General features: G+C 44.5%; 4 protein-coding genes across 5 annotated transcripts in view; all 4 read left to right on the top strand.

Annotated features, from left to right (window-relative positions):
* LOC311134886 (membrane protein MLC1-like) overlaps nucleotides 1-6667 on the top strand; it is a gene marked incomplete at both ends in the record, with an annotated part of 8416 nt that extends 1749 nt beyond the window's left edge. The window contains 8 exons of the mRNA XM_084168652.1: nucleotides 1-2; nucleotides 210-311; nucleotides 556-657; nucleotides 858-929; nucleotides 1138-1254; nucleotides 1401-1457; nucleotides 1565-1687; nucleotides 6449-6667. The exon at nucleotides 1-2 is cut by the window's left edge and continues 52 nt beyond it. Coding sequence (XP_084024778.1) covers nucleotides 1-2; nucleotides 210-311; nucleotides 556-657; nucleotides 858-929; nucleotides 1138-1254; nucleotides 1401-1457; nucleotides 1565-1687; nucleotides 6449-6667 — 794 coding nt within the window. The remainder of the gene's footprint in view (nucleotides 3-209; nucleotides 312-555; nucleotides 658-857; nucleotides 930-1137; nucleotides 1255-1400; nucleotides 1458-1564; nucleotides 1688-6448) is intronic.
* A 19161-nt stretch (nucleotides 6668-25828) lies between these two features.
* On the top strand, nucleotides 25829-32250 carry LOC311134885 (pannexin-2-like; the record flags this gene model as incomplete). The annotated part of the gene is made up of 5 exons (XM_084168651.1): nucleotides 25829-26057; nucleotides 28100-29214; nucleotides 31043-31175; nucleotides 31412-31600; nucleotides 31949-32250. The coding sequence occupies 5 exons, from the start codon at nucleotides 25829-25831 to the stop codon at nucleotides 32248-32250; spliced, it is 1968 nt and encodes a 655-aa protein (XP_084024777.1).
* Nucleotides 32251-48172: 15922 nt separating this feature from the next.
* Nucleotides 48173-57049, top strand: selenoo1 (selenoprotein O1). The gene is made up of 9 exons (XM_084169210.1): nucleotides 48173-48850; nucleotides 49015-49218; nucleotides 49323-49500; nucleotides 50083-50213; nucleotides 50424-50701; nucleotides 52782-52950; nucleotides 53242-53427; nucleotides 55204-55360; nucleotides 55583-57049. Exons 1-9 carry the CDS (start codon nucleotides 48249-48251, stop codon nucleotides 55796-55798), a joined length of 2121 nt encoding a protein of 706 aa, XP_084025336.1. The 5' UTR covers nucleotides 48173-48248; the 3' UTR covers nucleotides 55799-57049.
* Nucleotides 57050-57821: 772 nt separating this feature from the next.
* On the top strand, nucleotides 57822-65247 carry LOC311134739 (mitogen-activated protein kinase 12-like). Of its 2 annotated transcripts, XM_084168512.1 has the most exons (12): nucleotides 57822-58460; nucleotides 59566-59695; nucleotides 60101-60159; nucleotides 60359-60470; nucleotides 60590-60619; nucleotides 60730-60777; nucleotides 61188-61302; nucleotides 62962-63033; nucleotides 63320-63399; nucleotides 63488-63566; nucleotides 63781-63954; nucleotides 64457-65247. In XM_084168512.1, exons 1-12 carry the CDS (start codon nucleotides 58342-58344, stop codon nucleotides 64522-64524), a joined length of 1086 nt encoding a protein of 361 aa, XP_084024638.1. In that variant the 5' UTR covers nucleotides 57822-58341; the 3' UTR covers nucleotides 64525-65247. The 2 variants fall into 2 exon arrangements, with proteins under 2 accessions (XP_084024638.1, XP_084024639.1); XM_084168513.1 differs by lacking the exon at nucleotides 60730-60777 and having other exon boundaries at nucleotides 58211-58460.
* Nucleotides 65248-71493: the final 6246 nt, after the last annotated feature.

Here is a 71493-nt window from a genome sequence, read left to right as displayed (position 1 = left end):
CAGTGAGTTCACAATAAATGATCTTACACTACTCAATGAGCATGTGTATTTTTTGCATGAATGCTGTCCAGGGGCTACTTGTCCCCTGCTGTCAATATGTCCCCTTAATACTGTAAACATGTCCCCTTAATACTGTAAACATGTCCCCTTGATTTTATAAGCATGTCCCTGAGACAGGTGCTAATATAGTGTACCCTTGTGATTGACAGGTGTCAGATTTCCAGGTGGTATTTGTGTCCACCTTCGCTGTGACGACCACCTGCCTGGTGTGGTTTGGCTGTAAGCTGGTGTTGAGTCCCTCTGCTGTCAATGTGAGTCTACAGCCGATCAGTTTTTTTCTAAATTGTGTGTACACTCTATGTAGTTGCCCTAATGCAATGCTTTGAGGCGCTTCAATTGTTTGTTTGCATGATATGCACACACACACACACACACACACACACACACACACAAACACACATCATAGGATACAGATGTTAAATGCATCTCTCTCCTTGTCTCTAACCCTGCTTCCCTCCTCTGTCTCTCTCCCCCATGGTCCTATCCCCTGTTCAGATCAACGTTAACCTCATCCTGCTGATTCTGCTGGAGGTGCTGATGGCCAGTACGGTCATTCTGTCAGCACGCTCTGCAGAGAACTGCTGCAGCCACAGGAAGGTGTGTGTGTGTGTGTGTGTGAATGTTATTGCTACAAACACAGTTTGTGCATTGGTTGGCTGCACTGTAATTTGTGCTGTACTGTGTGGCGTGTAAGATTGTTTGCCTGCATGTAATTTTAAGATGCTGACCTCTCTCTCTCTCTCTCTCCCTCCCGCTGTATGTTATCTCTTCCCTCTCTATCTCTCACTCTCCCACAGCCAGTTACGTATGACGGTCCTGTGGTTCTGACCCCTGCTGTCTTTCCCACTCGACTTCTAAAGGCCTACTCTGTGAGTACATAGACACTGAGTTTATGTGTGTGTGTGAATGAGATACATTAGACATTCTACTATGTACTCCTAACAGTGAATGTAATGTTTGTGCATTGAAACACCACAAATACTGTACAGTACATTGGCTACATGATTGTTGTTCTTCAATTACATCAATAGTCACTGCTGTGTATTCCCAATAGTCACTGCCGTGTATTTCCGACAGGTGATTGAGGTGTTAGTAGGAATCTCGGCTGTGTTTGGCAGTATCATCGCTCTCAACATGGACGCCTTGCTCCCGGGTCCATACCTGTCTGTCACCTTCTTCTGGATCTTAGTGGCTGTGAGTTAAACTGCGTGTGTTACAATGGGTCTACACAATTGGTTCCCAAATGTTTTGGTTCCCAAATGATCCAATAGAGAGTCTGGCTGCGACTCAACAATGGGTGAAAGACTGAAACACCTCTGTTTTGCTCCCTGTCTCGGCAGTGTTTCCCAAGTGACATTGCCAGCCATGTCGTGGCAGAATACCCCTACAAGTGTCTGGTGAGTTTTTAAAGGTTATGTGTTCTGGACAGGTGTCATGCTCAACCATTATCCCACTGACTGAAGACTCTATCTCTTTCTCTCTCTCCTCCCTCTCTCCCCCTCAGGTAGAGATGTTGATTGCCATCAGCAGTGTGACCTCCCCCCTGCTCTTCTCAGCCTCAGGCTTCCTCTCCTGCAGTGTGCTTAGTTTCATTGACATCTTCCTGTATGAGGGGCCTACAACTAAGGTGAGCTGCCTAGTGCTCTGTGATAGATAGTCTGTGTACATGGGATGAGTTCAGTAGGACTGCCTCATGTCAGCCTCCAGCTCAAAGTCATTGTCACTTGTGAATCTAACGTTTTTGAGAAACATGATCAAGATATAACTAACGACTGTGCAGAAATGAAATGTAAAAACATACAGAGCTTTTCATGTGGTGTTATTAATTCAGATAGTGAGCAAATCCAACGTTTTGAGAAAGGGACATACAACATGTTTAAAACACAACATGTTCAAAACATACACTACCGTTCAAAAGTTTGGGGTCACTTAGAAATGTTCTTGTTTTCGAAAGAAAGGCAATTATTTTGTCCATTCAAATAACATCAAATTGATTGATCAGCACAGTTGAAAACTGTTGTGCTGATTAAAGTGTAGACATTGTTAATGTTGTAAATGGCTATTGTAGCTGGAAACGGCTGATTTTTTATGGAATATCTCCATAGGCGTACAGAGGCCCATTATCAGCAACCATCAGTCATGTGTTCCAATGGCACGTTGTGTTTGCTAATCCAAGTTTATCATTTTAAAAGGCTAATTGATCATTAGAAAACCCTTTTGCAATTATGTTAGCATAGCTGAAAACTGTTGTGCTGATTAAAGAAGCAATAAAACTGGCCTTCTTGAGACTAGTTGAGTATCTGGAGCATCAGCAATTGTGGGTTCGATTACAGGCTCAAAATGACCAGAAACAAATAACTTTCTTCTGAAACTCGTCAGTCTATTCTTGTTCTGAGAAATTAAGGCTATTCTATGTTAGAAATTGCCAAGAAACTGAAGATCTCATACAACGCTGTGTACTACTCCCTTCACAGAACAGCGCAAACTGGCTCTAACCAGAATAGAAAGAGGAGTGGGAGGCCCCGGTGCACAACTGAGCAAGAGGGCAAAGACATTAGAGTGTCTAGTTTGAGAAACAGAAGCCTCACAGGTCCTCAACTGGCAGCTTCATTAAATAGTACCCACAAAACACCAGTCTCAACATCAACAGTGAAGAGGCGACTCCGGAATGCTGACCTTCTAGGCAGAGTTGCAAAGAAAAAGCCATATCTCAGACTGGCCAATAAAAAGAAAAGATGCCCATTTCTCGCATGGAATAGCCTTCATTTCTCAGAACAAGAATAGACTGACGAGTTTCAGAAGAAAGTTATTTGTTTCTGACCATTTTGAGCCTGTAATCGAACCCACAATTGCTGATGCTCCAGATACTCAACTAGTCTCAAGAAGGCCAGTTTTATTGCTTCTTTAATCAGCACAATAGTTTTCAGCTGTGCTAACATAATTGCAAAATGGTTTTCTAATGATCAATTAGCCTTTTAAAATGATAAACTTGGATTAGCAAACACAACGTGCCATTGGAACACAGGACTGATGGTTGCTGATAATGGGCCTCTGTACGCCTATGTAGATATTCCTTTAAAAATCAGCAATTTCCAGCTACAATAGCCATTTACAACATTAACAATGTCTACACTGTATTTCTGATCAATTTGATGTTATTTTAATGGACAAAAAATTTGCTTTTCTTTCGAAAACAAGGACATTTCTAAGTGACTCCAAACTTTTGAACGGTAGTGTATATACTTAAAAACGTCCTACGGCGATTGTTGAACTTTTACTGTTGAAAAGTGATATCCCAAGTATAAATGCAGTAACTTACACACACTAAAGGGTAAAATAATATGTTTTGAGCAAAATAGTGTTTTTTAAACACAACTGCAAACTTCAAGGAGTAGGGCATTCAATGGGTTGGTCTGATGGGAATTTGTGATGTCATCGGCCTCCCCCTTGCTTGAGGAACAATAGAGGAGCAATAGACTTGTGCTATGTCATACTGGACCACCGATTGAGATGTGCCTTTTGTTAAGTAAATTTTAATTTTTATTTTTTATTTCACCTTTATTTAACCAGGTAAACCAGTTGAGAACAGGTTCTCATTTACAACTGCGACCTGGCCAAGATAAAGCAAAGCAGTGCAATAAAAACAACACAGAGTTACATATGGGGTAAAAAAACATAAAGTCAAAAATACAACAAAAAATATATATACAGTGTGTGCAAATGTAGCAAGTTATGGAGGTAAGGCAATAAATAGGCTATAGTGCAGAATAATTACAATAGTATTAACACTGGAATGCTAGATGTGCAAGAGATTATGTGCAAATAGAGATACTGGGGTGCAAAAGAGCAAAATAAATAACAATATAGGGATGAGGTAGTTGGGTGGGCTAATTTCAGATGGGCTGTGTACAGGTGCAATGATCGGTAAGGTGCTCTGACAACTGATGCTTAAAGTTATTGAGGGAGATAAGAGTCTCCAGCTTCAGAGATTTTTGCAATTCGTTCCAGTCATTGGCAGCAGAGAACTGGAAGGAATGGCGGCCAAAGGAGGTGTTGGCTTTGGGAATGACCAGTGAGATATACCTGCTGGAACGCAGACTACGGGTGGGTGCTGCTATGGTGACCAATGAGCTAAGATAAGGCGGGGATTTGCCTAGCAGTGATTTATAGATGGCCTGGAGCCAGTGGGTTTGACGACGAACATGTAGTGAGGACCAGCCAACAAGAGCGTACAGGTCACAGTGGTGGGTAGTGTATGGGGCTTTGGAGACAAAACGGATGGCACTGTGATAGACTACATCCAATTTGCTGAGTAGAGTGTTGGAGGCTATTTTGTAAATGACATCGCCGAAGTCAAGGATCGGTAGGATAGTCAGTTTTACGAGGGCATGTTTGGCAGCATGAGTGAAGGAGGCTTTGTTGCGAAATAGGAAGCCGATTCTAGATTTAACTTTGGATTGGAGATTCTTTATGTGAGTCTGGAAGGAGAGTTTACAGTCTAACCAGACACCTATGTATTTGTAGTTGTCCACATACTCTAGGTCAGACCCGTCGAGAGTGGTGATTCTAGTCGGGTGGGCGGGTGCCAGCAGCGTTCGATTGAAAAGCATGCATTTAGTTTTACTAGTGTTTAAGAGCAGTTGGAGGCTACTGAAGGATTGTTGTATGGCATTGAAGCTCGTTTGGAGGTTTGTTAACACAGTGTCCAATGAAGGGCCAGATGTATACAAAATGGTGTCGTCTGCGTAGAGGTGGATCTGAGAGTCACCAGCAGCAAGAGCGACATCATTGATATACACGGAGAAAAGTGTCGGCCCAAGAATTGAACCCTGTGGCACCCCCATAGAGACTGCCATAGGTCCAGACAACAGGCCCTCCGATTTGACACACTGAACTCTATCTGAGAAGTAGTTGGTGAACCAGGCGAGGCAGTCATTTGAGAAACCAAGGCTATTTAGTCTGCCAATAAGAATGCGGTGGTTGACAGAGTCGAAAGCCTTGGCCAGGTCGATGAAGACGGCTGCACAGTACTGTCTATTATCAATCGCGGTTATAATATCGTTTATGACCTTGAGCGTGGCTGAAGTGCACCCGTGACCAGCTCGGAAACCGGATTGCATAGCGGAGAAGGTACGGTGGTGTTCGAAATGGTCGGTGATCTGTTTGTTAACTTGGCTTTCAAATACTTTCGAAAGGCAGGGCAGGATGGATATAGGTCTGTAGCAGTTTGGATCTAGAGTGTCACCCCCTTTGAAGAGGGGGATGACCGCGGCAGCTTTCCAATCTCTGGGGATCTCAGACGTTATGAAAGAGAGGTTGAACAGACTAGTAATAGGGGTAGCGACAATTTCGGCGGCTAGTTTTAGAAAGAAAGGGTCCAGATTGTCTAGCCCAGCTGATTTGTAGGGGTCCAGATTTTGCAGCGCTTTCAAAACATCAGCTGTCTGAATTTGTGTGAAGGAGAAGCGGGGGGGGCATGGGCAAGTTGCAGCAGAGGGTGCAGAGTTGGTGGCCGGGTTAGTGGTAGCCAGATGGAAAGCATGGCCAGCTGTAGCAAAATGCTTGTTGAAATTCTCGATTATTGTAGATTTATCGGTGGTGATAGTGTTTCCTAGCCTCAGTGCAGTGGGCAGCTGGGAGGAAGTGCTCTTATTCTCCATGGACTTTACAGTGTCCCAAAACTTTTTGGAGTTAGTGCTACAGGATGCAAATTTCTGTTTGAAAAAGTTAGCCTTTGCTTTCCTGACTGCTTGTGTATATTGGTTCCTAACTTCCCTGAAAAGTTGCATATCGCGGGGGCTATTTGATGCTAATGCTGTACGCCACAGGATGTTTTTGTGCTGGTCAAGGGCAGTCAAGTCTGAGGAGAACCAGGGGCTATATCGGTTCTTAGTTCTGTATTTTTTGAATGGGGCATGTTTATTTAAGATTGAGAGGAAATTACTTTTAAGGAACAACCAGGCATCCTCTACTGACGGAATGAGATCTATATCCATCCAGGATACCTGGGCCAGGTCAATTAGGAAGGCATGCTCGCTAAAGTGTTTTAGGGAGCGTTTGACAGTGATGAGGGGTGGTCGTTTGACCGCGGACCCGTTACGGACGCAGGCAATAAGGCAGTGATCGCTGAGATCCTGGTTGAAGACAGCTGAGGTGTATTTAGAGGGTATGTTAGTCAGGATGATATCTATGAGGGTACCCATGTTTACGGATTTAGGGTTGTACCTGGTAGGTTCGTTGATAATTTGCGTGAGGTTGAGGGCATCTAGCTTGGATTGTAGGATGGCTGGGGTAAGTGAGGTGAAAAGGAGAGTGCCACATTAATTAATGACTCTGTGGTTATAACTCAGATGGCGTACCAATACAATATGTATGTGTGTCCCCCTAGCAATCGTATGACATCCTGATGCTGATTCTGATGTTGTTGCTGCTGGTGCAGGCAGTTCTGACTCTGGCCACCGTGGTGCACTGTGCCTCCTACAAGAACCAGCTCCGCATGGGGACTCCAGAGTGGGATGACAGCCTGCAGCTTCCAGCCCTCCACTTAGAGCTACACTACAAACACATACAGTACCTACTGTTTACACAGTCATGCAGATTCACATAGACATGATCTAGGACATACACTCTCCTATTGTGCTGCACACACTGCATACATCAGACTCTCTCTCTCTCTCTCTCTCTCTTTCTCTCTTCTCTCTCTCTCTCTCTCTCTCTCTCACTTTCTCTCCCTCTCTCAAATGCACACACATGCATGTACACACACACTCACACATGAGATGTTGTGCTCTATGACTAACTGATGAAGAGTCACTGATTCTTAGATAGACTGAGGTGAGAGATGTACCAGCTCTCTGGAAATGTCACTGACGTGTGAGGAGGACTGATGCTTATGTAGCACATGAAGATGTGGGAAACTTACTCCTCAGCCTTAAGTGTCCATGTTTACGCCGCTCAAGAGCTAGCTTTTGAGTGGCACGACTGGTATAGGCGCTTGAGGGTGGATGGTCACGTGTGTTTGTGAAGCAGAGGTCCCGGGTTCGAGCCAGGTATGTGCCGAATCGGGAGGAAGTGGTACTCGCTAAGCAAGCAGCGTGACGTCCTTTACACTTATGACTAAGCTGGTCATTCATGGAGTAACAGTATGTTGTGCAGTGACGACGTGCAGACTGCAGTGACAAAAGCCTCTCTCTAAATTGTTTTTCTTTCTCATCAATCTACACACAATACCCCATAATGACAAAGCAAAAACAGGTTTTTAGAAATTTTTGCTAAAAATGTTTACATAAGTATTCAGACCCTTTACTCAGTACTTTGTTGAAGCACCTTTAGCAGCGAATACAGCCTCAAGTCTTTTGGGGTATGATGCTACAAGCTTGGCACACCTGTATTTGGGGAGTTTCTCGCATTCTTCTCTGCAGATCCTGTCAAGCTCTGTCAGGTTGAATGGGGAACGTCGCTGCACAGCTATTTTCAGGTCTCTCCAGAGATGTTAGATCGGGTTCAAGTCCGGGCTCTGGCTGGGCCGCTCAAGGACATTCAGAGACTTGTCCCGAAGCCACTCCTGCGTTGTCTTGGCTGTGTGCTTAGGGTCGTTGTCCTGTTGGAAGGTGAACCTTCGCCCCAGTCTGAGATCCTGAGCGCTCTGGAGCAGGTTTTCATGAAGGATCTCGCTGTACTTTCAAGTTTGGGATGGTTACATAAGACAGAAGGTTACTTAAGGCAAAAATGAGGTCGGGTGGGCGTACAACGTGAATGTCTAGCAACCCAAAGGTTGCGTGATCAAATCTCATGTCGGAGGATGCTATTCACGAGGACACATTGTTCTGTCTCACGATTCCCGAGCATAAAACGGCACAGGGGATGTTCAGTTGGCTGCGTGGCTATATTAACGAAAAACAGATTCCATGGTATCGAATGGTGGGCTTTTGCACAGATGGGGCTTCATCTATCACGGGATTTTTCGAATTGAGAGAGGAACTGTTGTCATTCACAATGGATGTAAAAAACGGACTTTGTTGACTTTCTGTGTAATGAAAAGAAAATGTGTCTCCTTGCCTATGTAACAGACATATTTTGGAAACTGAACGAACTGAACGCAATCATGCAGAGGAAATACCAAGAAAATCTACAGATGTGTGACCGAATCAGCGAAATACGTTTGACTGTGATCCTGGCTCAGTTGACATGCCGGTAAGTGAAATCGAACAGCTGATCGAGCTGTCATGTGACCGAATGCTGCAGACAACGCATTCACGGGTCACTATGGAGGAGTTTTGGTTCCTGACTCAAAGGGAATACTGTGCCGTCTCCCTCCGAGCATTACAACTCATGGTACGCTGATTCAGTGCTCTCGTCTGCATTAAAAACAAATATCGATCCAGGTTGGATGTGACAGGAGAGATGAGGTGCGCACTGTCAACCACACCCCCTGACTTTCAGAAGCTCCGACGTGACATGCATCAAGCACACCCATCTCATTAGTGGTAGTGAGATAAGAGAAATTATGTCAGTCTAATTTGCAATTGACTGGCATAGACCCACATTAAAAGTATATGATGGTGAGTTGAGAATACAACCAGAAATACTGTTAGAATGTTTTGCAATTGACTGCCATAGCCCCAATTTAAAAAGTTAACATTGGCTGTTAATTACATAATAATTTTTCACATGGTTGGGGTCATGAGAATTTTTAGATATCAAAATGGGGTCGTGGGCCAAAAAAGTTTGGGAACCACTGCCTTAACTCTTTTAGCTAACCCTCCCCTAACCTTAACCCTTTCACCTAACTCCTAACCTTAACCCTAACCCCTAGCCTAGCTAACGTTATCCAGCTAGCTAATGTTAGCGTTGGCCACCTAGCCACTTAGCTAACGTTAGCAACAAGAAATTGGAAATCATAACATATCATATGTTTTGCAAATTCGTAACATATTCTACGTTTTGCAAATTCGGAACATATTGTAAGAATCACAATTCATAGCATATTGAACGAATTACAATTCATAACATATCATACGAATTGTAATTCATTACTTATCATCCGAAATGGATGATGGACATCCACAAATTAATACATACTGTAATGACCCAGCTGGTCATAAAGTAAAAGAGAGACGGGCACCAGGTGTACAGGCAGAACACAGGTTTATTCCTGAATGGGCTATTGTTCAGGCCACAGCCCACGCCGCTAAACCTCGAACGTACACAAATAAAACATGTCAAGTTAAGGGTCCCGAATAGAAGAGAGAGATATGAGACTGTAACCCCTATTTAAGCATTCCAAAACCCCGCGGGATTACCCATCATACCCCCCCAACCTTTCCATCTGTCCCTGCATATTTAACCCCTGCTAGCACCCATGAGAACGATAACACACCCACGAACACAGAACACAATACCGGGTCGTTACATAGCCCCCCCTTTCTAAACCCTAGCCCCTAGGGTTACAAAACAAAATCCTTAAAACGACCCGGAGGTCGCATCAGTCTCTTGTGCCTCCCCTTGACTCTCACCGGTGGACCCCCAGAACACTCATCTGCCCCAATGTCATTTCCAGCGCCCTCCGAAGAGGCAGCCCCCGCCCCAGGCTCAGGTTGCGCTAGAGTCTCCTCGCTAGACTGTCCCCGTGTGCTCACATCAGAGTCCTCACTCCCATTCCCTACCGTTTTCCTCCCTCTGTAGGGCGCCAATCGGTCCCGGTGGACCACCACCTTCCTGCTCCGTGGAGGAACCTCCACCCGGTACGTCACCTCTTTCACTCTCTCTATCACCAGACACGGCCCCACCCAGGCACTGTCCAGCTTTGGGCACCGCCCCTTCTTGCGCGTGGGGTTGTGAAGCCACACGCGTTCACCCACTCCAAAGTGCCTCCTCTTAGCGCGTGAGTCAGAGTGGCGCTTTTGGTGCATTCCTGCGTTCTCGAGTTGCTCTCTTGCGAAGGTGTGAGCCGCTTCTAACCGGTTCTGCAGACGACGAACATAGTTCCCTGTCGTCGTTATCAGGAGGGTGGCCAAACGTCAGTTCGGCTGGGGTGCGCAACTCACGACCTAACATTAGTAGCGCTGGGGAGCACGCAGTTGATTCTTGAACAGCCGACCTACATGCCATAAGAATAAACGGTAAGTGGGTGTCCCAATCTCTCTGGTGTTTTGAGGTAACGATAGCCAGCTGTTGTGCTAATGTTCTGTTAAATCTTTCCACCAGCCCATCACTCTGGGAGTGAAGCGGAGTAGTGTGCGTCTTCTCCGCGCCTAACCGTCTACACAACTCTGAGAACACCCGTGACTCAAAGTTTCTCCCCTGGTCGCTGTGTATAGACTGTGGCACCCCAAACCGACTGATTATTCCCCCTACCAACGCATCAGCTACTGTTTCTGCCTCCTGGTCTGGGAGAGCGTAAACCTCTGGCCACTTGGTGAAGTAGTCCATAGCAGTTAGAATCCACCTGTTACCGCTGTCTGTGGTTGGAAACGGTCCAACTATGTCTACCCCCAGTCTCTCCATGGGCTCCCCTACTGGGAATTGTTGTAGGAGGGCGTGTGACTGACCTGGAGGTCCTTTCTTAGCAGCACACTCGTCGCACTGCCTGCAAAAGTCCTCCACATCCCTCCTGTGCCTGGCCCAATAGAAGCCTTTACGTACGCGCTTTAACGTTTTGGAGACCCCAAAATGCCCTGCGCCTACTCCCCCGTGAAGCTGCTGTAACACGCTCCCTTGCAGCCTTTTGGGAACCACTACCTGCCACGTAATTTCTCCAGTAGCTGGCTTTTTCCACCCCCTCTGGAGCACTCCCTCAGCCACTCTAAGGACTGAGAATTTAGCCCACAGTCCTTTGGTGACTGGTGATAGAGGGGCTACTTCCCCCCACGGCGGTCGTCTTCTCTCTTCCACCCACCCCAGCACAGGACGCAGCTCTGCGTCCTCCTCCTGGCGACGCCTCCACTCCCCGACGTCCACAGCCTCAAGCTCCCGGCACTCTGTCACCCTCAGCTGACTCACCGTGGCGGTGACTCCCTCCTCCATGCACAGTTCTCTCTCTCGCTCCACCCGTTTGGCGCAGTACCCACAGCCGTCCTCAGCACACGGGCGGCGGGACAAGGCATCTGCATTGCTGTGGCGAAGGCCGGCCCTGTGCTCCACCTGGAAGTCGTAGGGTTGCAGCTCCTCCAACCAGCGGGCGATCTGACCCTCTGGCTCCTTGAAGGAGAGAAGCCACTGCAGGGCGGAGTGATCCGTCCGCACCACAAACGGCAGGCCCCCCAGGTAGTACTTGAAATGGCGTACTACTGCCACGACAGCCAAAAGCTCTCTCCTTGTCACGCAGTAGCGTTTTTCAGCCTTATCAAAGGTTCTGCTATAATAAGCTACTACGTGCTCCCCGTCAGAACCACGCTGAGCCAGCACAGCCCCCAAGCCCTCATTGCTTGCGTCGGTGTCCAGGATAAAAGGACGGTTCGGGTCTGGTGGGGACAGGACAGGGGCCTCCACCAGGGCACGTTTGAGGGCCTCAAACGCCCGCTGGTGCTCTTCGGTCCACTGAAAAACAGTGTCCTTCTTGAGAAGGTGGTTCAAAGGAGCTGCTATCCCCGCAAACCCTTTCACAAACCTACGATAGTAGGATGCCAGACCCAGGAAGCTCTTAACCTCTTTTTTTCCCCTTGGAACTGGCCACCCCCTCACAGCCTCCACTTTGTCTGGCATCGTGCTGATGCCCTCACCACCCAGCTGATGACCCAGGAATGCCACCTCCCTTTGCATGAAATGGCACTTTTGCGGGTGTAATTTTAGCCCCGCCCCCGAGATCCTCTCCAACACTCGCCTAAGTGCCCCCAGTGCCCCCCCCCCAAACGATGTGCCGTGCACCAATATGTCGTCTAGGTACACAATACACTCGTCTCTCGGAACCCCCGCCAGCACTCTGTCCATGAGCCTCTCAAAGGTGGCAGGAGCATTACAAAGCCCGAAGCACAGCACCTTGAACTGCCAATGGCCCCTATCCGTGGAGAAGGCAGTTTTTTCACGTGCCCCAGGCGAGAGGGGCACCTGCCAGTAGCCACTGCGCAGATCAAGGGAAGAGAACCACGAGGACCCTCTGACGTGGTCTAGCGACTCATCGATCCTCGGTATGGGGTAAGAGTCTTTAGTGGTGACAGAATTTAGGCCCCTGTAGTCCGCACAAAACGTAAGTTTACCCCCTTTCTTAGGCACCATGACGACCGGCGCGGACCATGGGCTATCTGATGGCTCAATGAAATCAGCCTGCAACATGTCAGCAATAGCTGTGGCTGCTGCTTCCCTCTTGGCAAGGGGAATGCGACGGGGCCGAATTTTAATGGGTTGGGTGTCCCCAGTGTCGATGTCGTGCTGAACCAGGTGCGTTTGCCCTACCTCATCCTCCCCCCAAGCGAAGCTATCTTTAAAGTCAAACAGCAGCTGCTTTAACTGTCTCTGTTGTCTCTCATCCAGACCTTGACAGTTTTTCAGCCACACAGCCTCAACGGCGTCGATAACTTCCTCCTTCCCCCCGTTGGGCTGATGGGGTGAAGGAGCCAGTGTGTTTTGAGCTACTGGGCTGCCTGTGCTTGCACCATTATGGGGAGTAAAGGTCGTTGCCGCCGGAGACAGCTGCTGGGATGGCACAACGACCAAGGGAGCAGCCGGGACGACCAGTGGAGTTTCGGCAAGCTTGGAGGAAGATGGAGGGACAACCCTGCCCCCTGCTGGCCCTCCCGAAGGCGACATTCCCACTGTGGGCCCCCCCGACAGCCTCAAAGTGCCCAAAGCTAAGTCCCACTGAGCCCCACAGTTTTTCAAAAAGTCAATTCCCAGTATACAGGGGTCCTGTACCGCTGCTACCCACACCGGACACCCCACAGTTCTCCCCCACACAGTCACAGACAACCGACACTTCCCTAACATGGGGGCTAGCTCCCCCGTGACAGTCCGTAGCTGGACAAGGGTCGGCTCCACCCGCACCCCAACAGGTAGTATGTCTGGTCTCACCAGGGTTACTGTAGAGCCCGTGTCGACCAGGGCCAAACATTCCACCCCCTCTACCTTGACGATGACATTGCAGAAGTCCCCAATGGTGGTACGTCCCACCACAACTACCGGACTAGGAAACACGGAGGCGGCTACACCCTGGGGAAGCAGGTCCCCACCCTCTTGCCTGCGCTGCTGGGTACCTCTTCTGCTTACTGTAGGTTCAGGGGCGGGGGGTGGGCCCGCGCTGCCCCCTGCGCGAGAACCCGCTGTCGTTTCCCTGGTGACGGGAGAATCTGCCACACTCCCGCTGAATGTGGCCAGGCTGGCCACAACCACAGCAGACAATGGGAGTTGAGCTGACACTGCGATGTTGTCTGGAGCCCCTCTCAATGAAAAGCGATGCGGTCTTGACTAACCCACCCAACTCGTCGACCCACTCTGGTTTGGTGACCCCCGGCACCCCGGCCGCCGCTGCTCTCACCTCTGGTTGACTGGCAACCTCCACTCTCACTCCCTCACCCCAGATCAGCTCCCTCTTCCTGGCTATCTCCACTGCAGCCCGCAGAGATGCTGGGTCCGCCATCTGAACATGCTTACCCAGTTCGGTGGGGGAGAGCGCTCTAATAAAACTGTCCCGTTCTAGCTCGTCTTGCACCCCAATCAGCATAGTTGCATAAGCCCGTCTGGTCAGGCTCAGAATACCACTTGCCAACGCCTTTAATGATTCCCCCTGAAGTCTCTTTTTGTTACTCAGTTCAATCCGCAGCATGTTGGGCTGTGCATCGCTGCCGAAACGTCCCCCCAATGCCTCCACTAGCGCACCGTAGTCGCCCCTCTCGTCTGGGGCTAGCGTTAGCAGGCATTCCGACGCCTCCTCTGCCAGGCTCAGGGCAAGCTGTAACCCTTTCGTCTCGTCAGACCACCTCCCGGCTCTAGCCAACAACTCGAATTGAGTGAAAAAAACTTCCCAATTACCTTGTCCATTGAACTTTGGAAGTTTAGCCGCTACCGTGGCTAATGGCAATAGGGCGCTGCCATTTCTGTTTACATAAGGAGGCCCAGCCATTTCCGCACGCGGTGACGTCGATATCTCCGTCGCCGTGAATCAATCAATCAATCAATTTTAATTTATATAGCCCTTCTTACATCAGCTAATATCTCGAAGTGCTGTACAGAAACCCAGCCTAAAACCCCAAACAGCTAGTAATGCAGGTGTAGAAGCACGGTGGCTAGGAAAAACTCCCTAGAAAGGCGAAAACCTAGGAAGAAACCTAGAGAGGAACCAGGCTATGAGGGGTGGCCAGTCCTCTTCTGGCTGTGCCGGGTGGAGATTATAACAGAACCATGCCAAGATGTTCAAAAATGTTCATAAGTGACAAGCATGGTCAAATAATAATCAGGAATAAATCTCAGTTGGCTTTTCATAGCCGATCATTAAGAGTTTGAAAACAGCAGGTCTGGGACAGGTAGGGGTTCCATAACCGCAGGCAGAACAGTTTAAACTGGAATAGCAGCAAGGCCAGGCGGACTGGGGACAGCAAGGAGTCACCACGGCCGGTAGTCCCGACGTATGGTCCTAGGGCTCAGGTCTCTCAGTTGGCTTTTCATAGCCGATCATTAAGAGTTGAAAACAGCAGGTCTGGGACAGGTAGGGGTTTCGTAGCCGCAGGCAGAACAGTTGAAACTGGAATAGCAGCAAGGCCAGGCGGACTGGGGACAGCAAGGTGTCATCATGCCCGGTAGTCCTGACGTATGGTCCTAGGGCTCAGGTTCTCAGAGAGAAAGAGAGAACGAGAGAATTAGAGAGAGCATACTTAAATTCACACAGGACACTGGATAAGACAGGAGAAGTACTCCAGGTATAACCAACTAACCCCAGCCCCCCGACACATAAACTACTGCAGCATAAATACTGGAGGCTGAGACAGGAGCGGTCCGGAGACACTGTGGCCCCATCCGAAGAAACCCCCGGACAGGGCCAAACAGGAAGGATATAACCCCACCCACTCCGCCAAAGCACAGCCCCCGCACCACTAGAGGGATATCCCCAACCACCAACTTACAATCCTGAGACAAGGCCGAGTATAGCCCACAGAGGTCTCCACCACAGCACAAACCAAGGGGGGGCGCCAACCCAGACAGGAAGATCACGTCAGTAACTCAACCCACTCAAGTGACGCACCCCTCCCAGGGACGGCATGAAAGAGCACCAGCAAGCCAGTGACTCAGCCCCTGCAACAGGGTTAGAGGCAGAGAACCCCAGCGGAGAGGGGAACCGGCCTGGCAGAGACAGCAAGGGCTGTTCGTTGCTCCAGCCTTTCCGTTCACCTTCACACTCCTGGGCCAGACTACACTCAATCATATGACCTACTGAAGAGATAAGTCTTCAGTAAAGACTTAAAGGTTGAGACTGAGTCTGCGTCTCTCACATGGGTAGGCAGACTGTTCCATAAAAATGGAGATCTATAGGAGAAAGCCCTGCCTCCCGCTGTTTGCTTAGAAATTCTAGGGACAATTAGGAGGCCTGCGTCTTGTGACCGTAGCGTACGTATTGGTATGTACGGCAGGACCAACTCGGAAAGATAGGTAGGAGCAAGCCCATGTAACGCTTTATAGGTTAACAGTAAAACCTTGAAATCAGCCCTTGCCTTAACAGGAAGCCAGTGTAGGGAAGCTAGCACTGGAGTAATATGATCAAATTTCTTGGTTCTAGTCAGGATTCTAGCAGCCGTATTTAGCACTAACTGAAGTTTATTTAGTGCTTTATCCGGGTAGCCGGAAAATAGAGCATTGCAGTAGTCTAACCTAGAAGTAACAAATGCATGGATTAATTTTTCTGCATCATTTTTGGACAGAAAATTTCAGATTTTTGCAATGTTACGTAGATGGAAAAAAGCTGTCCTTGAAACAGTCTTGATATGTTCGTCAAAAGAGAGATCAGGGTCAAGAGTAACGCCTAGGTCCTTCACAGTTTTATTTGAGACGACTTTACAACCATCAAGATGAATTGTCAGATTTAACAGAAGATCTCTTTGTTTCTTGGGACCTAGAACAAGCATCTCTGTTTTGTCCGAGTTTAAAAGTAAAAAGTTTTCAGCCATCCACTTCCTTATGTCTGAAACACAGGCTTCTAGCGAGGGCAATTTTGGGGCTTCACCATGCTTCATTGAAATGTACAGCTGTGTGTCATCCGCATAGCAGTGAAAGTTAACATTATGTTTTCGAATAACATCCCCAAGAGGTAAAATATATAGTGAAAACAATAGTGGTCCTAAAACGGAACCTTGAGGAACACCGAAATGTACAGTTGATTTGTCGGAGGACAGACCATTCACAGAGACAAACTGATATCTTTCCGACAGGTAGGATCTAAACCAGGCCAGAACTTGTCCGTGTAGACCAATTTGGGTTTCCAGTCTCTCCAAAAGAATGTGGTGATCGATGGTGTGAAGTCTGTTCTGGTCGAGCGGTGTGAAGGAAAACCCGCCCGTTCTGCCATCTTGCTGACTGACAATTTAACTTCCGCCATGTGGGTCTCCAGCTCTTCTACAGCCGTCGTCGCCTGACCCTCCCGACCGGGTACACCCGAGCCCACAACGGACACTTTGTCCGACTCTTCCTTAATATTCCGCCTCGCCCCGATCATCATGACCGTAGATGCGAGACACGCTAAAGCCAACCACAGCCTATACTGAAACAGCTAACTCGCCTAATCTCGATCTATCCCGTCGTTCGAAACCACTTCTGACACCAATGTAATGACCCAGCTGGGTCATAAAGTAAAAGAGAGACGGGCACCAGGTGTACAGGCAGAACACTGGTTTATTCCTGAATGGGCTATTGTTCAGGCCACAGCCCACGCCGCTAAACCTCGAACGTACACAAATAAAACATGTCAAGTTAAGGGTCCCGAATAGAAGAGAGAGATATGAGACCGTAACCCCTATTTAAGCATTCCAAAACCCCGCGGGATTATCCATCATACCCCCCAACCTTTCCATCTGTCCCTGCATATTTAACCCCTGCTAGCACCCATGAGAACGATAACACACCCACGAACACAGAACACAATACCGGGTCGTTACAATACCATACAAACGTGTCTCCGATTTACTTACAGAATAATAATAAATGCTCTGAGACAAGGTTGCAGCCACAACACATTGAATTGCTTTCTTGATCACCATTGCGATGCAGCAGTTGTAGAGAGGAAATCCTATATTTGGAAGCAGTTGTAATGCCTACATCACAAGGAAAGACTGATTGACTCACTGCTCCTCTCCTCCTGAAACGCAAGATAGAGACAGCTTCGTAGGCTAGCCTAGCCTATATGAGGAAATCCTCAGAAGCTTGCATCAGTGTGCCCAATTTTTTTTACTGATAATGTGAGACCTTTTATAAACGACATCCGAGGTGTCGAGTTTGTTCCTCTATCTAAAGATCACAACTCATTGTCTGGGTTTTCACAACACAGTCAAATGGACATTTAAATCAGGATTTGTCATTTCAATTTGTGCAAGGAGAGAGGAAGCAATGATTAGTAGAATCCTAATGCGTTACCTATCTCATCTTTGGTTCTGAGGAGAAGAGAGAGACAAAACCGGGAAGGGAGGGTGAGGACTGAGGAGGGGTAAAGGCAGAACAAACCGGTGTGCCCGGATACGCTCTGTAGCGGCTAGCCCGCACTGCAGTGACTCTTAGCACGCCGAGGATGCACAAGACCGGTGAGTACATTATATTTCCTGCTTGTGTTAAATGGGTGAATTTGAACACACAGTGGATTCTCGGGCTTGATCTATTCTCCTTATGGATGGACCGTGAATTCCCTGTGCCTGTCACTGATATGGACAGGTAGACTGCAGCTAATACATGTAGCCTATTGAATCTCACAGAGCTGAAAGTCTAATAAGAGTCCTTACTAAACCCGTCTTAGACTCACACCAGATCTTCAGCACCCCATCTACATTTCGTGAGCTGTCCACTGCACCAAGTGCTGAATTGGCGTGCACGTTAGTTGACTTGCAGCGGAGTTTTGTTTTGTGCACCGCTCCTTTGATGTAAGTAGCCAATAGCCTGTGGATGACTAGACAAACCTACAGTGCGGCATGTTTGAGAATGACTCTTGGACAATTTCACGAGATCAGTAGAGGAAACGCTATCATATCATATGATAGCCTGTATGTAGCATAACCACAATAGCTTAATTGCTCTGTTATTGTAGCATTTTGTTTAGCAACGGACTTGCATTTGGGGTAAGAGTAGCCTAACGCTATTGTTTGCAGGGTTAACTGTATTTTTAAGTTGGCTCAACCTGTCATTTGTGCACTTGAAAAAGGCAGATTGAATTGGCGTTATACCGGGGACTGTGCATTGTTGATGTGAAATGCCATGTTCACTTTACAACAGGAGTAGCTAGTTCGGAAGTTTTTGGACGGAGTCCAATCTATAAACTGATGCTCACTAATGCTCAAAATGACGAGGACCGTTGATAGTGCTTGAAAGATCACACAGTTTCACTCACTTTCCTTTAAACATATAGCCTACAGTGAATTGTGTTCACCTCTTCAGCAAAAGTGAGTCTGATTACACCAAGAGTGTCTGTCTGTGTAACAGGGACAGCCTTAACCAAACGTAGCATACGGTAGGACCGGCAACTGAATGTGGGCATCCCCTTTAAACACGTGTAGCAGGTCCAACTGTGGGGCATAATCTGTTGTTGGACAGGTGCCAAGGGCTCACCACTGCCAGAAGCTGAGTTTCTGAAATGAGATATCGTCTCCTACAAGACAAAATCGATTTAAAATTGGCAACTGTTGGTTGTAAACCAGATTTTTGGAACTGTTGGACAGACAATTACAAGAATCATCAGGTCATACATTTAGCCTACACCAGTCGCCTAGAGAATATTAGGATATTGTTTTATGTTAAGGACATTTTTGTGCCCAAGTAAAGCATGTTCAATAATGAAGGGACACAAATAATACATGTGCCACACAGAAGGGCCTTTCCCAGAATCAAGTATCCTGAAATGTAAATTAATTTGACAGACCCTTTCACCTACAGTATGTCTCAGGGCTTTCTCATTGTCTGATCCAAGGATCCCTCAAAGATCTTCAGAGTAGGACAGGGTGTTATCGATTGCTCCAGGGATGGTTGACAATGTTTCCCCTAGGTACAGATCTGGGACCAGCTTCCCATCCTCCAATCCTATCCTTAACCATTAGTGGGGGAAATGAAAAACTGACCCAAGACCAGCGTCTAGGGGAAACTTCACCCTACACCATTATCTATTCACACATGGTCAGTAGTCACTACCTATGACTAATGTTTCATGACTGGTGGCTTGACAAGTTTATATTTGATCTCACAATGATTGATTTATTCAAGATAATTTTACAGCAGATGAACTTCAGTCTATTCTACATATCACATCACATTATGCTCATATACACTCCATTTGTCATCATCATTTGTATCATGCATACACTGCAAAATGTAACGCTTGAGCGTATTCAACAGAAGATAAAAACAGAAACTGTATGATTGGAGGGCATAAAGGAGCATAATGCTCTCAAAAATAATATTAATGATTGGTCTTAGCTAGGGGCATTTTATTGAGTAGGTCATGATGCTAACAATCCAGTTAGTAGGCAGGTTTCCTGTCCCTCTATCCCTGCACAATGCAATCACTACAGTCTCCCTTCCACTCCATCTGCAGACTGTACGGGCCTGCTTCTGTGTGGCACAAGGCATATGGAAATTTATGCCAGATTGATAGAGAATGAGAAGAAGCGAGAAAGAGATGGAAAGAAAAAGAGATGGAAAGAGAGGGAGAGTAAGATGGAGAGAAAGAAAGAGATGGAAGGGGTGTGTGTGGTGGGGTGAATGGGGACGATGTGATCACACTCCTCTCTAAGGACATTCATGTAACCTTCCTGTAGTGTGCATGCAGCAGCAGCAACCCCCTCCTCACTTGCAGAGTGCAGTAGTAGCAATGAGACACACACGCATACTGTTCACACAAACACACACACACACACACATGCACATCTGCACAAACACACACACACACAGCATAAAGCAGCATCCCCCTGACAGGTGTCCTGGATTCTGACATTTCAAAATCCACAGGTTTGACAAAGTGTTCAATAAAGATAATGATGTCTCACAGCTCCATGGGAAATGGTTTCACTGTAACACTGAATTACCAGAACATGAGCATAATGTCATATGACTAACGATTACATCACTGATATGAATCTGAATCTAATAATATTGATGGACTTTTTTGGTACCATGTTTGGGAAAAACGGCATATCCTTGTACTCAGTAGTGCAGAAACGTTTTTTTTAAGGCTTTTCAAGGTCCTCTTTCTCATCAGAGCGGGTGACTTCGCCTTCAGAGTCCTTGTCCAATCAAAGGCAAATATCCCCCACAGATGTGACCACACTGACACACTTCACTGGCAACTGAGCCCCCACTACTACTACTGATGTTGAAATCAGGTGCAATTTAGGTGCTGAATGAAAGGTGAAAATATGTATTTTCCGGATGTAAAAAATACGTATTTTCCGGATGTCTAAAATAATATTTTCCGGACTTCGAAAATACGTAATTTACAGACATTGAAAATCCGTATTTTTCAGTCAATGATTCTATGGCCAAATTTCTGCACATACATTCTTTCTAGCCTCTTAATATAGGAAAGAGGAGCCAACTGAAGATTGTGGCAGAATATTTATTATTGCTCCCATCTGTCAAATGCACTTATGCTAGCTTTTCAAAGCATTCCAACCTACAGAATAAATCAACAGACCACTTCAACTACAATAGCATTCTCAGTAGCAGTAAAAAAAATCTTGCTATGACTGTGATATGTTGTTGTTTATCTACCTTAGCTCTGGATAAGAGCGTCTGCTGAATGACCAAAATAGAAATTTAAAAACAAAGACTTGCAAAGTATGCCGGGTATTATTCTAATGAGCTCCGTCCCCAAACAAGTACACATTTGGTCGGTGTGGACCAGATCAAAATCTGAACGAATCATAGACCTCTAGGCTATGTTTCACAAGTTTGAACATCACAGTACGGCACAGTTTAATACAGTAGAGCACAGTAGAGTACAGTACAGTGCGGTACGGTACGGTACGGTATAGGATAGTAGAGTTTATTTCAGTAGAGTACAGTAGAGTACAGTTTAATTCAGTAGAGTACAGTACAGTACAGTTTAGTTCAGTAGAGTACATTAGAGTAAAGTAGGGTACAATACAGTACACTATACTTTACTTTTCTTTTCCATACTGTACTCTGCTGTGCTCTATTGTACTGTCCTGTCCAAACTTGTGAAACATACACTAACGTTCAAAAGTTTGGGATCACTTAGAAATGTCCTTGTTTTCGAAAGAAAAGCAATTTTTTTGTACATTAGAATAACATCAAATTGATCAGAAATACAGTGTAGACATTGTTAATGTTGTAAATGGCTATTGTAGCTGGAAACGGCTGATTTTTAATGGAATATCTCCATAGGCGTACAGAGGCCCATTATCAGCAACCATCAGTCCTGTGTTCCAATGGCACGTTGTGTTTGCTAATCCAAGTTTATCATTTTAAAAGGCTAATTGATGATTAGAAAACCCTTTTGCAATTATGTTAGCACAGCTGAAAACTGTTGTGCTGATTAAAGAAACAATAAAACTGGCCTTCTTGAGACTAGTTGAGTATCTGGAGCATCAGCAATTGTGGGTTCGATTACAGGCTCAAAATAGCCAGAAACAAATAACTTTCTTCTGAAACTCGTCAGTCTATTCTTGTTCTGAGAAATGAAGGCTATTCTATGTGAGAAATTGCCAAGAAACTGAAGATCTCGTACAACGCTGTGTACTACTCCCTTCACAGAACAGCGCAAACTGTCTCTAACCAGAATAGAAAGATGCGTGGGAGGCCCCGGTGCACAACTGATCAAGAGGACAAATACATTAGAGTGTCTAGTTTGAGAAACAGGCGCCTCACAGGTCCTCAACTGGCAGCTTCATTAAATAGTACCCGCAAAACACCAGTCTCAACATCAACAGTGAAGAGGCAACTCCGGATGCTGACCTTCTAGGCAGAGTTGCAAAGAAAAGCCATATCTCAGACTGCCCATCTTAATCTTTTATTTTTATTGGCCAGTCTGAGATATGGCTTTTTCTTTGCAATTCTGCACCAATTATAGATGTCTATGTTTGGGCCAAATCAAGGCCGGTCCGGACCGGACTAAATCTGGACCAATTATAGACGTTTATGTTTGGGCCAAATATAGGCCGATCCGGACGTCTGTGGATGTTGAAATCAAGGCTGGTCCAGACCGGACAAAATCTGAACCAAACGCGGACGTCTATGTTTGGTTCAGATTTGGTCCAGTCCGGACTGCACCAAAAAAATACAAAAAAGACCGGTTCAGACAGGACAAAAAAAAGACGTTGCTGTTGATAAAAGCTTAGTGGGGAGTGTGTACAACAGGAATTCAGCTGCATACAGTGACGCAGAACACTGGATAAAGTACCTTTGAGATGATGTACCTGAGTGGTGTACCTGAGTATGGTGTTGGTTAGAGAGATAATCTCAACCAGATGATTTACTTGAACTAAACTGTTGGATTTATTTTCAGTGTTTACTGAGCTAGTGTTTTGTTATTGCTCTCTCTTTTAGCAGAAAAGGCCAACATTTTGCAAGTGTACAGTCGTGGTCAAAAGTTTTGAGAATGACACAAATACTAATTTTCACAAAGTTTTGATGATGGCAATTTGCATATACTCCAGAATGTCATGAAGAGTGATCAGATGAATTGCAATTAATTGCAAAGTCCCTCTTTGCCATGAAAATGAACTTAATCCCCAAAAAACATTTCCACTGCATTTCAGCCCTGCCACAAAAGGACCAGTTGCCATTATGTCAGTGATTCTCTCGTTAACACAGGTGAGAGTGTTGAAGAGGACAAGGCTGGAGATCACTATGTCATGCTGATTGAGTTAGAATAACAGACTGGAAGCTTTAAAAGGAGGGTGGTGCTTGAAATCATTGTTCTTCCTCTGTTAACCATGGTTACCTGCAAGGAAACACGTGCCGTCATCATTGCTTTGCACAAAAAGGGCTTCACAGGCAAGGATATTGCTGCTAGTTAGATTGCACCTAAATCAACCATTTATCGGATCATCAAGAACTTCAAGGAGAGAGGTTCAATTGTTGTGAAGGCGTCAGGGCGCCCAATAAAGTCCAGCAAGCGCCAGGACCGTCTCCTAAAGTTGATTTAGCTGCGGGATCGGGGCACCACCAGTGCAGAGCTTCCTCAGGAATGGCAGCAGGCTGGTGTGAGTGCATCTGCACATGACCAGCTCTGGCCTTGAGACCGCCAGTCCTGTGTGAGTTAGTGTGTAACAGTGTGAGTGGATGTAGCTAGGATGAGGGGAAGACATTTGCAGGATGGCCTGGTGTCTAGAAGGGCAGCAAAGAAGCCACTTCTCTCCAGGAAAAACATCAGGGACAGACTGATATTCTGCAAAAGGTACAGGGATTGGACTGCTGAGGACTGGGCTAAAGTCATTTTCTCTGATGAATCCCCTTTCCGATTGTTTGGGGCATCCGGAAAACACCTTGTCCGGAGAAGACAAGGTGAGCGCTACCATTAGTCCTGTGTCATGCCAACAGTAAAGCATCCTGAGACCATTCATGTGTGGGGTTGCTTCTCAGCCAAGGGAGTGGGCTCACTCACAATTTTGCCTAAGAACACAGCCATGAATAAAGAATGGTACCAACACATCCTCCGAGAGCAACTTCTCCCAACCATCCAAGAACAGTTTGGTGACGACCAATGCCTTTTCCAGCATGATGGAGCACCTTGCCATAAGGCAAAAGTGATAACTAAGTGGCTCGGGGAACAAACCATCAACATTTTGGGTCCATGGCCAGGAAACTCCCAAGACCTTAATCCCATTGAGAACTTGTGGTCGATCCTCAAGAGGCGGGTGGACAAACAAAAACCCACAAATTCCGACAAACTCCAAGCATTGATTATGCAAGAATGGGCTGCCATCAGTCAGGATGTGGCCCAGAAGTTAATTGACAGCATGCCAGGGCGGATTGCAGAGGTCTTAAAAAAGAAGGGTCAACACTGCAAATATTGACTCTTTGCATAAACTTAATGGAATTGTCAATAAAAGCCTTTGACACTTATGGAATGCTTGTAATTATACTTCAGTATACCATAGTAACATCTGACAAAAATATCTCATAACACTGAAGCAGCGAACTTTGTGAAGACCAATACTTGTGTCATTCTCGAAACTTTTGATCACGACTGTAGTGAGTTTAATGCAGATATAGTCTGTTTCTTGACTAATTGTAAATCCAACCTAGTCTCAAAGCATTTCGTATTATTCTGTATGTAAATCTGGGACACTCCATTTAGTATGACATATTACGTTTCGTATGGTTACATTAAACAGATGGTTAGTTAAGGCAAAAACAAAAGTAGGGTGGTTGGTTGGGGTGGATGGATGGAAGGGTGTATAACACAAACGTCTAGCAACCCAAAGGTTGATAGTTCAAATCTGATAACGGACAACTTTAGCATTTTTGCTAATTATAAACTTTTCAACTACTTACTACTTTTTAGCTACTTTGCAACTACTTAGCATGTTAGCTAACCCTAACCGTAACCCTTTTAGATAACCCTTCACCTAACCCTAACATTAACCCTATAACCTAAGTCCTAAACTTAACCTTAACCCTAACCCCTAGCCTAGCAAACGTTAGCGTTCTAGCTAATGTTAGCCACCTAGCCACCTAGCTATAATTCGTAACATATCATACTTTTTGCAAATTCCTAACATATAGTACGTTTTACAAATTCGTAAAATATTGTACATTTTGCAATTTCATTACATATAATATGAATTGTAATTCATAACATATCATGTGAAATGGCTGGGAATTGTCATTCGTAATATTTCATACGAAATGGTGATGGACATCCACAAATTAATACATACCATATGAAACGTAATATAACATACTAAATGGAGTGTCTCGGATTGACATACAGAATAATACGAAATGCTCTGAGACCAGGTTGGTCAATCTGTCTTTTGCAGGAAGATGGAATCGGTGTAGGTATCCCTATTGATCTGGGTATACTATAAATCCATACAAACTCATCCACCGGAGACCACACTCTTTGAGAACTGAGAGAAAGATAATCTATCCTTCCTTTTACCTGACACACTGTGTGTGGACCAAGGCCAGGTAAAAGTGAGAGAGGACAAAAGCACAGAATGTACACAGCAAAACTGGAACCCACTGTAAACCACTGACTGAACACAATGTCCTTCCTCAGTGAGGGAAGAGACAGTCAATAACCATCAATCTGTCTCACTCACCGTCAGTGAACATACCCAAGACTGTCCATCAAAACCCAGTTGTTCCTGCCGCCACCACATGACCAGCTCTGGCCTTGAGACCGCCAGTCCTGTGTGAGTTAGTGTGTAACAGTGTGAGTGGATGTAGCTAGGATGAGGGGGCAGGAAGTGGGAGGTCCCACTTACAGTCAGTGAAAATCCCAAGACACCCAAGAGACTGTCCATCACATCAAGACCCAGCCATTACTGACTTTACATAACCACATAACCAGGACTGGCCTGGAGACAGCCAGTCCTGTGTGTGTGTGGAAGTATCCCAGTGTGTGTGAGTGGGTGGAGGTATCTAGGAGGAGGAGGAGGGGGTGACCGTTGTCTTCTCAGGCCGGATGCAGAACATCCTTGAGCAGAACTTAGACATGGCCACGGCTCTGCTGGCGGGGGAGAAGCTGAAGGAGCTGATCCTGCCTGGCTCTTCCCAGGATGAGAAGGGAGGAATGCTGGCCGGCCTCATGGTCCAGCTCAAACTGGAGCTACCATTTGACCGCGTCGTCACCATCGGCACCGTCATCATACCCATCCTGCTCGTCACTCTCGTCTTCACAAGGAACTTTGCAGGTCAGTGGGTCGGCCAGACGGCAGACCTGGCTTCAACTATTATTTGAAATAAAATACTTTAGTTGTGCTTGTCTGGGGCAATTTAACCAGTAGAATAGTTGCAAAAGTGCAAGCCCCGCCCCCTTTGGCACTCCAGGCAGACTAGAGCAAAAGCTCAAAATATTTACAATATTTCGAATAGTATTTGAACCCAGGTCTGGCAGACGCCAATAGCGGGGGCTGTGACAGTGCTATGCTGACAGTGCTATGCTGTAAACACCAAACACACCCAGCAGGTTGGGAAGGGAACTGTATGTCCTAACGTGTTGTTGTTCACTCACATTACATCAGCCTCTCACTTTTCACTGAACTAGAACACAGATACTAGTAGTCAGCTGTAGTAGCTTTATGTTATTCATACTATGGCATTGGTATATTTAAAAATCAACAACAAAGGTTTCTCTCACAGACAAAGCCCCAACAACATTGGCATTCGAATGTCTAACATAAAAGGAGGACATTATCCTGAATAGTTTTGTTGTGCTCTATTGGTGCTTTTCCACTGAGACTTACCCCCACACCAGGTTGTCACCATTGTTTTATGTTAATGTGAGCTCTAGTGTTATTGTGTTTCCATCAGGAGTGTGACACTAAAGACTTGTGGTGAGCAGAATCAACAACCTCATTCATGACTGTTGGTTTGTGAGAAGGTGTTAATGTTCACAGTTAGCCATTGTTATGTAAATGAGCGCTGAAAAGTGCCCAGGGCCTTAGCTCCAAGACAGAGTAGGTCCGCCGGAGCCATGGCCCAGTGAGACACGGGGGCCGGCCCGCGTCGATGGAAACAGAAAAGTCGGAGCCTTTTAGGGAAAACACTGGGGTAAATCCTCAGACGAAATGCACCATATGTTATTTGAATGATAGAACTTCATAGAGAGATCTGGGAAATGTAGGGTTAAGTATGCTGTGCTTTTGGTATTTGGTGTGAGAGAGATCAGTGCAGAGATTAGACTGGGCTACTGTAGTGAACAGAGAGGAGAGAAGAGAGAAAGGAAAGCTCAATGCTGAGTCAGGCTGTCTGCATAGCAGGACAAACCAGCTGTGATTGAGCATTTCACTTAGCACCGGGCGGGAGGGACTGGTCCGGGAGAGGATGGGATTGGGTGGGAGCCCATCTCTGCATTCTCTGCACTGCTCCTCCTCAAAACTCCAAAACATGGGTTGCCCACGGGACCCATTTGATAGGCCCCACAAACCTCTGAAGTGCCATGGCAGCAACCGATGACAGCATTGCAATGTGCACTATATTACATTTATGTACAATACAATACAATACCTATTGTATTGTTGTCATTGGTTGCTACCCTTAAATTGAACAAATTCTGGTGGATTTAAGTCTCAGGCAAAGTCCAATACCAAATGAAGGAGCCTACAGGCCAAATATGAACGTGTGCAAATTTGAAGAACAATAACATAAACTTTCTCAAGCCAGAAAAACCAGACACGGTACCCACCCCAGCCACCAGCCACCTGGCTCAGCGCTCTGCAGTCAGTGTGTAATGTTCTCATGCTCAGTTCAACACTCATTAAATGAAAGTCACAAGTGCACCTCAGGGCCAGATGCACCCCATAACCTCCCAAACCTTGGCAGTTGGCCGCCGAATGGCCTTGCTGCTACCATGCTCAAGTATAACAGGGAAAGAATGGATGGAATACAAGTGTGGCTTGAAGTGATGCCTCCTCCTCAGTCTCCTCTGCAGACGGTTTTATACAATGAATCAGCACTTTCACTATCAGAGGGATGAGGCATTCCTTTGTCTTCCAGAGAGTAATGAAATCTGAGAAGTCTTGGAATGGATCAATGGTATTTCCCCCACATAGGAAACATCTATAAAATCAACATTATACTGACTGTTAGAGGAAAGTTTGACAATTCAATTGAACTAATTTTTTATTAATTTGATTCACTTACTGTAAATAGATTACAAATGTCCATTACCCTCAGTCATGTTGTAATGTTGTCTGATTATGAGGCAAACTCTCTCCATCTTTTCCCCTCTCAGAGGAGTCAATCTACTGCTACACGCCTCACAACTTCACCCGTGACCAGGCCCTGTACGCACGAGGCTACTGCTGGACAGAGCTGCGTGACGCCGTGCCCGGGGTGGAGCCTGACCTTCGACCTTCGCTGTTTGAGCACAAGTTCCTACCCTACGCCCTGCTGGCCTTCGCCGGCATCATGTACATCCCTGCTTTGGGCTGGGAGTTCATGGCCTCCACAAGACTTACCTCCGAGCTCAACTTCCTGCTTCACGAGATCGACAACTGCTACCACCGGGCTGCTGAGGGCCGGGCACCTAAGATCGAGAAGCAGATCCAGTCCAAAGGACCAGGTATCACGGAGAAAGAGAGACGAGAGATCATCGAGAACGCAGAGAAGGAGAAGAGCCCCGAGCAGAATCTGTTTGAGAAGTACCTGGAGAGGCGAGGCCAGAGCAACTTCCTGGCCAAGCTGTACCTTGCGCGCCACCTGGCCATCATGTGCCTCAGCTCCATCCCCATCTCCTACCTGAGCGCCTACTGGCACCGCCAGCGCCAGAACGAGTTCAGCTGTGCCCTGGGGGAGCCTCCAGACTCTAGCAGCATCCCTGAGCTGAGGCTCAGCGTCAACTGCAAACTGCCAGCCGTGCAGCTGCAGCGCATTATGGCCGCCGTAGACATCGCCCTGCTGAGCACCATGAACCTTGTCATCCTGATCAACCTACTGCACCTGTTCGTGGTGCGGAAGTCCAACTTCGTGTTCGACAAACTGCACAAAGTGGGCATCAAGACGCGGCGGCGCTGGCAGAAGTCCCAGTTCTGCGACATCAACATCTTGGCCATGTTTTGCAACGAGAACCGCGACCACATCAAGTCACTCAACCGGCTGGACTTTATCACCAACGAGAGCGACCTCATGTATGACAATGTGGTGAGGCAGCTGCTGGCCGCCCTGGCCCAGTCTAACCATGATGCTACGCCCTCTGTGAGGGACTCGGGCATCCAGACCCTAGACCCCAACATGGACCCCTCTCTCTTGGGGGTGGGAGAGCTGGGAGGGGAGCCGCTGGTCATCAAACGACCACGCAAGAAGATGAAGTGGATCCCCAGCTCCAACCCCCTCCCTCAGCCCTTTAAGGTAGGTCCCCATACATAGGTGGCCTAAATGCTGCCTGCCACAGGTTTGCCTAAACATCAGACTGTTACCATGGTTACCCCATTGATATTCAGTCTGAAAGAAGTCTGCCTAAAAAAGACGCAAGTCTACAAGTCAGAATGTTGAGTAAAATGATATTTACCTTCACCGGTTGTCCGTGCTGTTGGTCCTTTTATTTAATTTTTTTATTTCACCTTTATTTAACTAGGCAAGTCAGTTAACCCTCCCGTCGTCCTAGGGTCAAAATGACCCGCCACTGTGTTGAACCAACTTTATTTAATTTTTATATTTTTTGGATCATTTGTGAGAAGGAGGCAGTGATACTTTCTTTAAAGTCTCACTGCCTCCTTCTCACAAATGATCCCAAAAATATAAAAATTAAATAAAGTTGGTTCAACACTGTGGTGGGTCATTTTGACCCTAGGACAACGGGAGGATTAAGAACAAATTCTTATTTACAATGACGGCCTACACCGGCCAAACCCGGACGACACTGGGCCAATTGTGCGCCGCCCTATCCCAATCACGGCCGGTGGTGATACAGCCTGGAATCGAACCAGGGGGTCTGTAGTGACGCCTCAAGCACTGAGATGCAGTGCCTTAGACCGCTGCGCCACTCAGTAGGAGGTGGAGATAGGGTATCCACAGGAAAGTGTTGTTTACCCAATTTATTGAGGTTCTATTTTCAATCTCCTGACGCAATGTAACCGAACGTAGTCAACCGAAGCACGTTTCCTCGCAATCAGCTGGAAGCGTTTGTGAAATTTGACAGCTGATTGCGTGGGACAACGTTCACTCTGTGGTTCGGTTAGATTCGGCCATATTGTGCAAGTGTTTGTCGCATGCAAAAAAACGATATACAGACCAGCGTACTGAAGGTCGGGTTGATAACGCTTCCTTGTGGATATTTTGTCTCACATTACCTCTGACATAGGAACAAAATTGGCGGACAACAGGTAAAGTAAGTTGAAATGAAGTTTTTTCAACATTCTGACTTGTAATGGGACTGTTTGTGAATGCTGAGCCTACATGTTAGAGATGAGACTGTAAGTATTTAATTATCTGATTCTAAAAGAGGGTAGCCACAGGTCTGCATATTCTGGCCAATTATCATGGGCTGGAAATGCGATCTGTTTGTCTAAAGCTGAATTACACATAGTAGGCTGTCTATTTATGTTATGACTAATTACCACCAAATGAAAAAAGGATATTCCTGATTTCCAACCCAAATTAACTGATATTTGATTCATCTTCTCACACTAAGAAACCAACCTGTGGATTTCCTTCCGGTTAATACCTTAGTTAATCTAAATTAATATGCAATAAAATAGTCCTCACCCACCGTGCAGAAAAACCAAAGCACCACTTACTGTAGAGTGGGTTTGCTCAGTGGACTAGAACAATACCTGCGATATTCGTATCAGCATTTATTGAGAAGACTTTACATGATTTCCGATTGAAAAGGCCCTCAGAGAAATGAGGCCCTCAGCAAGAGATGGTACCGAGTTTTTTCAATTACAACTTTCTAAAGGCAGAGAACCTAATCGGTTTCAATCATAACTAACAATGTTATATTACCGTTTAAGGGATTGTTCACTTTTTAAGTTTGAGCTTTTTTGCAAATTATCTAGGGTCTTGTCGTTTCATCCCAACCATTTAAAAGTTTGTTAAAACCAGAGGTAAACCTTAGTAAGTCGGAAAAAAACCTTGGTGAAATAAGCTAAAACTTCACAAGAGTGAACAATCCCTTTAATGGTCTAATTCTACTTGGGATAATTGTACTAACTGTCCATGTCTGTCCATTGTGAAGGAACCTCTGACAATGACGCGTTTGGAGAACAGCACTAAGACTGAGAAGCCCAAACCGGTGAGGAGGAAACCAGTGGCAGAGCACTATGTTGCTCCATTAAGCAAGAGCACACAGTACCCACCCTCTGCCAAAGGTACTGTACTGAGAGCAGTGACATTACTGTAGAAAATAATGGTAATAGAAAGTTGAGTAGGCTAACATACATTTTATGGTTACTCTATTTTGGATATTTGACTAAAACTGCTATTTCATAGAAAAGTGCTTCAGGAATGCCACATACTGTAAATAAAGTTGTGCAACTTGTGCACCATTTGGTCCTGCTATTGTGTTCTATCCCCCCTTACCATATCTGTTGAATGCCGACTGCAGATATGAGCGCAATGGAGAAAAAGCACAGTCGCAACTTTACCCTGGATGTCCACCCATACATGCTGACCATCCGTAAGCCCACCAAGGTAGAGACAGTCAGCACAGAGCCTCTGCCCCCTGACCACACCCTGGACTCTGTGTTCATCGAGGGCACACACACCATTGTCCATGTCTCTGCTTCTATCACAGGTAAGATTGCCATGCCTCATCTCAGGAGGGATCTGTCACCAAGGCAACCAAATCTTATTCTATATATTCCTGTCTCCCCTGATTATTTTTGACATTTTAGAGAAAGGAAAGAAAGGAGAGAACTGAGAAAAAGCCAACTCTAACAGAATGCTTAACGTAATGCAATGGTGACCCAGAGTTTGCAATGATGACCCAGTTTTTCATGACCACTTCGTCCTTATAGGTTACAAGTAGGCTATAACTAGGGTCTAAAGTTTTTCCTGGTTAGGTCATGTGGTCAGGAAAAAAACTATGGGCCTGTGTACAATATCTCTCTCTCTCTCTCTCTCTCTCTCTCTCTCTCTCTAGAAAAGAAAGATCGCACCCCAGAGTCCACCAACACGGTCTTCTCTACAGTGACCGTCCCCACCAGCATCTATCTGAACGGTGCCACTCCCAACCCACCCTCCCTCGCTGACTGCCACTCTACAGATTCGCTGATCAAACAAGAGGAGCCTGATGCCCAGGCTGCAGTCTTCACTCGGATCCCTTCCCACCAGCTTATAAGTATGCACCAGATACTCAGTATGGAGGAAGAGGGAGCAGGAGGCCAGGGGGCCAGACTGGCTGAGAGACCCGGGGGGGAACTAATCGCTGCTGGGGAGTCCTGAGGAGGAGACACACACGTCCCCCCTCAAAACATTTCCCCAAACACAGCAATATGTACTCACCACTACCATGCCAATCACTGTCTGCCTATAGAAAAACCACCTTGTCCCCCTGTGCTCACAACTTACTACTTCTCTGGTGAAGGGACTGAGTGAGGGTGCCGATGGTGCTGAACCATAATTTTTAGCTGGAGTGATGAAGATTTAATAAGATGCAGCAAAAGAGTGGATACTGGTTCAATGTGTGCTGATAAACCCAGTCATCTGCTGTAACTTTCTCCGCACTTGATTTGTCCAGAATGGGGAGCAAGGAGACTTTGTTGAAATGCAGACAGCATTTGGTGCTCATATCTTGGAGAGGAAGCAGCTCATATTACATAACCTAGGAATGAGAAAAGGGAAGGTGGAATGCAAATACATACCGTTTGGTTTGAAGCTTTTTACACACATTTTAGTAAAGCACACCATGTAAAAGACTGCTTCACCAACAGCTACATTATGAAAACATGTTTATAAAAACATTAATATTATTGCTTATTGTTCCTCTATCCATGTATACTGAAAGCCCATGCAATACATGTTTAAAATCTGCACTGCAATATATGCAAAATAATATGCAATAATGTATACACTTCCAATTTACAATACATTTTACATACTGTAAATCATCTATGGACTGTAGCCCTATATCGGTTGTTGTGGTGCGCTTCACACATAAATGTTCCATTAGTTAATCAGTGTCATTTGACCACACAGAAGACAGAGGAGGCGAAGTGAGAATGCACCTACCTTACTGAAGATTGGGCTCAGAAGTTGCAATCTGTAACTTTAATTTTCTCAGTGGCACACAGACCTATCCAAGAAGTGAAACAAAAACAAAATGGATACATTTGTTTTAGTTCTCCTTGTCGTGATATCTCTAATTAACTAACTATGTTTCATTGTTACCCGATTAAATGAATCATGTAACAATTAACTAATTGGGATCTGGGGCACCATGAGAGAGGTTCTTTAAAGAGTTACCATCTCCTGAATTAAATCTAAAAGGTCTTTACCTATCACATCTATAAAAAGTCAACGTATTAATGATAACCTCGTATCATATCATCATTCTGAACAGTCATAACCACCTTGCATCTGCAAAAACCCGAGCCTTACTTTTGATTCAATACTACACAAATTGTTTTAATGATTTATTTACTAGCTAATTAAATGGGAACACAGGATAAACATACACACTCTGCACTGGTTATTGACTGGAGAAAACAGGTCCCTAGTGGAATGACAACAACATGGCTGCTTGTTAAAAATAAGAACTGGAGAGGGACAGAGAGAGGGACAGAGACACTTTAACTTGATACATTCAGAAACTACGCTCACCTACAGTACCCATATACTTTGCACATGAACCGCCACCCACTTTGAGTAAGAAATCATGAATGTATTTACGTGAAATGCCTTGGTTCGCCGAGAATCTCTCGGTGAACCGGACCGCCTCGTAAGTCTCTTATTGTCCGAAATGGTTCCAACAGTCTTCTACTGTTGTCTTTCTTCTGGGTTGTCCGGTCTCTGATAACTTGTCATGTAGTCCTGAACAGAACTACAGAATTGATTTTCCTTCCATTTGCTCTTGAAGTTGCTTCTTTGAAGATTGGCTAGCCAGCCGTATCGATGGTTCCCCAGTGGGGTGATGAGAGTAGAGTAATACGATAGTTTGAGCAGAGTAGCATTTGGTCCTACTTAAATTCGATTTCGAAGATACCTTACTTAGGACAGCTAATCAGCCGTCCCAGTGATTGTCCGGGAGGTGAGTTTATTTTCTTCACCTTGTGTAGAGATTCAAAGTTCCAACCATGTGTTAATTCGTAACCCCTCCTTTATACACTCTGGTCGAAAGAGGCGGTTCCGGCAAGCTGGCACGCTTTCTGACCTCACTTTGGGCAGCAATTACTCACTGTGCAAAGTTATGAAAAACAATTATCTCTTATAACTTCTCAAATCACATCCCTCTCTTAACAAAAACACTTTCATCATTTTTCATATTACATGCACAACGCACTTTCCAAGTTACAGTTTTTCCTTTATAACATTTTTAATGACATCACAAAATAACAAACAAAATTATGCACTGCTCAAAAAATAAATAAACACTAAAATAACACATCCTAGATCTGAATGAATGAAATAATCTTATTAAATACTTTTTTCTTTACATAGTTGAATGTGCTGACAACAAAATCACACACAAATTATCAATGGAAATCAAATTTATCAACCCATGGAGGTCTGGATTTGGAGTTACACTCAAAATTAAAGTGGAAAACCACACTAAAGGCTGATCCAACTTTGATGTAATGTCCTTAAAACAAGTCAAAATGAGGCTCAGTAGTGTGTGTTGCCTCCACGTGCCTGTATGACCTCCCTACAACGCCTGGGCATGCTCCTGATGAGGTGGCGGATGGTCTCCTGAGGGATCTCCTCCCAGACCTGGACTAAAGCATCCGCCAACTCCTGGACAGTCTGTGGTGCAACGTGACGTTGGTGGATGGAGCGAGACATGATGTCCCAGATGTGCTCAATTGGATTCAGGTCTGGGGAACGGGCGGGCCAGTCTACAGCATCAATGCCTTCCTCTTGCAGGAACTGCTGACACACTCCAGCCACATGAGGTCTAGCAGTGTTTTGCATTAGGAGGAACCCAGGGCCAACCGCACCAGCATATGGTCTCACAAGGGGTCTGAGGATCTCATCTCGGTACCTAATGGCAGTCAGGCTACCTCTGGCGAGCACATGGAGGGCTGTGCGGCCCCTCCAAAGAAATGCCACCCCACACCATGACTGACCCACCGCCAAACCGGTCATGCTGGAGGATGTTGCAGGCAGCAGAACGTTCTCCACGGCGTCTCCAGACTCTGTCATGTCTGTCACATGTGCTCAGTGTGAACCTGCTTTCATCTGTGAAGAGCACAGGGCGCCAGTGGCGAATTTGCCAATCTTGGTGTTCTCTGGCAAATGCCAAACGTCCTGCACGGTGTTGGGCTGTAAGCACAACCCCCACCTGTGGACGTCGGGCCCTCATACCACCCTCATGGAGTCTGTTTCTGACCGTTTGAGCAGACACATGCACATTTGTGGCCTGCTGGAGGTCATTTTGCAGGGCTCTGGCAGTGCTCCTCCTGCTCCTCCTTGCACAAAGGCGGAGGTAGCGGTCCTGCTGCTGGGTTGTTGCCCTCCTACGGCCTCCTCCATGTCTCCTGATGTACTGGCCTGTCTCCTGGTAGCGCCTCCATGCTCTGGACACTACGCTGACAGACACAGCAAACCTTCTTGCCACAGCTCGCATTGATGTGCCATCCTGGATGAGCTGCACTACCTGAGCCACTTGTGTGGGTTGCAGACTCCGTCTCATGCTACCACTAGAGTGAAAGCACCGCCAGCATTCAAAAGTGACCAAAACATCAGCCAGGAAGCATAGGAACTGAGAAGTGGTCTGTGGTCACCACCTGCAGAACCACTCCTTTATTGGGGGTGTCTTGCTAATTGCCTATAATTTCCACCTGTTGTCTATTCCATTTGCACAACAGCATGCGAAATTTATTGTCAATCAGTGTTGCTTCCTAAGTGGACAGTTTGATTTCACAGAAGTGTGATTGACTTGGAGTTACATTGTGTTGTTTAAGTGTTCCCTTTATTTTTTTGAGCAGTGTATTAGTGTTCTATAGATCGCCTCTGACCATTCCCCACATTCTACGTTAGAAATACTGTTCCAGTATTCGATTTTGAATGTGTTAGAGTTTCAGTAGGGAAAAGTCTGTTGAAACAAAGACATTGCTTTTGTGAATCTTATCTTGAGGGAGAGCCTGGGCCTCCTCCCTTGATTTACAACATGACGTGAGTTGTTAATCACCACTAGTTCTTTCCTTCCCCCCTCTGCAGGTGAGAGGGGGTCTGATTGAAGTTATTAATTGCGAACCTGATCTGACCTATTTGGATTCTCGTGGACAGTCATGACACCCTTTAGTATACAAACAAGTGCAGGGGCAGTACATTTGAGTGGGAATGAAAGTTACAGATTGCAACTTTAATGGGTTCCTCTCACACCACTAGTGCACTTATTATGTGAGGTTGGCTGATCCATCCACTAGGGAAGTCTTATAATATATTTTCTTGTTTAAAATAAATGTCAGATTCAGAAACACTTTCACTTTAATGAATATAGGCAAGAATATGCCTAATATTTTTTTGCCAACATTTTGCATTCAAGTTACAATCTTCTTGCTATGGATCTACAAATGTGTTCCAACCTTGCCACCTCTCAATGTCAGTGTTTGTCCCTATATGTGCCCTAATTACTGTGATAGTTACTCTGAACTGATGAGCTGTCAAAGTACAGTGGTATTTACACCAGCACTGCATTTCAACTGAAATCTGGACTCAATTGGGGACATTGCAGTCACCCCCAGCTGGACATTGCAGTCACTCCCAGCTCTTCTTGTGAAATTTATGAAGAATTAGTGAAGTGATACGTAGATAAAGAAAACATTGTACACAATGAAATGTACAGCATCTGAATGCTTTGCTTTTGACTGTCCTACCTTTTCACCATAGCCATAGGCCTGCCTTGCCACGTGCCACCACATTGAGAGCAACAATAGCACCCCATCTCAAGTGCCGCGTCAGTAACACTTTCTCATCGTGCTGTCTCATTACTCACCAAAGACAATGATATTAATTAATGAAAAGTAGAGTACTGTAGTTAATAGAATTGTTATTAGGACATAATAGCACCTTTCACCAGGTATGATGCAGTAAACAAGGGGATATGTGTAGCAAACAACCACCATCAACTGTATGTCTGAGCAATTGGGAGCCTAAACTGAACAGTGATGGCAGACCAATCTACAACAAGCAGGTATTTTTCATGAACACACTATGAGGATTCCTCTATGCTGTGAATCTGTCATCTTGGGCAATAAAACATGTATAAAAGTGCATGTAAAAAGGTGCATGTAAAAAGGATTAGAAACCCTATAATATTACTTACATTTACCCTATATCTCACTGGTAGGTTATGTGGCAATGTAAAATTGACTTTCCAATTAGATTGTTGGTTGTGATGTTCACAGTCTAAAATCCACTAAATGCATGGTTTGGGAAACTACCTGCTTGGGTAGGCTACCTTAGACATATTATTCAGCAGATACAATCTGAAGGGTGCTTGTCTGGCAATTTTTTAGATGACAAACAATATATTAACTTCATGATCTGTGGTTGGCACATTATCCCCTTGATGTACTCAGCACACTAATGCATCCAAAGGCACTTGAAATATGACAAGTAGCACAAGTTTATGAGTGTGAGTTGATAGAGCAGCGCTCCTCCTCACGCTTTCTTCTGGGTTGGGGACCTCAGATTGGGGAAAGAAACTGTTTTGTTCCTGAAGGCTCTGTCTAGCTAGATTACCTACATTTCCTGCCTGGGTACAGATCTAGGAACAGTTTATCCACCCAAAATCCTAGTCCCAGTAAAACAGAGGAAAGACTTGATCCTGCTCCTTCTTGAGGTGGGTGATGTTTCTCTGGTGAAAAAAAAGTTGTGGGTGGTTGTAAGATGTAGTCATGAGTAATACACTTTTTAAAAAATAAAAGTTGAACAAGAGTTCTTTCTATACATGTTTCTGTAATTAATAGCATATGCATAGAAATATAAATATAAAATACACAATAATAAGAACTACAAGTCCCTATTACCACCACGAACTACAAGTACCAGAAGGCAATGACAACAGATGAGTCGCAGTCTGTCTGAGTGCAGGTGAGAGCACACAGGTTGGCTAGCCTGTAAGTTTGCGTTCCTATTTATTACATTAACATAGTTTTAATATTGTAGACTGTGTGTTCTTTTGATATACTGTACACCTGTTTACCAAGCAGTTAGCCAGCTATCAGATATGCCAGCTAGCTAGCTTGTCCAACCTGCTAACTAACACCCTAAATTAATACTGTTACAGTAACTAATTAACTAGCTAGCTAGTTTGGCTAGCTAGATAGATAGCTAATATGTGGAAAATAAGGGAATATTTTTTTTCTGTGAATAAATATGGCACTAGAAGCTAGCTATCTAGCTAGCAAGTGTGAAACCTTTAGCTAACGTGACTTGCTAGCATGTGGCTACTTAAACAGCAAAATAGCTATGTCAACAATCTGTTTGTGAAGATGATGTAGCTAATCGTGCTGAAGTAGCTGCAGTGGGTTGCGAAAGGATTCACCCCCCTTGGCATTTTTCCTATTTTGTTGCCTTACAACCTGGAATTAAAATGGATTTTTGGGGGGTTTGTATCATTTGATTTACACAACAAGCCTACCACTTTGAAGATGCAAAATATTTTTTATTGTGAAACATACAAGAAATAAGACAAAAAAACAGAAAACTTGAGCGTGCATAACTATTCACCCCCCAAAGTCAATACTTTGTAGAGCAACCTTTTCCAGCAATTACAGCTGCAAGTCTCTTGTGGTATGTCTCTATAAACTTGGCACATCTAGCCACTGGGATTTTTGCCCATTCTTCAAGGCAAAACTGCTCCAGCTCCTTCAAGTTGGATGGGTTCCACTGGTGTACAGCAAAAGTCATACCACAGATTATCAATTGGATTGAGGTCTGGGCTTTGACTAGGCCATTCCAAGACATTTAAATGTTTCCCCTTAAACCACTCAAGTGTTGCTTTACCAGTATGCTTAGGGTCATTGTCCTGCTGGAAGGTGAACCTCCGTCCCAGTCTCAAATCTCTGGAAGACTGAAACAGGTTTCCCTCAAGAATTTCCCTGTATTTAGCGCCATCCATCATCCCTTCAATTCTGACCAGTTTCCCAGTCCCTACCGATGAAAAACATTCCCACAGCCTGATGCTGCCACCACCATGCTTTACTGTGGGGATGGTGTTCTCGGGGTGATAAGAGGTGTTGGGTTTGCGCCAGACATAGCGTTTTCCTTGATGGCCAAAAAGCTACATTTTAGTCTCATCTGACCAGAGTATGTTTGGGGAGTCTCCCACATGGCTTTTGGTGAACACCAAATGTGTTTGCTTATTTTCTTCTTTAAGAAATTGCTTTTTTCTGGCCACTCTTCCGTAAAGCCCAGCTCTGTGGAGTGTACGGCTTAAAGTGGTCCTATGGACAGATACTCCAATCTCCACTGTGGAGCTTTGCAGCTCCTTCAGGGTTATATTTGGTCTCTTTGTTTCCTCTCTGATTAATGCCCTCCTTGCCTGGGCCGTGAGGTTTGGTGGGCGGCTCTCTCTCGGCAGGTTTCTTGTGGTGCAATATTCTTTCAATTTTTTAATAATGGATTTAATGGTGCTCCGTGGGATGTTCAAAGTGTCGGATATTTTTTTATAACCCAACCCTGATCTGTACTTCTCCACAACTTTGTCCCTGACCTGTTTGGAGAGCTCCTTGGTCTTCATGGTGCCGCTTGCTTGGTGGTGCCCCTTGCTTAGTTGTGTTGCAGACTCTGGGGCCTTTCAGAACAGGTGTATATATACTGAGATCATGTGACAGATCATGTGACACTTAGATTGCACACAGGTGGACTTTATTTAACTAATTATGTGACTTCTAAAGGTAATTGGTTGCACCAGATCTTATTTACGGGCTTCATAGCAAAGGGGGTGAATACATATGGCCGCACCACTTTTCTGTTATTTATTTTTTAGAACTTTTTGAAACAAGTAATTATTTTCATTTCACTTCACCAATTTGGACTATTTTGTGTATGTCCATTACATGAAATCCAAATAAAAATCCAGTTAAATTACAGGTTGTAATGCAACCAAATAGGAAAAACGCCAAGGGGGATGAATACTTTTGCAAAGCACTGTACATGCAGTTTTGTAGCAGGAAAGAGTTTAGCCATGATTGGCCTGTAAAGAGCGGCCACAAAGCTTGCCAGTTTGCTTATGATAGCTGGTAGTCTCTAAATTACTATCAGTAATATCTGTCTCACAATTTGTCTTACCTACTAGAATTGACTACCTGTGACAGGTGACAGTTTTATTTTTCAATTTCAAACTATGTGGCCATACATGGTTGATGGTTGCCTAATAAATCCGACTGTGATACCAAATACTTACTCTACCTGTTGTCTGTGCGGTTGGTCCTTCAGTGGGTCGACATTTGAGAAAATATCCACAGGAAAGTATTATTTACCCAACTTTTTAGAGCACCGATACTGTTGTTGAAATTTCTCTCACCTGCCACATGTGCAAATCCATGTAAACACCTATAAGACTGGTTAGTGGGCGATTCCACGACAGCAAATTGCCGAACATATTTTTGGTATCATATTCTTCTGGCAATTCTCACATAGCTAGTAACTACATTGGGATGAAGGATGTTTGACATGCTTTTTTACATTTGTATCTCAATTGTTTTTGAAAATCATGATGAAAGTAGGGTTGGGTGGTATCCAGATTTTCATATCGTCATACCTCTCTCTCATACCGGGATATACGGTATTACCGCCGTAGTACACAAGGGGGCGCCAAAAGAAAACCCAGTGGGCGTCTATTATCAGAATGCTAACAAAATGAGCACAAGCAATCCAGCTCATAAAGTTATACAGATATAGGTAGGAGCTACCGAATGTCATTTTTGGTGAGTTTGGACATTTACGAGAGAATGTGCATGAGAGACACTCTGCAAATGAATAATGTTTTTACGCATGCTTGTCTGAAGGAAGTACAGTATTGGCTCTGGAGCAGCATGTGTAGGATACATGCTGTGTGGAATTTGGAGTCGCTAGGGCAACGGGCCTGCCTGCTCTGCTTGGAGATGAGTGCCAAGAACAGAGAGGAGAAAAAACGCAAGGAAGTGGCAGCTGTACAAATAACTCATCCAAACACAGCAGAAAGCTAACACAATATGATGCCGTGTCACCTTATTAATTCAGCCACTCACTTAGATTAACTAGCAAGTTCAATTTAGGGGTCGCGTTAATGCAGAATTCTACGTTTTTCACGCAGCAAAAAATATAAAACGCATAAGAAATATATTGCTGCGTTTTGTAAATGCAGATGTAAAATGCTTCTTATTGTAATTTCTGCATCAGACTAATTTCGTGCTTCAGTTGCACTTCTCCACTCAGATGAGAATTCACAAAAGGGCATTGTATCTGCAGACCATTCTCTGACTGATTTTCTCCGGTACTTTTCCAGCCTACTTTTCTCGGTTAAATGTAAGATTAACTTTAAGCAAAACATTAGGAAATGTAGCTGGCTACATTCTTTCTATGGTAAACATTATACATATTTTTCATTGTAAGCTAATTTACTTGTGTGGCTGCCAAATACAGTTGAAGTTGGAAGTTTACATACACCTTAGCCAAATACATTTAAACTTAAGTTTTTCACAATTCTTGACATTTAATCCTAGTAAAAATTCCCTGTCTTAGATCAGTTAGGATCACCACTTTATTTTAAGAATGTGAAATGTCAGAATAATAGTAGAGAGAAAATGATTTATTTCAGCTTTTATGTCTTTCATCACATTCCAAGTGGGTCAGAAGTGGGTCATACACTCAATTAGTATTTGGTAGCATTGCCTTTAAATTGTTTAACTTGGGTCAAACGTTTTGGGTAGCCTTCCACAAGCTTCCCACAATATGTTGGGTGAATTTTGGCCCATTCCTCCTGACAGAGCTGGTGTAACTGAGTCAGGTTTGTAGGCCTCCTTGCTCTCACACACTTTTTCAGTTCTGCCAACAAATGTTCTATAGGATTGAGGTAAGGGCTTTGTGATGGCCACTCCAATACCTTGACTTTGTTGTCCTTAAGCCATTTTGCCACAACTTTGGAATTATGCTTGGCGTCATTGTCCATTTGGAAGACCCATTTGCGAACCAAGCTTTAACTTCCTGACTGATGTCTTGAGATGTTGCTTCAATATATCCACATAATTTTCCTTCTTCATGATGCCACCGGTATGACGGTTGCGTGGTCCCATGGTGTTTATACTTGCGTACTATTGTTTGTACAGATGAACATGGTACCTTCAGACTTGTGGAGGTTTACAAAAAAAATTCTGAGGTCTTGCCTGATTTCTTTTGATTTTCCCATGATGTCAAGCAAAGAGGCACTGAGTTTGAAGGTAGGCCTTGAAATACATCTAAAGCCATGACATGAATTTTCCAAGCTGTTTTTAAAGGCACAGTCAATTTAGTGTATGTAAACTTCTGACCCACTGGAATTGTGATGCAGTGAATTATAAGTGAAATAATCTGTCTGTAAACAATTGTTGGAAGAATTACTTGTGTCATGCACAAAGTAGATGTCCTAACCGACTTGCCAAAACTATATTTTCTTAACAAGACATTTGTGGAGTGGTTGAAAAACTAGTTTTAATGACTCCAACCTATGTGTATGTAAACTTCCGACTTCAACTGTAGCTTTGCACTTCTGTTGTCGTCTGATGAAAATGAAGCTATTTTCTGCCGAATGTGTTGCACTAATGTATTTTCTGTGAAGGAAAACTATAGCTGCACGTCGCTGATCACTCTATTGAAGCAAAAAAACACTTGACTTTGAATATAAAAATCGACCCCTGTCAATGCACAGCTGGACTCACCTGTTCCTGCTTTCACCCGTTGTGCTATTTACAAACAAACATGTGACTAACTCAACTGTTCTGGGGAACTATGGTAAGCTTCATAATGTAAAATAATGTGACAGGTGAAATGAAGAATGTGGACTGCTTTATCTCCTAACTTATTGCAAAAGTTGACTGCAGGTATTTACTTAAAAAGTATCAACAAATATAAAAATATATTGAAAAACTTCAAAGAAATCGTTTCAATGGTATTGATGGTATTGAAGAACCAGTACCAGTCAAAAGTTTGGACACACCTACTCATTCAAGGGTTTTTCTTTATTTTTACTATTTTCTACATTGTAGAATAATAGTGAAGACATTAAAACTATGAAATAACACATATGGAATCATGTAGTAACCAAAAAAGTGTTAAACAAATCAAAATATGTTTTCTCAAATAGCCACCCTTTGCCATGATGACAGCTTTGCACACTCTTGGCATTCTCTCAACCAGGTTCATGATGTAGTCACCTGGAATGCATTTCAATTAACAGGTGTGCCTTCTTAAAAGTTAATTTGTGGAATTCTTAACGTGTTTGAGCCAATCAGTTGTGTTATGACAAGGTAGGGGGGAGGGTATACAGAAGATAGCCCTATTTGGTAAAAGACCAAGTCCATATTATGGCAAGAACAGCTCAAATAAGCAAAGAGAAACGACAGTCCATCATTACTTTAAGACATGAAGGTCAGCCAATACGGAACATTTCAAGAACTTTGAACGTTTCTTCAAGTGCAGTCGCAAAAACCATCAAGAGCTATGATGAAACTGGCTCTCATGAGGACCACCACAGGAATGGAAGACCCAGAGTTACCTCTGTTGCAGAGGATAAGTTACCAGCCTCAGAAATTGCAGCCCAAATAAATGCTTCACAGAGTTCAAGTAACAGACACATCTCAACATCAACTGTTCAGAGGAGACTGTGTGAATCAGGCCTTCATGGTCGAATTGCTGCAAAGAAACCACTACAAAAGGACAACAATAAGAAGAAGAGACTTGCTTGGGCCAAGAAACACGAGCAATGGCCATTAGACCGGTGGAAATGTGTCCTTTGGTCTGGAGTCCAAATTGGAGATTTTTGGTTCCAACCGCCGTGTCTTTGTGAGACGCGGTGTGGGTGAACGGATTATCTCTGCATGTGTATTTCCCACCGTAAAGCATGGAGGAGGAGGTGTTATGGTGTGGGGGTGCTTTGCTGGTGACACTGTCTGTGATTTATTTAGAATTCAAGGCACACTTACAGTGGGGGAAAAAAGTATTTAGTCAGCCACCAATTGTGCAAGTTCTCCCACTTAAAAAGATGAGAGAGGCCTGTAATTTTCATCATAGGTACACGTCAACTATGACAGGCAAAATGAGGAAAAAAAATCCAGAAAATCACATTGTAGGATTTTTAATGAATTTATTTGCAAATGATGGTGGAAAATAAGTATTTGGTCAATAACAAAAGTTTCTCAATACTTTGTTATATACCCTTTGTTGGCAATGACAGAGGTCAAACGTTTTCTGTAAGTCTTCACAAGGTTTTCACACACTGTTGCTGGTATTTTGGCCCATTCCTCCATGCAGATCTCCTCTAGAGCAGTGATGTTTTGGGGCTGTCGCTGGGCAACACAGACTTTCAACTCCCTCCAAAGATTTTCTATGGGGTTAAGATCTGGAGACTGGCTAGGCCACTCCAGGACCTTGAAATGCTTCTTACGAAGCCACTCCTTCGTTGCCCGGGCGGTGTGTTTGGGATCATTGTCATGCTGAAATACCCAGCCACGTTTCATCTTCAATGCCCTTGCTGATGGAAGGAGGTTTTCACTCAAAATCTCACGATACATGGCCCCATTCATTCTTTCCTTTACACGGATCAGCCGTCCTGGTCCCTTTGCAGAAAAACAGCCCCAAAGCATGATGTTTCCACCCCCATGCTTCACAGTAGGTATGGTGTTCTTTGGATGCAACTCAGCATTCTTTGTCCTCCAAACACGATGAGTTGAGTTTTTACCAAAAAGTTCTATTTTGGTTCCATCTAACCATATTACATTCTCCCAATCCTCTTCTGGATCATCCAAATGCACTCTAGCAAACTTCAGATGGGCCTGGACATGTACTGGCTTAAGCAGGGGGACACGTCTGGCACTGCAGGATTTGAGTCCCTGGCGGCGTAGTGTGTTACTGATGGTAGGCTTTGTTACTTTGGTCCCAGCTCTCTGCAGGTCATTCACTAGGTCCCCACGTGTGGTTCTGGGATTTTTGCTCACCGTTCTTGTGATCATTTTGACCCCACGGGGTGAGATCTTGCGTGGAGCCCCAGATCGAGGGAGATTATCAGTGGTCTTGTATGTCTTCCATTTCCTAATAATTGCTCCCACAGTTGATTTCTTCAAACCAAGCTGCTTACCTATTTCAGATTCAGTCTTCCCAGCCTGGTGCAGGTCTACAATTTTGTTTCTGGTGTCCTTTGACAGCTCTTTGGTCTTGGCCATAGTGGAGTTTGGAGTGTGACTGTTTGAGGTTGTGGACAGGTGTCTTTTATACTGATAACAAGTTCAAACAGGTGCCATTAATACAGGTAACGAGTGGAGGACAGAGGAGCCTCTTAAAGAAGAAGTTACAGGTCTGTGAGAGCCAGAAATCTTGCTGGTTTGTAGGTGACCAAATACTTATTTTCCACCATAATTTGCAAATAAATTCATTAAAAATCCTACAATGTGATTTTCTGGATTTTTTTTCTGAATTACAGGCCTCTCTCATCTTTTTAAGTGGGAGAACTTGCACAATTGGTGGCTGACTAAATACTTTTTTTCCCCACTGTATGTTAAGAGAAAACGATGTGTGTGTGAATAACATTCCGTCTCAGATGGTCTGTATGCCCACCATCACTGTAGTATCATCACTTTAAACAAGCCAAATATTGAAGCCTGAATTCTGCATTGAACTATACAACTTTTAAAATAAAAGATATGTATGTATTATTTAAAAATGCTTTAAAAATCCTATTTGTACTTTTTCTGTCTTTTTATCTAACTTCTCTCATTAATTTAGACATGAACTGGAGTTTGAATCAGGAACGACGTCCGGCGATTGGGGACTATGTGGCGGACCACATTTTTTCAGATGGAAGACGCAGGCCAAGATGTCGACACAAGTCCAGAGGATAGAATAGACGCCGGAGGGAGCAATGAAGAGGTCATTGTGGACTGTGAGGCCAAGGATAGAGTAGACGCCGGAAGGGAAAGGAGGGGGAAAATGGAGTCCTTTGAGAAGGCAAGAAATAGATATTGGTCAGGAGAAATGCAGTATTATCATAAGGAGACGTATGATGAATGAGGAGGAATGGAGGGAAAAAGAGAGGCAGAGGAGGTCTAAGAGAGAGAGGGAGGAAGACTGTGCGTTTGAGTCGGGAAAAAATGGCGGGAAAAAGGGAGAAGGTTTGTTAAATAAGAGTGGTAGGAAATGTAAGCATAGTGAGCTGAAGACAGGAGTAGAAATGGAAGAGGGTGAAGTATCGGAGGTGGTAGGTGTGGTGAAGTGCTTGGAGCCAGAGGCTTGTGCAGAGGGTCAGGATAAAGATGAGTCTGTGACAGTAGGAGTGAAGTTTGTGGAAAAAGTGGATCCTTGCCTTTTGGCTGATCCATTTGTGGTTTCAAGATGGGTGAAAAAAGCGTTGGGTATAGTGGAATCGGTGAGGGTAACCAGAAGTGGTCTAGTGATAATTGTTTGTGTTTCTGTTGGGCAGAGGGAGAAGGCGCTCAGAGTTAAACAAATGGGGGAAATAATTGTGAATTGTTTCGCTCTTAAGAAAGGGCGCCATTGAGAGGAGTGATTACTGGGGTAGCAGTAAATGTAAAAGTGGATCAACTGAAGGAGAAGATTCCCGGTGTGTGTGATGCTCGTCGTTTGGTGCGACGTAAACAGGTTGGCGAGAGTGGAGAAACAGAAGAGTCTGTTCTTTTGAGTTTTGAAGTTGAGTCTTTGCCGGATAAAGGGAAGTTAGGATATATAAGTTATCCTGTGCGAGCTTATGTGCCGAGTACATTACGATGTTACAGGTGTCAAACTTATGGGCATGTGGCAGCAGTATGTAGGAGGAAGATTCCAAGGTGTGAGAAGTGTGCAGAAGGGCATGAGACTAAGGAGTGTGAAGCAGTGGAGAAAGTGGTGGTATGTGCTAATTGTAGGGGTGGCCATTGGGCTGGGGATCAGACATGTCCAGTGCAAGAGAAGCAGGTTGAGGTTTCCAGGGTAAGAGTAGAAGAAGTTGTCATATGCGGAGGCAGTGAAGAAAGTAGAGGAAGAGGGTTCAAGGGGGTGGAGTGGTGAGAGTAAGAGATATATACCAGTACAGTAGGCAAGCAAGTGATATCTGTTTCAGTAAGATTGGGTTTTTAGCGTTTATAGACATTTTACATTTACATTTTAGTCATTTAGCAGACGCTCTTATCCAGAGCGACTTACATGAGCAATTAGGGTTAAGTGCCTTGCTTAAGGGCACATCGACAGATTTTTCACCTAGTCGGCTCGGGGATTAGAACCAGCGACCTTTCGGTTACTGGCACAACGCTCTTACCCACTAAGCTACCTGCCGCCCTATAGCAATGTTTATTAATTGTACTGCAGGTATGGAACACAAATCGAAGAAAATTGAGGTTGTGGTGGCAGCTGCAGAGAGATATTTGGGTGTGCGAGACTTGACTTGACCGGGAGACCCATGGGCGGTGCACAATTGGTCCAGCGTCGTCCAAGGTAGGGGAGGGTTTGGCCGGCAGGGATGTGGGTTCGTTTCCTACGGGGGCCAGTATGATTTTTTTATTTATATATATATATATATGTATGCATTCACTAACTGTAAGTCGCTCTGGATAAGAGCGTCTGCTAAATGACTAAAATGTAAATGTAAAATGTAAGAGTTACAGGGAGTGTTAAGTGGTGATGTCCCATCATTTCAGGTTGAGGGCATGAGGTAGGAGTGAGTATATTTAAATAGTGGAGAAAGGTGGGGTTAATTATTAGTAGTAGTTTTGAAGTTGTGAGTGTAGTGTTAGATGGTAGGATATTTATTAATTTGCTTTGTTTTATTTAATTTTTCAAGAAAAGATAAGGGAGTTGTACTCCAGTCTAGTAGGTGGCGGTAATGCAACAAATTGGATGCCAACGGCCGTTAAACCTCATTGAAGAAGAAAGAAGAAATCTAGACATGAAAATATTATTTGGCTGCCATCAGGCTACCATGGCCAATGCAGAAGTTTTAGTTCCGTCTCGTATCGTTTCCGGTAGGACCAATAATAGAGTAGCAAAAAATTTCAGACAAACATCCGTAGTGCAGACCTGTGATAGCGTCGTGTCTTGGAGTTATGAAAGAGTGAATGAGGTCTTTGCTGAGTTTAAACAGACCTACCGGCTTTAGTTGGATGACTTCTTTAAAACTTCGTCTGGCACGGTCAAATTTTATTCGCTCTGGTATTGTCGTCGTGGTTAGATACTTCTCTGCTGTCGTTATGGACGGCATGGGTCTGGCGGTCAGTCGTTCACAGCTCGAGCGCCTCGAATTTGACAATGTCGCACTCAAGAAACTTCCACTGGATACATCAGCAGAGCCTGGCCCGCGAAGGGTGACAGGAGCCTGTTTCTCTCGAGTAAAACCACAGCCAGTGGTCAAGCCCAGATTTGTGGCCGTCTCGAATGATGCTTTGGCTTTGCTTGGGCTGAACGCCATGGAGGTTCTGAATGACCCACTGGGTCCAGAGTATCTGAGCGGTTCCAAAGTAATGCCAGGGTCCGAGCCTGCAGCGCACTGCTACTGCGGTCACCAGTTCGGGTCATTCGCCGGACAGCTGGGGGACGGGGCGGCCTGCTATCTCGGTGAACTAAAAGCTCCAGCAGACCAGTCCCCCGAGCTGCTGCGAGAGAACCCCAGTGGCCGGTGGGAAATTCAAGTCAAAGGAGCTGGACTGACGCCCTACTCCAGGTGGGACAGTATTGCATAAGCATGACTAGACAGTTTTTAAAAAATTATTTAGCTAATTCATCAGTTTAAAAAAAATATATAGTTGACTGTCATTGTAACTTAGCCTATAAAATGTGCTAATGTTGCTGAATACATTTCTATCATACTTTCTCTCCCTTTCCCAGACAGGCGGATGGGCGTAAGGTGCTGCGCTCCAGCATCAGGGAGTTTCTGTGCAGCGAAGCGGTGTTCGCTCTGGGCGTGCCCACCACAAGGGCGGGGTCACTGGTGACCTCCGACAGCAAGGTGGTACGGGATGTGTATTACAGCGGGAACCCCCGCAAAGAGAGGTGCTCTGTGGTCCTCCGTATTGCACCCACCTTCATCAGGTGGGTAGCCTATCACATGTTCTCAGTCTCACAGTTATGACAAATTACTTTAAGGAACAATACTAAAACGTGTCACTATGATCATTTTGTTTGCGTACACACAGGTTTGGGTCCTTTGAGATCTTCAAGGCGACTGATGAGAACACAGGCCGCCAGGGCCCCAGCTACGGCCATGATGAGATCAGAGGTCAGATGATGGATTATGTCATAGAGACCTTCTACCCAGAGATCCACCAGAACAACACAGACAGAGTGGAGAGGAATGTGGCATTTTTCAGAGAGGTATACTATAAACACCACTAGATTCAGTGAAGCATCCATGATTCATTATGTTAAAGTGTACAGTAATGCTCTTAGGCTTTATGAATTTGAAGGATATCCTTCATGAAAGTAAAACTAATTTGACTCAAAGCAGACTGTAGGCCTACATTTGAGCGCACTCTAACCTTGACCTTTTTGTCATGGAGCCAAGAACACTGCTATCCTCTTATCCTGTTAATCTGCTGTCGATAGGACGTCGAAATACAGTTGGAGTATGACACAGCCTTAGCACACACTGTGCTATTAATGAATTATCGTCTCTATTTCTAATTGGTATCGGCAAAGTAGTACATTTAAGATGTTATTGTTTTGCGATTAGCTAGATGCATTGCTAAACATATTAGCATTTCTCACTTGAAAAATATTATTTGACCATCACAGCACAGTATATAATCCCTAAATATGTGTTGCCTAACCCAGCACCTAAGCAAGAGATGGATTCAAGTTTAAACTACTAGACCCAAGTAATCTCCTCTTCTCTTCCTTCTGTTCCGACACTGGTGCGTGTTTGTGTGTATGTGTTTGTCCCTGACTGTGTGGTAGGTGATGCTGCGTACAGCTCGGCTGGTGGCCCAGTGGCAGTGTGTGGGTTTCTGCCATGGAGTCCTCAACACAGACAACATGAGCATTCTGGGACTCACAATAGACTATGGCCCCTATGGCTTCATGGACAGGTACGTCATACAGTACTCAGCAGCAGTCCATCTCTTCCACAGCAGTAGCCTTGACTAGCATGAATGGCTGACCTGCTTTATTTTAATTGTATTATTGCCATCTTCAAACTTCAACTTCACTCTTAATGTACTTGTTGTTACTGAATCCAAACATTATTTCAAACAAGGGTCTGGCTTAACACTGCCTATTTCCTCCTCTCTTGTCTGTAGGTTTGATCCAGACTTCATCTGCAACGCCTCTGACAACTCAGGCCGCTACTCCTATCAGGCCCAACCGGCTATCTGCCGCTGGAACCTGGCTCGCCTGGCCGAAGCCCTGGACCCAGAGCTGCCCCCAGGCCGGGCAGAGGCTGTCCTGGATGAGTACCTGCCCCTCTACAACACCTTCTACCTGGGCAACATGAGGAGGAAGCTGGGCCTGCTGAGGAAGGAAGAGCCGGAGGACGAGATGCTCATCACTGAGCTGCTGCAGACCATGCATAACACAGGTAGAGAGAGAGACATACTCACCGGCCGGTTTATTAGGTACAACCATCTACACTGAACAAAAATATAAACACAACATGTAAAGTGTTGGTCCCATGTTTCATGTGCTTTCCATGCTCATGAAAAGCTTATTTCCCTCAGATTTTGTGCACAAATTTGTTTACATTTTACATTTTAGTCATTTAGCAGACGCTCTTATCCAGAGCGACTTACAGTTAGTGAGTGCATACATTTTCATACTGGCCCCCCGTGGGAAACGAACCCACAACCCTGGCGTTGCAAGTGCCATGCTCTACCAACTGAGCTACAGGGGACAATTTTTTTAACATTCCTGTTGGTGAGCCTTTGTCAAGATAATCCATCCACCTGACAGGTGTGGCATATCAAGAAGCTGATTAAACAGCATGATCATTACACAGGTGCACCTTGTGCTGCGGACAAAGTATTAATAAAAGGCCACTCTAAAATGTGCAGTTTTGTCACACAACACAATGCCACAGATATCTCAAGTTTTGAGAGTGTGCAATTGGCATGCTGTCTGCAGGAATGTCCACCAGAGCTATTGCCAGAGAATTTGATGTTAATTTCTCTACCATAAGCCACCTCCCAACGTTGTTTAAGAGAATTTGGCAGTACGTCCAACCGGCCTCACATCTGCAGATCACGTGTAACCACGCCAGCCCAGGACCTCCACATTCAGCTTTTTCACCTGCGGAATCGTATGAGACCAGCCACTGGACAGCTGATGAAACTGTGGGTTTGCACAACCGAAGAATTTCTGCACAAATTGTCAGAAACCATCTCAGGGAAGCTCATCTGCGTGCTCGTTGTCCTCACTAGGGTCTTGACCTGACTGCAGTTCAGCATCGTAACTGTCTTCAGTGGGCAAATGCTCACCTTTGATGGCGTCGTGTGGGCAAGCAGTTTGCTGATGTCAATGTTGTGAACAGAGTGCCCCATGGTTGCGGTGGGGTTATGGTATGGGCAGGCATAAGCTACGGACAACGAACACAATTGCATTTTATCGATGGCAATTTGACTGCACAGAAATACCGTGACGAGATCCTGAGGCCCATTGTCGCGCCATTAATCCGCCGTCATCACCTCATGTTTCAGCATGAAAATGCATGTCCCCATGTCGCAAGGATCTCTACACAATTCCTGGAAGCTGAAAATGTCCCTGCATACTCACCAGACATGTCACCCTTTGAGCATGTTTGGGATGCTCTGGATCGACGTGTATGACAGCGTGTTCCAGTTCCCGCAACTTTGCACAGCCATTGAAGAGGAGTGGGACAACATTCCACAGGCCACAATCTACAGCCTGATCAACTCTATGCGAAGGAGATGTCACGCTGCATGAGGCAAATGGTGGTCACACCAGATACAGACTGGTTTTCTGATTTACGCCCCTACTTTTTTTTTTTTTTTAAGGTATCTGTGACCAACAGATTCATATCTGTATTCCCAGTCATGTGAAATGCATAGATTAGCGCCTAATTCATTTATTTCAATTGACTGATTTCCTTATGTACTGTAACTCAGTAAAATCTTAGAAATTGTTGCATGTTGCGTTTATATTTTTGTTCAGTGTAGTACCGGGTCGGACCCTCCTTTGCCTCCAGAACAGTTTTTTGTGTGTCGCACCATTCTCGGTAAACCCTAGACACTCGTGCGTGAAAAGCTCAGGAGGGTGGCCGTTTCTGAGATACTGGGTCCGGCGCGCCTGGCACCGACGTTCATACCACGCTCAAAGTTGCTCAGGTCACTTGTTTTGCCCATTCTAAAGTTCAATTGAACAGTAACTAATGCCTGTCTGCCTGTTTTAAATAACAAGCCACGGCCACATGACTCACTGTCTGTAGGAGCGACCCATTTTCGTGAACTAGTACTTAATAAACTGTCCGGTGAGTGTACATACTCATTGTACATAACAAAGCTATGGGGAATGAGGAGGGACAAACCACACTCAGCACTGATGCATAGAAAGATGACTCACGGTCACATCATTCACACAAAACACAGCTATGACACTAAGACTAAGCATGACTGATTTAATATCTGATCCTTCTTGGACACTAGGAGCAGACTTCACCAACACGTTCCGCTGTCTGAGCCAGATCCCCTGCCCCACTGAGGGAGACGGGGAGGCAGAGGAAGGAGTCATCAAAATGGCCACAGACCTCCTCCTGGAGCAGTGTGCCTCTCTGGAGGAGCTCAAGGCTGCCAACAAGCCCAGCATGGACCCACGGTGAGAGAATAGATTGACATGAGCAGTGAGAACACAGGTAATGGTTTGTTTGAAGCTGCTTGGTCTTGGGTCATTGAAGCTGTAGGAGAGCTTTGGAATTTGGTCAATAATACAGTAGTGGGCATAGTCCATTGGATGCACATGATCCTCTGACCCAAGTGTTTGTCTATTAAAGTCCTTCCACTCTTTCTCCTTCCTCTCTGCCTCTCCCTTCTATTCGTTTTTTTTTTTGCGATCACATTTTTATTGACATTTTGCATTAAGACACACCACTCTCCCTTCACCCTTCAGTGAGTTGGCCATGCTGCTGCAGTTGGCCCAGAGCAACCCGTCCCTGTTCCAGATGATATCAGACCGGAGGATGGTGGCCATGCAGCTGGAGAAGCTGGGCAGGCTGAAGGAGCTGCTGGAGGCTGACGAGGTGGAGGTCAAGGCCAAGCACAGGGAGGACTGGGCCACCTGGATCACCTCATACAGGCAAGTGCTTATATTTTTTAAGCGTCTCAGAGTAGGAGTGCTGATCTGGGATCAGGGCCCTTATCCACAAAGTGTCTCAAAAAAGGTCCTAGGAATCCTGTCAAAACCTGTTTTTAAGACAACAACAAAAACTCCCAGCTCAGGGTAGGTTTTAGGATCTTGTTAAGACACTGTTCAGACAAACTCTGAGCCAGGAGTAAAAATCAACTCATAAAAGTTTATCTCAGCTAGTTTACACAACAGTTTGAGGTACCACAAAGGAAAGATAGTGATGACGCTTATTGACATTGTTACAAATGATGGGAAATAACCAATCGCGATGAGGCATCGCAAGCTGTGAACGCTATAGCACGCTTCAGACAACCACGGTGAATGTGACTGTACATCAAATGTTGCAATGGTAAAACATTTGATATAATTTTTGCCTGACATGATCACTATTCCTACTCTTAATTGTTGTCTAAAATCTTTTTTAACCAATTCTGTTATTTTTTATGATGTGATTTGCACTGAATCACATAATCATCATGATGGTTGTTAAAAGCAGAATTTCGATAATATTACAGCTATATCAACACACTCGTCACTCCCGTTCAACAACTTGAAATCGCTTTGGCACAGTAGGCATCAAGTCACTTGCCAATAATGTTGCAGAAAATGTTTGAAAAGTCTATAATTTTCACTGAACACAATCAAAGTTAACATAGTAGTAATAATAATAATAATAATAATAATAATTATCTATTAAACATAGGCCCTAGATGCTTTCAATTGCCCAAGTTATAGGCATTTAGGAATATTTTGTAATAACGTGATATTCCGCTACAAAGGGATAACTTTAAATAACATGTTGGTTCATTTAAATAATGTATTAGTCTAGTGGGTATAAGTATTTAGGAATATCATGGGAATTAGGCCTTGTGAAATCATTGTCAAAAGCACAAGAGATACTGTTGCATGTAGGTCTAGATTGTTTATGGGTTGATCATATCGAAATATCAAAACATTCTTTCAACAACTCCAAAGCAATTGCCTGTCTATGGTGCAGGAACCACTGACCCTCTGCCTTTTTTCTATTATCAAGACACCTGCTGGTAACTCTTAACTGGTTAGGACAGCTCATGAGGTCTCCTTAATATCTGTCGACTAGGTGGGACTCTTATGACTAAAGAGGCTTAATTCATAGCTTTTATTTTTACCCATAAGATTAGGAGTAAAATGTATATTCTCAGCACTTACAACTAATTCTCTACTCTGAGACGCTTTGTGGATACGGCCCCAGGTCTCCCTGTCTTAATGTGGATACGGCCCCAGGTCTCCCTGTCTCCCTGTCTTAATCGTTATGATCCAAAAGGCAAAACTGATCCTAGATCAGCATTCCTATTCCACGCAGTGAATACAGGCCCTGAATTGAACTTGCCATTTTCTCAAACTCAGTGTTTGACAGTATATTAAGGTAACTCTATCACCAGATATATTGCTTTAGAAATGTAGCATGGGGAGATGGAGAGAAGGGAAGGGAATAAAAGCTTAGGAAAAAGCAGGTTGGTCTAATGTTTGTACTAGAGGTGGTGTTAGTCGCAGTTATTTGACTCGATGCCAGCCTGTTCTCTCTGAACACAGTGGGGGATTTCATTAGGCTCAAACGTAAGAAAACGGACATAGGGAGTGACTAACTGCACTTGTCCAATAAGAAATGCTTGTTTTTGTTCTCCATTGCAAAACGTTTTGCTCAGGTGTGCCCTAATGAATCTAACTCTGTTGTGACTGGTGCAGGAAGCGTCTGGCTGGGGAGGTTGAGGGCCAGAGTGACGTCCAGGCACTGCAGGAGGAGAGAGTGAAGGTGATGGATGGCACCAACCCACGATACGTCCTCAGGAACTACATTGCCCAGAATGCAATAGAGGCAGCCGAGAATGGAGACTTCACTGAGGTCAGGCTCCGATCCTTTCTCCGTGTTACGTCTTCGTTATTCTGTTAAAGCGACCAAAGGTTCAATACCGCTTCCCCCTGAACTTTCGTTTGCATTGTTCAAATCAATGATTTCACCAGAACAGTAGGATTCTCAAAAGGAAGGAAAAAAACATGCTGTCTCTGTCTTTACTTGGATTTCCCTCTCATGGTTTGATCTTTCTCCCATCTCTCTGTGCCATAGGTCCAGCGGGTCTTGAAGGTTCTGGAAAAGCCTTTCTCTACCCAGCCGGGTCTGGAGCAGCCGAGCTGGCTGGGCCGAGGGGGGGCAGAGGGGCAGGAGGAGAGGGATGAGGGAGAGGAGGAGGAGCAGCAGGTGGCAGAAGCAGTATCATCCCGAATGCGTGTTCCCTATGACAGCAAGCCCCCGGTTTGGGCCAATGAAATCTGTGTCACCTGATCTTCGTAGTCCCTTCCCTGACAGTCAACCCACCTAAAGTTACAAGAGAGAGTCACTCAGTATTTTCTTCACCTCTGTTTACCTTTACCTCTCCCCTCTCTCTTGCTATACTTGGGTGTGTAATGTCAAGGAAGGTACATTTGAGTTAAGAAGCTACTATGTCAAACCGTCAGTCTATAGAGGCGAGGATGTGTTAAGAGTTTTGGCAAATTTCACAGAGTACAACCCCAGAAATCGGAAATCACACCTTTGATTCAAGTAAAAATTACATTTATGGAAATATCACGTCTTCAGTAGATCTATACTCTTAATACAGATCCAGCTCTGTAGATCTGTGTAGCCTATTGGCTGTCTGGTTATGAATGACGGCCCAGACGTCCAGTCCTACAGTGACCCGTCTGAGTCTGAAAGACTAGGAGTATTACCTCAATTTACCAAATATCATGTGTGTGTAATATGTCTGTATGTGTGTGAAAGGGAATGATTATATATGAAGAGTTACACATCATCTGAATCGTACAGAATGATTCACATGTGTATGTGACTGACTGAACCGCAAATGACTTAACGCACAAGTATAACATAAATGTCAACATGTATATATGTCATAGCAACCGTAACACTGACCACTTAGTGCTTCATTGCACAAATAGAACACCACAACATTGTTGTAGGTCATGATAACATTATATGTATTGCCTACATTTTCCAGGAAGCTTCAAAACTGCTATTGTCAACCAAGAAAACCATGAGAAATATACATATTTGTATGATTTGATATGCAAATGAGATGTCATGATGACGCTAAGGAATTTGCTTTTATGGCTTGTTCCTTGGTCAGTTGAATTTCTTTAACTTTTGATATGTTATGGCCCAAAGTTTAGCTGTTCATAATATTGAAAAAGCCATTCCATTAAAATTATATTTTTGGAAGTTGGAAGGTTTTACACAGACACTTAAAAAAAAAATTGTAAAAATAGAAACTGTGCGCTACTCAAATGGCTTCTCTTGGGCAGGGCTCAAGTCTGTTCATATTGATCAGTTGGAGCTTTTCTCTCAAAAGAAAGGCAAAAACATTGCTTATAATAGAACAGACTATCCTACATGTATAATCCCTCACAAAAGCCAATGAGATTCTTACATGGTAGTTTTTAGTCCTTGGTTATTAAAGTAGATATGATATTCAATGTATTCTCTTCAGAGAGCTTCCTCTATATGTGAATTGTAGTCAGTAAACTTCAACAAAATCTATGTTGGCTGTTATTCTGTCTCTTTGTGCACACCCATGCATAGGCCTACATATGCACAACAGTATAGCCTACATTTATATAATAATAATAATATGCCATTTAGCAGACGCTTTTATCCAAAGCGACTTACAGTCATGTGTGCATACATTTTTGTGTATGGGTGGTCCCGGGGATCGAACCCACTACCCTGGCGTTACAAGCGCCGCGCTCTACCAGCTGAGCTACAGAGGACCATATATATATTCCAGCTTGTCTCTTCATGTCTGGATTCTGTAACATTGCATGTGAACGATTGATGTTGCTCATGTTAAACAGTAAATAGCCTCCAGTAGCTCAGTTGGTAGAGCATGGCGCTTGCAACGCCAGGGTTGTGGGTTCGTTTCCCACGGGGGGCCAGTATGAAAAATGTATGCACTCACTAACTGTAAGTCGCTCTGGATAACAGTGTCTGCTAAATGACTCAAATGTAAATACTAGAGCCTGCCACACCTACCATAAAATATATTTTCTTCATGTTTCTTTGCAGAAATGTTCAGAAAACAGACTTGAAGCTATTTGATTTAACTGTTTCAAGAAATACTGTTTCACTTTCTCCCCCAAACATGTTTGTGCAGTGTATCCTGGTATTGTGGATCTTGTGTCTGTTCCTCAGGCTCTAACTGGCCTACACACAACTTTGCGATTCTCCCCAACCAACCTTGGCGCGGTGGGAGGAATGTCTGTACCCTTGGGGACTCCTCAATGCACATGTCCCAGCAAGCCCTCAACACGGCCAATGCAGAAAGCCATATAAGGAGCAGCAACATCAAACAGGCCTGGAAAGATTCATACTTGTATTTTACCCTGGGTTTAATTTGTTTACCATTGATATTCTGATCTTCCAGGTTATATAGGTATCTATTAATATGAATTGTGGCTTCTTGACAATATATGACACTCTGCAGACATGAAAATTACAAACAAAATTACAAAAATTACAAACATAGTTTATTTGTCCAAACGGAACTCATACAACACTAATCAGCACTTACGTTGTGCACACAGCACATGCCTATATGTACATGTCTCTTTTCAGTTCGTGTCTGTGCTGTCACACTACACTTCATAAGACTCCGGAGTGGCTGTGTTGTGGTTGATTTATGCAGGCGGCGCCTAGCTGCGCGGTAGAAGCGCTGCGGATACGGTGACGAGAATGAATGCAAGAACGCATAGGTAGGACAATGGGTGTGTAAACGAAACTGGGAAATCACCTCTTGGGACAGATCCTGAATTTGTTACATCTGGTAAAATAAGATGTCGAGCCGGATCAGACCTGGCTACTGTCGCCAGGACGTGAACAAAACCACATGGGAGGTACCCGAGCAGTTCCGGGAGCTGAAACAGGTGGGGACAGGGGCTTACGGTACAGTCTGGTAAGTTTCGTGGCAACTGGGGTCGAAAGAGATGTAACAACTATTTATGTTTTGGTGCTATTCAAAATGTTATCATATACCTAAAGCTGTGTGGTTAAATTACACGTGGCTATATATATATTTTTTTTCAGTACAAGAGAAAATAGCTCTTGAGTTTCACACCAAAGCAAGGGGCACTTCCTTATTTGAGGGCAGATTTCTCTGTATCACCTCAACCCATTTTGAAATGTCACAGCCTTTTGCGTTCTAACCTCACTGGTCTTTGGAAGTGCCCATCTTAAGGGTACTCATTCTCATAATGTAGGCTAAACTAGAGCCTAGAATAGAATGACAATCTGTATGAAACTTTAGAATTAAATTATGTGTGTATTATTCTAACATCACTAAAAAGTTACAAACGCTCAGAAACCGATCTTTAAATCATTTGCGCATTGTCATTGCGCTCTAGTCACATTACCTTTGTGTGACTAGCAGCATAGGTCCTTACATAGAGTACAACAGTATGAGTCGTAATACCTATAAAACCTAGAGGTCAAACAGGGAAATGGTTCCAATCACCCTGAAGAAGGCACAGTGATGCCGAAACGTTGGTGGTTTCTTACCCAATAAATTACTGGGAGTTTATACATAGTGTGCGGCTCTCTTTACTTGTTTTTATAGCTTACAGTTTATTCACCGTTAGTCAGCACCTCTATACTAAATAATGTTCTCTGTGTGTGCGCCAGATCATGCTTTTTATTAGACTATTACCAATCGTTTTTGCACCATTCATTTTTCCCATAGGGGATTTTAGACTGTGTATGCTCTGTGGGCGTGTCCAGAGTTGTCGGCTGGCTGAATGCCAAATTGTAACACAAGATCAACTCAGCATTTCAAGGTGGTTCATTTGTATTGGTTGGGAGTTGTACTACAAAGAAGCATCACTTTCTATGTTTGGCTGGGAAATGGTGTACAGGCCCTGGAAAGGGATGTTTAAAAACGGAATTAACGTGATTCTGCAATAGTATAGGACTCAAGGCTTAAATCAACGTTTTAAATAACTATTTGAAGACTGTGTACATCTCTTCCTCCAACACCTCACTGTCATCTCCATATCTGTCTCCAGCTCTGCGGTGGACTTCAGGACAGGGACAAAGGTGGCCATTAAGAAGCTCCACAGGCCCTTCCAGTCTGAGCTCTTTGCTAAGAGGGCCTATCGGGAGCTGAGACTGCTCAAACACATGAAACATGAAAATGTAAGACCTGCAAGCCTATAGTCCAAAATCAACCCTTATCCTGTTTCAATGCATTACTTTAGTCCTTGAGGTTTGTAGCCCTGAAGGTTTTTCCCGCCCTGAGTGACACTAAGTAATTGCAATCAAGTAGGATGGCAGGAAGCCTAGTGGTTAAGAGCATTGGGCCAGTAACCAAAAGGTTGCTGGTTGGAATCCCTGAGCAGGCTAAGTGAAAAATCTGTCTTTGCCCTTGAGCAAGGCAATTAACCCTAATTGCTCCTGTAAGTCGCTCTGGATAAGAACATCTGCTAAGTTACTTAAATGTAGCCTTAGTGATGCAGATGTAGTCTTATCTCTGCTTTAATACTATAATAAACCCTGATAAATACCTCATATGAGATGTTTCTATTCTCTCCCTGGGACCAGGTTATTGGCCTTGTGGATGTATTCACTGCAGAACTCTCCTTGGACAGATTCCATGACTTGTGAGTACACTTGTGTTTTCATATTCAGGCACAATAGCTCACAAACCTCAAGTAAATAAAAACAGGAGACACAATATCCACATTCCACCCACTGGATTTTAGCAGTGTTCCGTCTTTCCTCTTCATGTTGGTTGGTTATTTCGAAGATATGTAGACATTTTAGTCTCTCGCGATCTCTCCCTCCCTCGCTCTCTCTCAGCTATCTTGTGATGCCCTTCATGGGAACAGATCTGGGGAAGTTGATGAAGTTACAGAATCTTTCAGAGGACAAAGTGCAGTTCCTGGTCTATCAGATGCTGAAGGGACTCAAGGTGTGTCTCACATAGCCACAAACAATCTCATAGATAAATACTTCTATACAGTATAGAAATACATATACATCCTGCTACTGTATGATATTGATGGAAATGGTTGTCTTCTTTTATTACAGTATATCCATTCTGCTGGCATCATTCATAGGGTGAGTGAATCTCCTTTTTCCTGTGTGTGTGTGCGCAAGCCTGTGTCATGCAAGTGTGTGTGCATGTTTTAGGCCCCTCAAAATGACCCTCTTAATGTTTGTATCTGTAGGACCTCAAACCAGGGAATCTGGCCGTTAACCAGGAATGTGAGCTCAAGGTACACAGTCACACACCCAGTGCTCTGATAACCTAAATAAACCTTCCACCACTGTGTCCAGCTCCGCTGTCAATAACTCAGTCTGTGGCTTAATGGCCTCTACACAGGCCAACAGAAAACATTACTCTCTGTTGTCATGGTTTGATGCTTGAGCACAGTTTTGCAGCAATAATAACTTCCATAATAATAACTTCCATAGTATTTCGTAGTCATGAACTGTCCCATTGATGTGCAATTGATTATTAGTAGGACTGATTTTGCAGATGGCATATGATTTATAATGATTGTGATACAGTATGTGTGTGTTTTACACACCTTAATTGAATGAAGATAGTGTCTGCTGAGTGACTCAAATGTAAATGTAATGTCCAGTAATAATAAAAGCTTGTTGTGTCTGTTGTCTGTGTCAGATCCTGGACTTTGGCCTGGCGCGGCAGGCGGACAGTGAGATGACAGGCTATGTGGTGACCCGCTGGTACAGAGCCCCAGAGGTCATCCTCAGCTGGATGCACTACACCCAGACTGGTCAGTACACTACGCAACACTCATCTTAATTGGTCCAGGATTAGATGTGTTGGTAAGCCACTGATGGTTAAGGCTAATAATGGGATACAGACAACTGATCCTAGATTGGATCTTTTACAAGGATGGAAAGTAATCTGAGTGGTCTTCGTAGATGACAGGGTCAACTAAATGCATTGGATACTTTATGTAGTGTACATTGAAGCCTATGGAGAATGTTAGAATGTCCGTTAGGTGGTGCTCTGGTCTGTATTTTTGCCTAGTGATAAATGCACTCAAACATGGTTCTATCAGCTCTAAACACCAGTCATGTTAATGGAAGTCCTTTCTATCAAAAACCGTTTATTCATGGCAGCCTTGTCAGGAAACTTAAGGAGAGAGATGCTGCTTATAAACACGGCAAGGTGACCGGGGACAATTGTATGGTTAAACAGTACAAATACGACCTACGGACGACGCAATCGCCATTGCACTGCACACTGCCCTCACCCACCTGGACAAAAGGAATGCATATGTGAGGATGCTATTTATTGTCTACAGCTCGGCCTTCAATACCATAGTGCGCTCTAAGCTCACCACAAAGCTCACGGCACTGGGACTGAACTCCTCCCAATGCAACTGGGTCCTGGCCGTCCCCAGGGGGTGAAGGTAGGCAACATTACCTCCTCCACACTAATCCTCAACACGGATGCGTCCTCAGTCCCCTCCTGTACTCCCTGTATACCCACGACTGCGTGGCCTCACACAGTTCCAACTCCCACATCAAGTTCAGTGACGACACGACAGTAGTAGGCCTGATTACCAACAACAACGAGACGGCCTACAGAGAGGAGGTGGGCACTCTGACGGTGTGGTGCCAGGTAAACAACCTCTCCCTCAACGTCAGCAAAACAAAGGAGCTGATTGTGGACTTCAGGAGCAACCACACTTGGCACGGAGACGGTCAGCACACAGCATTCTGCAGCGATACACCATCCCATCTGGTTTGGGCTTAGTGGGACTATCATTTGTTTTTCAACAGGACAATGACCCAAAACACCTCCAGGCTGTTTAAGGGCTATTTAACCAAGAAGGAGAGTGATGGAGTGCTGCATCAGATGACCTGGCCTCCACAATCACCCGACCTCAACCCAATTGAGATGGTTTGGGATGAGTTGGACCGCAGAGTGAAGGAAAAGCAGCCAACAAGTGCTCAGCATATGTGGGAACTCCTTCAAGACTGTTGGAAAAGCATTCCAGGTGAAGCTGGTTGAGAGAATGCCAAGAGTGTGCAAAGCTGTCATCAAGGCAAAGGGTGGCTACTTTGAAGAATCTAAAATATAAGATATATTTTGATTTGTTTACCACTTTTTGGGTTACTACATGATTCCATATGTGTTATTTCATTGTTTTGATGTCTTCACTATTATTCTACAATGTAGAACATAGTAAATATAAAGAAAAACCCTTGAATGAGTAGGTGTCCAGACTTTTGACTGGTAGTGTATATATTTTTATTATTGTTGTTTCATTCACTTCTCTTTTTGACCTGCACTGTTGGAGCTCTGAGTTTAAAAATTTCACTGTACCCTGCAGTTAAATCTGCGACTCTTGTCTATGTGACTAATAAACTCATCTAATGTAATCAGTTAACAGTATTTTCCCATTTTCTTCTATTCTTAGTGGACATCTGGTCAGTGGGCTGCATCATGGCAGAGATGCTGTTGGGGAAACCACTGTTCAAAGGCAATGACCGTATCCTCATTTGACGTGATCTGACCTGCCCCTGAGCCCCCCCATCCACTGTTGCACAATACATTTATAAAACTCTATTACTGTGGTAAATGCTGTTTATTTTGGAATCATGCTTGTTTCCATTTTTACTTTTCGGTTTGCCTGACTAGAACTAGATTATACCCTTACATGGACAGGGGGTTTTGTTTCACCTTTACTGTAGATTCAATGTGTTTTTCGTTGAGAATGTGTTCAGTATATCATTTGTATGTAGTTTGACCTTTGAACCTTGACCTGTGGAGCACAGACCTGGATCAGCTGACTGAGATCATGAAAATCACAGGGACGCCTACTCAGGACTTCATCACCAAACTGCAGTCTCAGGATGTGAGTCATACACATACTTACATGCCAAACACATACTATATGCCTGCGTGCACATAGACCTTGAATATGTTGACATTCTATTTCTCAGGCTAAAAACTATGTCAGAAACCTTCCTAAAGTGCAAAAGAAAGAGCTTCAGGATCTCTTTTCCAAAGTCAACCCACAGGGTAAGACTATCACCATCGTACAGTATATTATGTATAGTGAATCTGCAGTATCCCATCCTCATGACAATGTTGACTGTTCCTATGTGTGCTGTTCCTATCTCTCTGTTTAGATGTATGTATTCCCTCTGTTAAGTGTGTTGAGACTGTGATGATGCACTTTTAAATTAAATTTGACTTGATTTTATTCAATATCCCCCTTCCACTTCATTTCCAGCGGTGACAGTTATAGAGTGCATGCTGCTGCTGGACCCAGAGAGTAGGGTGACAGCGGCGGAGGCCCTCGCCCTGCCATACTTCTCAGAGTTCAGAGAGCCAGAGGAGGAGACTGAGGCCCAGCCATACGACCACTCAGTAGACAACTCTGACTTGCCCCTGGAGCAGTGGAAACGTAAGGAGGAGGGGAAGGGCTGGGACAGAACCAGGGCTGTATACATTAGGCAACGAACAGAAGAAAACTGACTGAAACTGGGAGGGATTACCTGAACTTGTCCAATAGAAACTATTGTTTTTATTTTCCATTGCAAAAGTTTTGCTACTGTGTGTCGTAACGAATACGACCCAGGACAGAGGGGAAAACGTGTCAATAGGGACCAGTTTGTTTTCATTGGTTAACATTAAACCATTATTGAAGGCATTTTTAAAGGATATTTTTAAAGGATATCCAACTTGTTTGGTATGACAGAGTCGTCAAGCTGTGCAGGCCTCCCTGGAATAGGGACTTATTTTTAGAATGTTTGTGTTGCTGATGGATTTTACAGTGAGCTACTGCAATATGCATATATGCAGGATTTCATTCTCTACCATGAATTTCAATGAATATGCTTCTGCATGTAAACACTGATTATTTATCTGTCTTCTCTTTCTCTCTTCCTCCTTTTGTTTGTTCACAGGTCACACGTTCACAGAGATCTTGTCTTTCCAGCCCAAAGTGGTTGAGTCCAGGGAAACCGCACTGTAAGGTGAAGCATAGCACATGGAAAGCAACCCCCACCCACCATTTTTTACAAGTGTCCATTCAATGTTCTCAGACTGTAATTTTTGTATGTGTTTACTCCTCACGTGTGTACATTTTCAGCCATTTTCACACCACTGTCTTGTTGCCTCCTGAATCAAGCCCTTGTCAAGACGACGATGTTTGTCCTTTAGGATAAGACGTTGTTTGTCCTTTAGGATAAGACGTTGTTTGTCCTTTAGGTTGTTGGTCCTTTAGGATAAGACGTTGTTTGTCCTTTAGGATAAGATGTTGTTTGTCCTTTAGGATAAGACGTTGTTTGTCCTTTAGGTTGTTTGTCCTTTAGGATAAGACGTTGTTTGTCCTTTAGGATAAGACGTTGTTTGTCCTTTAGGATAAGACGTTGTTTGTCCTTTAGGGTAAGACGTTGTTTGTCCTTTAGGATAAGACGTTGTTTGTCCTTTGACTAGAATTCTAGGATGTTTCCGTGTGTGTGTGTAGCTGTGTAGTCTAAACATGTTTGTGACCCCTGCTGATGTTTCCTTAACCTTGTAATTTCGTTTTATCGCCTTAATTAAAGAATAATGGTACAGAGCCAAACAACATCTGAAAACCATTTACTAAAGCGTAAGCACAGAAGCAATTATTTTCATGACAAAGAATGCAGACACATAAAAACCATTGGTGGTCTGTAAAACATTGCAAAAAATAAAACAATTTTTTATATGAGCCATTTAATGTAATTTAGCTTACATTGGATATTTATTTTTTATTTAAAAAACATTGTTTAAATAAGAGTGTCTGTTTTTCATGCATAGATATTTCTTTAAAGGATACTTTTGTGAGAAATGCTATGGTGTTTTGTGTTCCCTTTGCCATCTCTTGTTGGATACAAACCTGTATTGCTGCTTTCAAGATTGGCACAATAAGGAAGCTTCTTAACCTCCTATCAGATAACAGTAGAGGGCAGCACATTCACAAAAACAGATGTTTTCCAGGACAGACTGGGTTCCATTATTATTGTACTCAAGACAGTGTCCTCTTCATCTTTTTATCAAACATAATGAATGTTGTTCTGTGTTTCAATCATATCTCAATATTATCTACAGCATGTAGACCCCAAATATATAGCTAATATTGTAAGCCCTTACTTTCCTCATAAAATATCAACACTGAGTGTACAAAACATTAAGAACACCTTCCTAATATTGAGTCGCACCCTCCCTTTTGCCCTCAGAACAGCCTCAGTTCATCGGGGGATGGACTCTATAAGGTGTCGAAAGCGTTCCACAGGGATGCTGGCCCATGTTGACTCCACAGTTGTGTCAAGTTGGCTGGATGTCTTTTGGGTGGTGGACCATTCTTGATACACACTGGAAACGGTTGAGCGTGAAAACCCAGCAGCGTTGCAATTCTTGACACAAACCAGTGTGCCTGGCACCTGCTACCATACCCCGTTCAAAGGCACTTAAATCTTTTGTCTTGCCCATTCACCCTCTGAATGGCACAAATACAGTACACAATTTTACATTGTAGTAATTTAGCAGACGCTCTTATCCAGAGCAACTTACAGTAGTGAGTGCATACATTTTCGTACTTTTTCGTACACAATTAATGTCTCAATTGTCTCGAGGCTTAAAAATTATTATTTAACCAGTGTTCTCCCCTTCATCTACACTGATTGAAGTGGATTTAACAAGTGACATCAACAAGGGATAATGATTCACCTGGTCAGTGTATAACCATTCATATTGTTAAAATATTCTTTTGAAATCTGATTCTCAGATTCTACTGTTTTTTAAAAATGTCCACCAACAACTGCAGAATGTAACAAGATGGTCTTGACTGACCCCTGACCTCTAGGATCCTAGGTCCCTTCAACCAGAGGATGTGCATACTCTCTAAGTCCCCTCCAACCCTTTCGGTGAGTGTTATGTTGTGTTCTCCATCCCTTCAGGGTGTTTGATATGGTTCACTCAGAAGTCACCAAGCTCTGTTCCCTATCTCAGACAGGAAAACTGTGAGAAAAGCACATTTCTTACCCTCCTCTTCTCTACCGCCCCACAACCGACCACCCCTCCTCTCCTCTACCGCCCCACCACCGACCACCCCTCCTCTCCTGCCCCACAACCGACCACCCCTCCTCTCCTCTACCGCCCCACCACCGACCACCCCTCCTCTCCTCTACCGCCCCACCACCGACCACCCCTCCTCTCCTGCCCCACAACCGACCACCCCTCCTCTCCTCTCCCACCCCACCACTGACCACACCTCCTCCACACACAACACACAGGAGCGGAGAAGGTACGGTGGGATTCGAAATGGTCAGTGATCTGTTTGTTAACTTGGCTTTCAAATACTTTCGAAAGGCAGGGCAGGATGGATATAGGTCTGTAACAGTTTGGAGTGTCACCCGCTTTGAAGAGGGGGATGACCACGGCAGTTTTCCAATCTCTGGGGATCTCAGACGTTATGAAAGAGAGGTTGAACAGGCTAGTAATAGGGGTTGCGACAATTTCGGCGGCTAATTTTAGAAAGAAAGGGTCCAGATTGTCTAGCCCAGCTGATTTGTAGGGGTCCAGATTTTTCAGCTCTTTCAGAACATCAGCTGTCTGAATTTGTGTGAAGGAGAAGCGGGGGGGCATGGGCAAGTTGCAGCGGAGGGTGCAGAGCTGGTGGCCGGGGTAGTGGTAGCCAGGTGGAAAGCATGGCCAGCCGTAGCAAAATGCTTGTTGAAATTCTCGATTATTGTAGATTTATCGGTGGTGACAGTGTTTCCTAGCCTCAGTGCAGTGGGCAGTTGGGAGGAGGTGCTCTTATTCTCCATGGACTTTACAGTGTCCCAAAACTTTTTGGAGTTAGTGCAACAGGATGCACATTTCTGTTTGAAAAAGCTAGCCTTTGCTTTCCTAACTGATTGTGTATATTGATTCCTGACTTCCCTGAAAAGTTGCATATCGCGGGGGCTGTTCGATGCTAATGCAGTACGCCACAGCTTTTATTTATTTCATCACATTCCCAGTGGGTCAGAAGTTTACATACACTCAATTAGTATTTGGTAGCATTGCCTTTAAATTGTTTAACTTGGGTCGAACGTTTCGGGTAGCCTTCCACAAGCTTCCCACAATAAGTTGGGTGAATGTTGGCCCATTCCTCCTGACAGAGCTGGTGTAACTGAGTCAGGTTTGTAGGCCTCCTTGCTCGCACACGCTTTTTCAGTTCTGCCCACAAATGTTCTATAGGATTGAGGTCAGGGCTTTGTGATGGCCACTCCAATACCTTGACTTTGTTGTCCTTAAGCCATTTTGCCACAGCTTTGGAAGTATGCTTGGGGTCATTGTCCATTTGGAAGACCAAGCATTTGCGACCAAGCTTTAACTTCCTGACTGATGTCTTGAGATGTTGCTTCAATATATCCACATAATTTTCCTTCCTCATGATGCCATCTATTTTGTGAAGTGCACCAGTCCCTCCTGCAGCAAAGCACCCCCACAGCATGATGCTGCCACTCCCGTGGTTCACGGTTGGGATGATGTTCTTCGGCTTGCAAGCGACCCCCCTTTTTCCTCCGAACATAACGATGGTCATTATGGCCAAACAGTTCTATTTTTGTTTCATCAGACCAGAGGACATTTCTCCAAAAAGTACGATCTTTGTCCCCATGTGCAGTTGCAAACCGTAGTCTGGCTTTTTTATGCAGCCTTTCAGGTTATGTCGATTATAGGACTCGTTTTACTGTGGATATAGATACTTTTGTACCTGTTTCCTACAGCATCTTTACAAGGTCCTTTGCTGTTGTTCTGGGATTGATTAGCACTTTTCGCTCCAAAGTACGTTCGTCTCTCGGAGACAGAATGCGTCTCCTTCCTGAGCGGTATGACGGCTGCGTGGTCCCATGGTGTTTATACTTGGGTACTATTGTTTGTACAGATGAACGTGGTAGGCCTTGAAATAAATCCACAGGTACACCTCCAATTGACCCAAATGGTGTCAATTAGCCTATCAGAAGCTTCTAAAGCTTCTAAAATCATTTTCTGGAATTTTTCAAGCTGGTCAAAGGCATAGTCAACTTAGTATATGTAAACTTCTGACCCACTGGAATTGTGATACAGTGAATTATAAGTGAAATAATCTGTCTGTAAACAATTGTTGGAAAAATGATTTGTGTCATGCACAAAGTTGATGTCCTAACCGACTTGCCAAAACTATAGTTTGTTAACAAGAAATTTGTGGAGTGGTTGAAAAACGTTCTGTTCCCTAGCTCAGACAGGAAAACGGTGAGGAAAGCACATTTTTTACCCTCCTCTTCTCTACCGCCCCACAACTGACCACCCTCCTCTCCTCTCCTCTCCCACCCCGCCACTGACCACGCCTCCTGTTCAACACAACACACAGGAGCCGCTGGCGTACCACACATCCCGCAGCCCATGGGCTGTTGGTGTCAGACTTCATGCACCGGTACCTCTTGCCATGCGGCAGCTGAGAAAATAGTCTATGGCTTGGGTGGTTGGGGTCTTTGACGATTTTCCAGGCCTTCTTTTCACATCACCTGTGATGTACTGGGCTGTCTGCACAAGCCTCTGTAGCGCCATGCGATCGAGGGCGGTGCTATTGCCATACCAAGCAGTGATGGAGCCAGTCAATATGCTCTCAATGGTACAGCTGTAGAACCTTTTGAGGATTTGAGGGCCAAACTTTTTCAACCTCCTGAGGGGGAAGAGGCACTGTCACGCCTTCTTCACAACTGTGCGTTTTAAGACTTTACTGATTTGGACACCGGAAAACTTGAAGCTGCCTACCTGCTCCACTGCCGCCCCGTCAATGTGGATGGGGGCTTGCTCGCCCCCCCCCCCCCCGTTTCCTTGGTCTTGCTGATGTTGAGGGAGATGTTGTTGCTCCGGCACACTGACCTCCTCCCTGTAGGTTGACTCATCGTCGCCGGTGATCAGGCCTACCACTGTCGTGTCATCAGCGAACTTAATAATGGTGTTGGAGTTGTGCGTGGCCACGCAGTCGTGGGTGAACAGGGAGTACTGGAGGGGACTAAGGGTCAACGTGGCGGAGGTGATGTTGCCTACCCTCACCACCTGCGGTCGGCCCGTCAGGAAGTGCAGGATCCAGTTGCGGAGGGAGGTGTTCAGACCCAGAGTACTAAGCTTGGTGACGAGCTTGAAGGGGACAATGGTGTTGAACGCTGAGTTGTAGTCAATGAACAGCATTCTCACATACTTAATCCTCTGATCTAGTTGTGTGAGGGCAGTGTGGAGAGCAATTGAGATTGTGTTGTTTATGGATCTGTTGTGGAGGTATGCAAATTGGAGTGGGTCTAGTGTGGCTGGGATGGTGGAGTTAATGTGTGCCATAACCAGCCTCTCAAAGCACTCCATGATTCCAGAAGTATAGTGCTGATTACAGAACTCTGTGGCGTGAAGCCTTAGAGTTCTTAGGAACAGGAATGATTGTGGTCATCTTAAAACATGTGGGGATTACAGACTGGGACAAGTAGAGGTTGAAAATTACTGTGAATATGCCTGCCAGCTGTTCTGCGCATGCTCTGAGAATGCGCCCTGGAATACCGTCGGGGCCCGCGGCATTGTGGGTGTTGACCTGATTAAAGGCCCTTCTCACGTCGGCCTCAGAGAGCAAGATCACCCAATCCTCTGGGTCGGTGACGGCCCTCACACCCGGCTCGATGTTGTTGTTGTCAATATGTTGATTATATGACAATATTTTAGGTTGAGAATAATTGTATCTACTGCCATTCATTCCAATTAGACTGGTTTGGTTCTCAATGATCAAGATGGCTGACATTTTCATCCCATTCTGGAACTTTGAGGGTTTAGCCCCTTTAGTAATTTAATAGGATCTCTATGGTCTTAATATTTGGTACAGAAACCTTTGTTTGCAATTACAGAGATCATACATTTCCTGTAGGTCTTGACCAGAATTGTATGAAGTTATCTCTTTCGGGGGGGGGGGGGGGGTTGCTCAGACTTTGCGGGGGCCCTGCAGTATGCCACTGACAGGAGCACATGGTTGGGCTCCTCTCTCTCTGGCTTCGATCCCCTGGTTTATTTTCAGAGCCTGTTGTTATATCTTGAGCTGCACATTTCTGCCCTCTACCCCTTGATCCTCTCCCCACTCTCCCCTCTCCTCTTTCCACTCTACTCTCCCCTCATTGGAGGATGTTGACTGTTGAGGTGGACTTTTAGACTGTTCCTCCACACTGGGGGGGGGTTGGTGGTATGTGAGGAATCAGAGCGATGTCCAAACACTTACATATCCCTGGGTCACTCTGGTGTCTTAAAGGGGAATGTCAGTTATCAGGGTGTTTATGTTATGTGTCTATGGGAGGTACATCACAGGTCTTTACCTCTCCCTATAGGACATCTCTAAAGGCCCCTGTTTCTATCCTTACTCTGATGCCTGCATGACAATACACAATGCACTGCAGGAGGAGAGCTGGCACCATTCTACCACACCACTTCTCAGCTCTTACTCCGGTAGATTGATTAAATAGGACCCCAACTATTCAAAAATGTCATCAGTGCTTTTAAAGTTGATGACACTGCTCTCAAAATAACATGGCATGTTGTCCCATCGCTTTAAAATAAATGTTAATTAGTGTTATTTGTGGTCCGAAGTTTGGATGGATGCTCGTACACTGAGCATGTCTGACTCTCTGTCTGTATGTTTGTGTGTACAGTATGTAACTCTATACTGTATATTTAATGTCTCACAGAAGCAACAAACAGCCTATTATTTGTGTACTTGATGTGCATGCACCATGTGACTATGTGCTTGGTTCCAGATGTTTGAGCCTATCTGGGATCTAGATCTAGATGTCAGTTCAACGTCTACATTTGGTTGAGTTATCAACTAACGTGAATTCAACGTGAAATCATAAAACATGTCACCATGACATTGGATTAGGTTAAAAGTTGGGTGAAAAAAAGACTAAATTCACTTATGTTG

The sequence above is a fragment of the Coregonus lavaretus genome, assembly GCF_964263955.1.
Source record: "Coregonus lavaretus genome assembly, chromosome: 9".
In the NCBI taxonomy this organism is placed as follows: Eukaryota; Metazoa; Chordata; class Actinopteri; order Salmoniformes; family Salmonidae; genus Coregonus; species Coregonus lavaretus.
Note: the sequence above shows the minus strand (reverse complement) of the source record. Positions and strands in the feature narration are given on the sequence as shown.

What these genes read in the sequence shown, in the direction of transcription:
- selenoo1 (XM_084169210.1), top strand. Translation starts at nt 48,249, where the DNA reads ATGAGGTCTTTGCTGAGTTTAAACAGACCTACCGGCTTTAGTTGGATG. An exon ending in GGACTGACGCCCTACTCCAG is followed by an intron (nt 48,851 to 49,014) that starts GTGGGACAGTAT and finishes TCCCTTTCCCAG; the next exon opens with ACAGGCGGATGGGCGTAAGG. An exon ending in AGAATGGAGACTTCACTGAG is followed by an intron (nt 55,361 to 55,582) that starts GTCAGGCTCCGA and finishes TCTGTGCCATAG; the next exon opens with GTCCAGCGGGTCTTGAAGGT.
- LOC311134739 (XM_084168512.1), top strand. Translation starts at nt 58,342, where the DNA reads ATGTCGAGCCGGATCAGACCTGGCTACTGTCGCCAGGACGTGAACAAA. An exon ending in CTGCTGGCATCATTCATAGG is followed by an intron (nt 60,620 to 60,729) that starts GTGAGTGAATCT and finishes TTGTATCTGTAG; the next exon opens with GACCTCAAACCAGGGAATCT. An exon ending in GATGCACTACACCCAGACTG is followed by an intron (nt 61,303 to 62,961) that starts GTCAGTACACTA and finishes TTCTATTCTTAG; the next exon opens with TGGACATCTGGTCAGTGGGC.